This window comes from Oncorhynchus gorbuscha, linkage group LG22, assembly GCF_021184085.1.
Source record: "Oncorhynchus gorbuscha isolate QuinsamMale2020 ecotype Even-year linkage group LG22, OgorEven_v1.0, whole genome shotgun sequence".
Taxonomy (NCBI): Eukaryota; Metazoa; Chordata; class Actinopteri; order Salmoniformes; family Salmonidae; genus Oncorhynchus; species Oncorhynchus gorbuscha.
Window position 1 is genome coordinate 6,705,438 of NC_060194.1, and position 71,598 is coordinate 6,777,035.

The window sequence follows — 71,598 nt, forward strand, 5'->3', positions numbered from 1 at the left end:
GAAACCCGAGCGGCCAGGTTCTCCACGGCATGGCGAGCAGCAGACAATTCCTGCTCGTGTCTGCCGAGCATGGCTCCTTGGATCTCGACGGCAGTGTTACGAGCGTCTGAAGTCGCTGGGTCCATTCTTTGGTCGGTTCCTTCTGTCATGCAGGTGAAAGAGGACCCAAAAGCGACTTGGCGAGAACAGAGTCTTTAATCCAGTAACGAAAAACACAATAAAAAAACACAACTTTCACTCGAAATGACGAGGACCGACTGGAGACTCGATCTTGAACAGCAGGTGAACAGCAGGTTGCCTCGGGAAGGCACTTGAACCAAACAGACTCAGACACCTGCTCACCACGCAGCATCTGAGGGAAACACGACACGACAGGGCGATACACAAACACAGCACGGTGAATTCTAGACAAGGAACCGACAGGGCAGAAACGGAAAACAAGAAGAGAAATAGGGACTCTAATCAGGGAAAAGGATCGGGAACAGGTGTGGGAAGACTAAATGATTGATTAGGGGAATAGGAACAGCTGGGAGCAGGAACGGAACGATAGAGAGAAGAGAGAGCGGGAGAGTGAGAGAGGGAGGGGGAGAGAGAGGGACAGAAAGAGGGAACGAACCCAACAAGACCAGCAGGGGGAAACGAACAGAAGGGAAAGCACAAGGACAAGACAATATATGACAAAACATGACAGGACTTCCTGCGTGTAATAATAGTGTTCAACATTATTTTTTGAATGACTACTTCATCGCCAAGAAACAGAAAAGAGCTAAGCACAGGCAAAATCCTAGAGGAAAACATAGTTCAGTCTGCTTTCCCAACAGACACTGGGAAACAAATGCACCTTTCAGCAGGACAATAACCTAAGACATTGAATGTCCCTGAATGGCGTAGTTAGAGTTTTGAATTAAATTGGCTTGAAAATGGCTGTTTAGCCATGATCAACAATCAACTTGACAGAGCTTGAAGAATTTTTAAAGAATAATGGAAAACATATTGTACAATCCAGGTGTACAAAGCTCTAAGAGACTTACCCAGAAAGACTCACAGTTGCCATAGTGAAGATATCAACATGAGGAAATAACACATATGGAATCATGTAGTAACCAAAAAAGTGTTAAACAAATCTAAATATATTTTGAGATTCTTCAAAGTAGCCACCCTTGGCCTTGATGATGGCTTTGCACACTCTTGGCATTTTCTCAACCAGCTTCACGAGGTAGTCACCTGGAATGCATTTCAACTAACAGGTATGCCCTTGTTAAAAGTTAATTTGTGGAATTTCTTTCCTTCTTAATGCATTTGAGCCATTCAGTTTTGTTGTGACAAGGTAGGGGTGGTATACAGAAGATGGCCCTATTTGGTAAAAGACCAAGTCCATAAGCAAAGAGAAAAAAATAAGCAAAGAGAAACGACAGTCCATCATTACTTTAAGACATGAAGGTCAGTCAATCTGGAAAATTTCAAGAACTTTGAAAGTTTCTTCAAGTGCAATCGCAAAAACCGCTATGATGAAACTGGCTCTCATGACGACCGCCACAGGAAAGGAAGACCCAGAGTTACCTCTGCTGCGGAAGATAAGTTCATTAGAGTTATCAGCCTCAGACTGCCGTCCAAATAAATGCTTCACAGAGTTGAAGTAACAAACACATCTCAACATCAACTGTTCAGAGGAGACTGCGTGAATAAATAGTTCATGGTCGAATTGCTGTAAGAAAAACACGACTAAAGGACACCAATAAGAAGAAGAGACTTGCTTGGGTCAAGAAACACGAGCAAGAGCAATGGACATTTTAGATTTTTGGTTCCAACCGCGGTCTCTTTGTGAGACGCAGAGTAGATGAACGAATGATCTCCGCATGTGTGGTTCCCACCGTGAAGCATGGAGGAGGAGGTGTCATGGTGCTTTGCTGGTGACACTGTGATTTATTTAGAATTCATTGACGGGTACTGAATATGGCTGACTTGCTTAAATGGTTTCTACTGACTCCTTGTGGATTTGTGTACAGTAACTCGATAAGAACCGTATTCTCCTTCAATAATTATGAATGCCAACATGAGTTTTGACACATAGCCCTAAATATATGCAAGTGCAAGCAAACAAGCTGCTCTGAGGTAGGCCTTCCTTCAGCACTTTCAAAATGGATACCGACAGAAATTCAGTTAGATGTTAGGTCAGATAAATTCAGCAAGATGTTGACGCCTTAACTTTACTCTTCTTTAAGTCACCACACACACAGAGAGAGAGAGAGAGAGATGTGGTTAGCTTCTTGAAGTATTTTATTAGGCCTATTGTAGTCTAAAAAGGAAGGAAAACACAATCACGAGGATCCACTTTTATAGACAATATATAGACCTATATAACAATTGAGATGTACAAACTACGTCATAAGGGAACGATGAGCGGATAAGAGGCAAGCCACAATTTCGATTAAGACATTCAATGATGAGCAAGCCAAGACGGTTGTAGTTGATATGCCTATTTGTTCAACACTTTTGAAATGGTCAGTGACAGCATTCAGAACATCAGCCATTCTTACAGTATTTTCCCTGTATAGCCAAGTCAGAACTGTAGGATAAATAACAGGGGCATATAAGGAGACAATGAAAGCTCTTATAATATTCGATGATGACATTTCTCTAAAACAGGCTAATCAGTCCACCAAGTCAGAACACGAGGCTAAATTCTGAGAGGGAAAGGGTGTGACACACATGGGCTACTAACAGCCTACTACACAACATCAGGTGGCATGGCAGTCCTTCTTGTGGGCAAACTTTGTCATCAAACTTCGTCATCAAAGTCTGGCATTCTCTGGATTTATGGTGCTTTCAAGACAACTGGGAACCCTGAAAATAAAACGAGGTTGAATCATGACGTCAGTGACCTTCGGGTCAAAAAGTCGGAGCTCTAGAAAGAGGCCCGAGTTCTCGAGTTGGAATTCAGAGTCGAATACAAACCTCTGTAACATCTCTTTAATTTGTTTTTACTGAAACAGAATTAAAAATATCGTAGAAAATTCAGTAAGTAGTATAATAGTTCAAATTGGCATACTGTATAAGTTGCAGCACATAAAAATGTTAACCTGTTCTGCATTGAATCATAATCCATCAAACCTTCTGGACAGTTTTCACAGTCAGTTGAAATTCCAGATTAGGTTGCTGCGCACCAATGATGTCATAGAGCTAGAAGAGAGAATATTTCATCTTAAACTCATCTGATCCATATCTTATTCCAACACAAATAATATTATTATAATAGATAAATAATATTCAGTGGAACTATATATAAACTATATACATACAGTACATTGCAACCAGGGAAATACACAAAACAAAAATATAAACGCAACAGGTAGTGTTGGTAGTGTTGCTTCATGAGCTGAATTAAAAGATTCCAGAAATTTCTCACATTTAGTGCACAAATATTTGAACATTTCTCCTTTGCCAAGATAATTCATCCACCTGACTGGTGTGGCATATTACAAAGCTGATTAAACAGCACGCTCATTACACAGGTGCACCTTGTGCAGGGGACAATAAAAGGCCACTCTAAAATGTGCAGTTTTGTCACACAACACCACAGATGTCTCAAGTTTTGAGGGAGTGTGCAATTGGCATGCTTATTGCAAGAATGTCCACCAGAGATGTTGCCAGAGAATTGAATGTTAATTTCTCTACCATAAGCTGCCTCCAATGTCAGCACAACCGCAGACCACGTGTATGGCGTCCTGTGGGCGAGCGGTTTGCTGATATCAACATAGTGAACAGAGTGCCCCAGAGAGGCAGTGGGGTTATGGTGAGGGCAGGCATAAGCTACAGACAAAGAACATAATTTCATTTTATCGATGGCAATTTGAATGCACAAAAATACCATGATGAGATTCTGTGGCTTATTGTGAGGTCCATTTTTTTTAAAGGTATCTGTGACCAACAGATGCATATCTCTACTCCCAGTCATGTGAAATCCATAGATTAGGGCCTAATGAATGTATTTCAATTGACAGATTTCCTCATATGAACTGTAACTCAGTCAAATCAATGAAATTGTCGCATGTTGCGTTTATATTTATGTTCAGCAGATGCATCACTGTTAGGGTTGAGGTTTTTTTTCTTTTATCAAGCAGACCACCATAATTGCAGAAGGAAACATTACCTGACTCAAGACTGGATCAACTGTAGTCTTATTTAGCTCCTGATAAGAAGTGACAGCTGTTCGAAGAATTGCAAATCCTATTAGGGTAAGAGTATTAGATTAATTCAGTACATAAAGAGAATTATTAAAGTATCATAATTAAATGCATGTACTTCATGCTTATATACCCACCACTAGTAGCTGTGCCAGTACCAAAAGGTGGGTCCGCATATGGAGTAGTGGGAGCTGGAGGTGTTGTTTCCTGTGTTGTGCTGTTCACTTGTCCCATTGAAGGTGTTGGAGCTGATGGGGAAAATATTGACGTGAAATTGTATTTCATTAGCCTGAATTCCAGACCTGTTTTATGCTAACGTTATGCTAACGTTTCACTCCTTGTACTCAGTGTCATTATGGAAAACATTACAAAAATGACAAGGAGTGGAATGTTAGCCCGAACAGACTGGTACCCAGTCTAGTATCTCATATCTACTGTATGACCACAACCAGCAATAAAAAAATATGTTTTCCACAGTAGTCATCACACTTCTCTACTTTCTTCTATCATTTTAAATTCCACACACAAAATGATCCAGTTTCAATGATCTGATTCTACCTTTATTTAACTAGGAAAGTCAGTTAAGAACAAATTCTTATTTTCAATGACGGCCTAGGAACAGCAGGTTAACTGCCTTGCTCAGGGGCAGAACGACAGATTTGTACCTCGTCAGCTCAGGGATTCGAACTTGCAACCTTTCGGTTACTAGTCCAACGCTCTAACCACTAGGCAACCTGCCATCCTATTGCATTGTTCTATTATTTTCCAACCATAATAAACAAGTTAGACTTACTCATGACTGGAAGACACACTGACTATTCCATGTCTTCACTGATGTCTGGGTTTGGTCATACTTTAGCAATCATTGTCCTCTGGACTAAAGGTCTCACACGCCTTTATTTTGATCATAAACACAAAATAAAATATTAAATGGATAACTTACCAAAGGTTTGCCCTGCAGACAACGCAAAACATCCGCCACAAAATAATAGGAACAGCATTACGTTGTTTCAGATGACAGAACACACTGTGCTCTGGTGTGGTAAGATTCAGTTCAGCGAGTCCGTCTGACAATCTTTGTGAGGCACGAGGAAGTGGTCGCCTCTTTTCTTTGTGGAAGGGAGTTGCCTTTTGAACAATGCCCAGGTTTTCAAAGAAATCATTTGTGGCACAAGTGATTTGAGCCAAAAAGTCAGGCAGCCTCTATTTGAAGAGCTATGAGGAAGTTGTTCCATATATCAGACACACCGTTTTATCTATTTTTTCATTTTAATGCCTTTTTCGTTCTCATCGCTGCAACTCCCCAAAAGGGCTCGGGAGGCGACGGTTTCGTCCTCTGAAACAACACCCGCCAAACCGCGCTTCTTTAACATCCGCCCGCTCAAACCGGAAGCCAGCCGCACCAATGTTTCAGAGGAAACACCGTCATCATGCTGAAACATGAGGGGATGGCGGTGGATGAATGGCACGACAATGGACCTCAGGATCTGTGCATTCAAATTGCCATCAATAAAATGCAATTGTGTTTGTTGTCCGTAACCTATTGTTATAGCACATTACATTAGTGGTTATGTAGCCTGTGTTACAGAGGCAGTTGACATAAGGGCACATTAAAATAAGTTGCCTGTCATCGATAGCAATCGTTATCACTGCCTACGACAGACATAACGTCTTATGTAACTGTTATAAAGGTTTTATTATGAATGCATACATAAGGGGGACGACAGTAAAGTGTGACCCAATATTTCAATGTTTTGCAATTCATGGTTTGTTTTCTGTCATAGAATAATAGTAACACGCTTGTTATCATGCTGGGAAACCAGTTCTTTGTTCATGGACAGGATCCGTGACTCGGCCTCTTCAGTCCTATCGTTCAGAAACGCCCCCTTGAAGCAGGCTGTGGAGTGTATTGTTTGTTGCCCTAGCGATAGAATCCTCAAACAAACAAACACGTAAATACACACCCGCACGCACAAACATACAGACGACACACACACAGATTTGATTGTGCTGTCAGGTGGTTAAGAGTGAGTTGTCAGAGGAGTCTATTTTCGACCTCTATTGTTCTTGGGACGCGAGGGAATGTTATTAACACAAGCAGCCAATGTAAGCCAGGTGATGAACCGAAAAGGAGAGAGATAATGATAGGGCTTAGGACAAATCTAGAACACTGCACATGAGAAAGGCAGAGAAAGAGGGAAAGAAAGAGAACGGTAAAGTAACACAAAATGGAAATTAAGTACACAAAAGGCGATTACAAACTGGGTGATTCGAGCCCTGAATGCTGATTGGCTGAAAGCCGTGGTATTTCAGACTAAGGGCTGTATCCAGGCACTCCGCATTGCGTCGTGCAAAGAGCACAGCCCTTAGCCATGGTATATTGTCCATATACCATACCACCTCGGGCCTTTTGCTTAATTACACTCCAGGTTCATAAAAGAGTGAGAAGATGATGGCCCAGTGGAAAACCCATGCTCACGTAATGGCTAGGGCCAGGAGTTTTTCCCTGGTCAGGTCCATGTCGTCTCCTGATACTCCTCACCTTCAAAACACAACAGGCATAGAGGCCTGGGCTTCGTAGGAATCAGGTTGTCTCACTAGGAACGTTTCCTCATACTGTACGTACTGGATACAGTCACTTGGTTGAAGGATTTGCGATAGGTTGTGTCGCGCCTGTTGACGACGTGGAGCGTGTTCTCCAGCGCTCGGATCACCTTCTCCTCTTTCTCTCGGTCAGCCTTACAAGAAGCACATCACCCATGGTAGAAACATATATTCAGTTGATTTGGAAACAAAGTTCCATTCGCTTAAAACAATTAACACAAATGTCAAAACTAAACTCAGCAAAAAAAGAAACGTCTCTTTCTCAGGACCCTGTCTTTCAAAGATAATTCGTAATAATCCAAATAACTTCACAGATCTTCATTGTAAAGGGTTTAAACACTGTTTCCCAAGCTTGTTCAATGAACCATAAACAATTAATGAACATGCACCTGTGGAACGGTCGATAAGATAACAGCTTACAGACGGTGGGCAATTAAGGTAACAGTTATGAAAACATAGGACAATAAAGAGGCCTTTCTACTGACTCTGAAAACACAAAAAGATGCCCAGGGTCCCTGCTCATCTGCATGAACGTGCCTTAGGCATGCTGCAAGGGGGCATGAGGACTGCAGATGTGGTCAGGGCAATAAATTGCCATGTCCGTACTGTGAGACGCCTACGACAGCGCTACAGGGAGACAGGACGGACAGATGATCGTCCTCGCAGTGGCAGACCACGTGTAACAACCCCTGCACAGGATCAGTACATCTAAATATCACACCTGCGGGACAGGTACAGGATTGGCAACAACTGCCCGAGTTACACCAGGAACGCACAATCCCTCCATCAGTGCTCAGACTGTCCGCAATAGGCTGCGATAGGCTGGACTGAGGGCTTGTAGGCCTGTTGTAAGGCAGGTCCTCACCAGACATCATCGGCAACAACATCACCTACGGGCACAAACCCACCGTCGCTGGACCAGATAGGACTGGCAAAAAGTGCTCTTCACTGACGAGTCGCGGTTTTGTCTCATCAGGGGGGATGGTCGGATTTGCATTTATCGTCGAAGGAATGAGCGTTACACTGAGGCCTGGATCGGGATTGATTTGGAGGTGGAGGGTCTGTCATGGTTTGGGGCGGTGTGTCACAGCATCATTGGACTGAGCGTGTTGTCATTGCAGGCAATCTCAACACTGTGCGTTACAGGGAAGACATCCTCCTCCCTCATGTGGTACCCTTCCTGCAAGCTCATCCTGACATGACTCTCCAGCATGACAATGCCTTCAGCCATACTGCTCGTTCTGTGCGTGATTTCCAGCAGGACAGGAATGTCAGTGTTCTGCCATGGCCAGTGAAGAGCCCAAATCTCAATCCCATTGAGCACGTCTGGCTCCTGTTGGATCGGAGGGTGAGGGCTAGGGCCATCCCCCCCATAAATGTCAGGGAACTTGCAGGTGCCTTGGTGGAAGAGTGGGGTAACCTCTCACAGCAAGAACTGGCAAATCTGGTGCAGTCCATGAGGAGGTGGCCACACCAGATACTGGCTGTTACTTTTTATTTTGACCCCCCTTTGATCAAGGACACATTATTCAAGTTCTGTTAGTCACATGTCTGTGGCACATGTTCAGTTTATGTCTCAATTGTTGAATCTTATGTTCATGTAAATACTTACACGTGTTCAGTTTGCTGAAAATAAACACTGTTGACAGTGAGGACATTCTTTTTTTGCTGAGTTTACATAGCATTGTCAAAAGTCAAAATTGGCTTTATTGTAAAAATTTATGAAAACAAATGTTTTTCTTGGTCTTAATTTAAGGTTAGGGTTAGTAATGAGGTTGTTTAAAATCAGATGTTAATAAGACAAATTGTAGAAATATATTAAATATACACGTCTACCAGCCTTGCGACTGTGATATATAGACCTTAAGGCCGAGACAATAAGACACGGTGGCAGAATAAATTTAACCACACCGGTGTTGTTTCACAAAAACCGGACAGCAACCTCTTTCCAATGAAGCCCACAAAGCATATTGAATGTACAGTAACAGACAGTTACATGACCTACAGCATGATCAAGCAAGTTAATGTTTCCGAAATTTTACAACCACTAAACAACTATTGATTAAGAACCACAGGGAGTTACCGCAAGTCGCAAAGAAAACAGGGGCTGCCTCCACTATTCCAGCATCATCAAATCACCTCTACTTAGTCTAATACAGTGACAACTAAAATATATTTTTTAAACAATTTAGTCCAATCAACGTAAGCTAAATATGATCTGGCTGTCCATGGTTCTGTACGCTCCTGCAAGTAGAAAAACATGTTGACTCACTTTACTTGTAGAGAAACGCCAATACCATCCTAATATAATAATAATAATAATATAATAATATAATATATAATATAATAATTCATGTTGATGAAACGGTCTGTCACTCAGTACAAGGTTTTAATTTTTGTTGTCCTAGGCTCTGGCTAAAATGCTTGCTCACTAACCTAACTTCCATTCATGGCCGTCGTTAGCTAGTTAACAGTAGCCTTCTACATCTAGCTACATATTGAACCTCCATCCTCTCAGGCCAGGAGCACAACAATGTATGAATTAATGGTTGGATCAGAATTGCATTATAATTATTGTCCAGTAGAGAATTAAGTAAAACCACAAGTCCAAATCCCTCTCTCCATCCATGGCTAATTTAGGAAAGTGACCATTTTAGCTAGCTGGCTAGCTAGCCACCAGAGGACAACATCACAACGAGATAAAACCAATTGTTACATGTCTATGTACTCTAAATAGGATTTGATAGGAGTGATGCCAAATCCAAGCTAGTTACCCATTACACTTTTTTTTTGGTGAGCCAGGACCATTCAAGATTGAGCTCGCTCAGTTTAGCTCAAGGCTGATTGGGCAAGGCTGATTTGTAAGGGGAGGCCAGATGCTCGCTGGCTTCCCTTTCCTTCAATGCTACGGGAGGCAACAATTTCGTACTCAGTTGGACAGCATCAGATAGATGGCCTTACACGTAGAGAGAGGGGTGCGGTTTCGCTCGCTCGGATGCTTTCTCCTGTGAGATACATTCAGCCTCTTACAAACACAGAGACGAAAGACACATTTTCGAGGGGGGGGCCTGGCTTCCCTTGGGATCCATGAATACACGCCATTGCTCGTTGATGAGAGGTCGAAGGAGAATGGCAAGAATCAAGCAAGCTAACAGGTGGGCCACAAACAGGTAAATAATTGCACAGTACAACAGTGGTGTGCAGAACAGTATCTCAGAACGCACTTGTCGGTCATTGTCACGGATGGGCTATTGCCTGGACTACCGCATCTGGTTCTACTCCTATCGGCTAAGAACAAAAGCGGCTCCAATGGGCACGCGATCACCAACACTTGAGTGGAACAACATCACCTAGTCCGACTAATCCCTGACACTGTTGCGTCATGCTGATGGCAGAACCAGGATTTGGCGTAAAGAGCAGAGTCCATGGCCGCATCCTACCTGGTGTCAACGGAATATAATCACTCATTTGTAGAATGCAAATGGACAGGAAGAAGCCCAAACAGATGTCATATTTGACTAAAACCATTTAAAACCTTTTAGTATACGATCACATCCCTTTCTATGAGTGGGAATATGTTGGAACAGAAAAATAAAAATATGTATAACCCCCCCCTCCAAATTGGAACAATAGTACATCCTTTCAGCATATGCCAGACAAGTTCATATGAAATGCAACTTTCTGGTATAAACTTTTGCATAGAAAAATGACAGACAAGTGTGCATCATCAACACACAAAGAGCCTTGGACACATTAAAAAGATACCAAATTGAAACATTTTATTACCTTATACATGTGTATTGAAAAGCATTATGCTTAAAACCAAAGAAAATATTACAATCAATGCTTTTGTACTGGTCAGTCACACAAATGTCTCATAAAACAAAATTCATAGCAGGAATGCACACAAAGTATTAAAATTCTATTTCATATTTAAAGAATGACATTCCCTCACGGACCCTTGTATTTAGAATACGATACAATTGTATGTGTCTTTTCAGGGTGTTGGTTTGCTTCACGCGAACCTTGACCGCGTATACTAAACACTGGGACAGGAACTGTAAGGTCCAGGATGGCGACTCCTCTCCAGGAGGCTAGAGTCGACGCAAAAAAGCCCCATACTAAAGATAAAAGCCCAAACCACCACAAGACGACCGACGAGGAGACATGCCTTTTATATAGTCTTTGTGTAAAACATCTCAGTCCTGAGGGCTGGAAAAGGCAACAGATCTCAGCTCAGTGCAGTCCCCTGTGCTCCGTTTCACCGCCTTGGTTGTGTTTTTTTGTATAAACAAACGTATGGACGTTCCGAGTTTGGGAACCTAGACTGCTGTGCTTTTGGTACCGATGTGCGGCCGCGCAAACTCCACAAAATCGTCAATGAGGACTGGCCACGCTCCTTGGAGGGAAGAGACAAAAATGACAGAAAAACAATGAAATGTCTCTATTAGACCCATGAGGTAGAACATTGACTAGACAATATTCTCACTAATGTTTCATGCTTAAAATGAAACTTGCTTTATCTTAAAAATGGAAGCACAAAAGATGCTGGGTTAAGAAAGAAAACAACCTTTAATATCTAGTGATTATTGGAAGAGGCAACAAGTGGGCTGGCTCCATATTGTTCCATTAACAACCAATTCCATTGTCATGCACCAGACCTGAGGCAATGGATAGCTATAGTTTAGTTTAAAAAAAAAAAAACACAAACCTTCCTCGTCATAATTGGACATGTCATCAGTTATCATTGTGCTGAAGTCTAACAAGAGGTTCCAGGTGTCCTTAGGGATTGATCGTTTATGATGCTCCTGCAGGGGAAGTAGAGGAAAACATCCACATGAGCATCAAGAGAAACAACTAACCTCCATTTATCATCCAACATGTTTATTGAAGCCTTCAACTGAAGCAAATCCACCATTCCATTTCCCTTCGGGGGACCAATAAAATTTATTAAATTAAGTTAAAATAAATAACTTACCACTAAAAATGTATTCCACAGGTCCAGGAATTTGAATCTTCCAGCCAGTACTAAATTCCAATACGCAATTGCCATTTCTAAGTCTAGAAAATGCACAACAATGAGCACATGTCTGAGAGAAATCCAAGTCCAAGGAGCAGAGTAGACTATGAAAATAGATCAGGAGAGTCAAAATTGATTGCTTACCCAAACCTTTCTGGCCAGGATTCTTTGCAAAGTTAAATGTAAATTGGTAAAAGTCCTTAAATTTCCCTTGGTCCTTTAACTCTTGCTCCATTTTTGGTAGTTGGGCTTTTAATTTCTCTATACTGTCACACCTGAGGAGAACAAAATAAGCTTTAGCACCAATTACTGGTTTAAGTGTTAGCCTACCCGATGTGGAGAAAGAGCTTAACCTACATTCGGTTACACAACTAAATGGCTGATAGAAGAAATTGTCATCACTATAGTTACATGATGAAACCAGGTAACACAAAAACATGTCACTTAGAGTCAGTCAAATTGGACACAGAAATAAAGTGAAACCTATCTCTTGCAAAGCCAGTCCTCACCCTTGTTCTGCCATCCCGTCCATGAACTCCTGTCTGGAGAACTCGCACTGTGTTGCTGCCCGGAACTTCCAGGCAATGAGGAGCACACTAATACTGGCCGGGTCCAGGCCCAAGTCGTCACAGAACTGCTGGATGCCATCTATACCGATCTTGTTGTCATCTTGTGGGTCTAAGTAAAGGATAAAGGGGGTGGGTTCAATTAATACTTTCATCACTGTGAGCAACAGCATGCATGGCATACAGCAGTTTTTATTTTTACAGCCAGTAATACTGCTGTTGTTTTAACCGTCTTAAAACCTTCACAACCTTGAGTTATGACACTTACCTCTGTATCTGTTGTAGAGCTGTTCTAACTTTTTCTTGTCTAATGCTCCTTTTAGATTCGAATGGTAGAGGTCTGGATTTTGGAAAAAGTTGTCTGTGGCGACATCTAGTTTCCAGTCATTCTGTGACAGACAGGTCAATGCAGTCTTCTCATTCGATTGTGTGAAGATCATGAACTGTCGAACTTTATCCTTCTGTGAGGACTTCAGCTTGTTCTGTGTAAAGAGACATTTCCAGGACAAACAATATGGAGTACGCAGGTTAAAAGACAACCTGTAGCTTTCATTCTGACAATGCTTTGACAAAACTAAAAACCATTCATTGTAACTCCTGCGCATTTTCCAAATGACACCCTGGAGTATAGCTCTACTCAGGCTCAGAATTGTGAGAACTTTCAAAACTGTATAGCCTTAGGTAGAAATGCCATTCCTGGCAGCATTCTGCAAACCTAACAATACATGCATCCAATGCACACTTCTTCTGATGGTATATTGTCAATAAGCACAACCTTGAATGCATGTAGTCATTTAGTTGTGGAATGACTTTCCTCTAGGTATCTACTCAACATAACGTAACACTGCTTAGTCGACTATGCATGCGAGAGGTTTGGGTGCAGAACATTGTTACCATGACATACAGAGTACAACAATTGTACCATTCACACATTCTAATCCAGTATGCACTACTTAGCCAAGGCGTTTATAGGCAAAACAAACAGGCCTACTCAAAGCTATGATCCGCGACGGCGCATACATGTTCATTTTAAAGACAAGCTAGCGGAGATTGGCCGGCTTCTTTAGCAAAGTTAGATTGCTAAATTGACTCTCTAGTATATGTTGTTGGCTATAGCGGTCTGACAACCTAGCTATGCTGCATTATTGACACGCTAGCTAGCCTGGTTGTTCAATGACAATGAACCGAAATCCAGCCGAGTTGCTAAAAAACTAGCTAGCTAACAGTAACAGCTAGCGTTAGCAGTGTTTAGGATGAAAAACAAAGGTAACAGATAACCGTTTACGCAAGTTTGTTTAAATTCAGTGTTCATGGTGTTAATGTGATAAACTAAGGAGGGGATAACTACAAATAGACACCAAAACGAAATAAACAGAACATATTCCTCACCATGTTTGTAATTGCCCGACTCTCGTTTTCCCACCGCTGTGAAGCAGGCAAGAATAACTAGCTAAACTCTTCCGGGTCACGGATTTTTGCAACCTTTCAGAATAATGGTGTGTTCGTAAATTCACTTTGGAATGGCTGAGTGAGATCTGGGCGTTCATATATTCAGAGCTTTTCGCTCTCGGAGCGCACACTGGACCCTCTGGCCGAGGAGTAGGACTGATCCGATCGTTCTGACCTTACAACCGCAGTCCAGTACCCAAGCTAAAGTTGGCTAGCGAGCTAGAAACTTACAGACACAAGTGAGAGAACTCACTCTGACAATTTTACTCGCCTTTAGCATACTTAACTCGCATGTAACTGTGCCGCTGGCAACAGTTTAATGGCGTTTTGTTACACCGGTCATATTGAGCGTTCGTAACTTCATCAGTTTTTCTGCGATCTGGTACACTCAGACGAGAGCGCTCTGAAATAGGAGTAGATAGCCAGAGCGAATTTACGAACGCACCCTAAGAAATGTATAAACATTTTAGAAAGTCCCGTCCTGATAACTTTGTAAATTAATTATTATGGGAAATGGGCACCATTGTCGATATATTTTACAATAGTTATCATACAAATAAGGATTACAAATATTCCTATAAAATGTGTTTTTTTTTCAAGACTATATTATCAACACATGTTTTGTGTGTGTAATCTTGTAATTTATTGGACTGTACACAATTGTCTGTACTTTGTGTCGCAGTGAAATGGTGGCCCATTCTACTCAGGAGTATTTCTACACTCCAAATCATTATGCACAGTGGAAACCCGTCATTCAAATCAGCTTTTGCAGTTCCGATTTTTTCGCGGCACAAATCATTCTTCATTGACAGTATGGCCAATGTTGAATGTTTATCATTTTAAACTAAGAAAAGAGAACATTATTCTTAGACTTGGGACCACACAGCCACTCCGCTGAATAGCAGGATAAGGATTGGAGAGCCCCACCTGTATTGAGCTCCACATTTTTAGTAAACCATTTTTGGGGGGGCTTGCCTGTTTTTCATGTTATTTTGGCATTAATATCACATATCAGATACACATAAATTATATATAAACTGTATCGGTGCTCATCGGCCATTGAACATAAACATTACACAACAAGTTGGAAATTCAACAATGAGTGGTTTGGAAGGAATCAGTGTCTAACTGCAAGCATTGCAAAACAATCATTAGCCTGCTATTCAGTGGAGTGGCTGTGTGGTCCCAAGTCTAAGATCAAGGGTCTCTTTTCCTAGTTTACAATGATAAACAGTCAACATTGGCCATGCTGTCAATGAAGAATGATTGTGCCCCATGTAGGTTATAGGCTACATGTGGTGCACATGTAGCCTATGACCTGTTTTTAAGAAACGTAATCATTGAATATTGTAAGAGCTTTCATTGTCAGCTCATATACCCACTTTATTTATCCTACGGTTCTGGCTTGGTGTATGGGGAGAACACTGTAAGAATGGCCCATGTTCTGAATTCTGTCGCTGTGCATTTCAAACGTGCTGTGAACAAATATTTATATTGACTACATCCGTCCTAACTCGTCCATTAATGTCTTAATCCAAATTACGGATTGCGTCTCATCTGCTTGTCGTCCCCTTATGCCATAGTTTATACATCTCAATTGTCAGTAGAAACCACATTTGTTTAAGCAAGTCAGCCATATCAGCTATGTTTTTTAAAGGCAGTAAATGAGGCTGAATTAACGGTTTCACTGCCAGACAAGGCTCCACATATGGCCAGGTGTAGCAGTGGTATAATGCGATTAATGTATTGTTTAGTGTTGTGTTGTGTAATGATTTTGCTGGCATGCATCCCACATATTATTATTTTTGCCCCAAAGATTTACTTGCTAAAATCGGCACTTGATTGTGTGGCCTTTAAGGCCAGGTACTATAGACTGAAAATACATTTTTGCATCTACCTATCAATTTTGCATTTTGGTGGTATTTTGGTCCATAAACATTAGTATTTTCAAAAGGTAAACTGAACAATTTCCAAAACTTTAGGAAAATGTATATGTCTTTAGTTTGTCATACTAATTTTAAATTGTATTACATTCAGATTTTTTTTTGTCACTGGCCTACACACAATACCCCATAATATCAAAGTAGAATTATATTTATAAATTAATTCAAAATGAAAAGCTGCAAAGTCTTGAGTCAATAAGTATTCAAACCCCTTGTTATGGCAAGCCTAAATCAGTTCAGGAATAACAATTTGCTTAACAATTCACACTCTGTGTGCAATAGTGTTTCTCGTGATTTTTGAATGACTACCTCATCTCTGTACCCCACACATACGATTATCTGAAAGGTCCCTGAGTCGAGCAGTACATTTCAAACACAGATTCAACCATAAAGACCAGGGAGTTTTTCCAATGCCTTGCAAAGAAGGGCACCTATTGGTAGATGGGTAAAAAAAAGCAGACATTAAATATCCCTGTGCGCATGGTGACGTTATTAAATACACTTTGGATGATGTATCAATACACCTAGTCATTACAAAGATACAGGTGTCCTTTCTAACTCAGATGCCGAAGAGGAAGGAAACTGCTCAGGGATTTCACCATGAGCCCAATGGTGACTTTAAAACAGATACAGAGTTTAATGGTTGTGATAGGAGAAAACTGAGGCTGGATCAACAAAATCGTAGTTACTCCACAATACTAACCTAATTGACAGAGTGAGAAGGAAGTCTGTACAGAATAAAAATATTTCAAAACATACATCATGTTTGCACCAAAGCAATAAAGTAATACTGGGAAACAAATGTGACAGAGCAATTCGTTTTTTGTCCTGAATACAAAGTGTTACATTTCAGGCATATCCAATACAACACATTACTGAGGACTACTTTCCATATTTTCAAGCATAGTGGTGGCTGCATCATGTTATGGGTGTGCTTGTAATCACTAAGGACTGGGGAGTGTTTTAGAATAAAAAGGAAACCGTATGAAGCTAAGAACAGGAAACATCTTAGAGGAAAACCTGGTGCAGTCTGCTTTTTCCACCAGACACTAGGAGATTAATTTGCCTTTCAGCAGGACACTAACCTATAACACAAGGCCACATCTACACTGGAGTTGCTTACCAAGAAGACAGTGAATGTTCCTGAGTGGCCGAGTTACAGTTAAATCTATAGTCGTGGCCAAGAGTTGAGAATGACACAAATATTAAGTTTCACAAAGTCTGCTGCCTCAGTTTGTAAGATGGCAATTTGCATATACTCCAGAATGTAATGAAAAGTGATCAGATGAATTGCAATTAATTGCAAAGTCTCTCTTTGCCATGCAAATGAACTGAATCCCCCAAAAACATTTCCACAGCATTTCAGCCCTGCCACAAAAGGACCAGCTGACATCATGTCAGTGATTCTCTCATTAACACAGGTGTGAGTGTTGAGGAGAACAAGCCTGGAGGTCACTCTGTCATGCTGATTGAGTTCGAATAACAGACTGGAAGCTTCAAAAGGAGGGTGGTGCTTGGAATCATTGTTCTTCCTCTGTCATCCATGGTTACCTGCAAGGAAACACGTGCCATCATCATTGCTTTGCACAAAAAGGGCTTCACAGGCAAGGATATTGCTGCCAGTAAGATTGCACCTAAATGAACCATTTATCGGATCATCAAGAACTTCAAGGAGAGCGGTTAAATTGTTGTGAAGAAGGCTTCAGGGCACCAAAGAAAGTCCAGCAAGGGAAAGGACCGTCTCCTAAAGTTGATTCAGCTGCGGGATCGGGGCACCACCAGTACAGAGCTTGCTCAGGAATGGTAGCAGGCATTTTCATACGCACAGGGAGATGACAACTTTTGGAGGATGGCCTGGTGTCAAGAAGGGCAGCAAAGAAGCCACTTCTCTCCAGGAAAAAACATCAGGGATAGACTGATATTCTGCAAAAGGTACATGGATTGGACTGCTGAGGACTGGGGTAAAGTAATTTTCTCTGATGAATCCCATTTCCAATTGTTTGAGGCATCTGGAAAAAAAGCTTGTCCGGAGAAGACAAGGTGAGCGCTACCATCAGTCCTGTGTCATGCTAACAGTAAATCATCCTGAGACCATTTATGTGTGGGGTTGCTTCTCAGCCAAGGGAGTGGGCTCACTCACAATTTTGCCTAAGACCACAGCCATGAATAAAGAATGGTACAACACATCCTCCGAGAGCAACTTCTCCCAACCATCCAGGAATAGTTTGGTGACGACCGTACCTGAAAATCTATGGCAATATCTTATAATGGTTGTCTAGCAACGATCAACAACCAATTTGACAGAGCTTGAAGAGTTTTGAAAGGAATAAATGGTCAAATGTTGCACAATCCAGGTGTGGAAAGCTCTTAGAGACTCTACCCAGAAAGACTCACAGCTGTAATCACTGCCAAAGGTGCTTCTATAAAGTATTGACTCAGGGGTGTGAACACATATGTAAATTTGATATTTCTGTATTTCATTTTACAATACATTTCTAACATTTAAAAAAATGGTGTATGTGTAGAATCAATTTAATCCATTTTAAAATCAGTCTGTAACACAAAATGTGGAATAGGTCAAGGGGGATGAATACTAGGCACTGCACATCAATCACTTCAAAGCTCACTACATTAAATGAAACATCATTTAGAAGGCCATTTCATAGCGTGTTACAAACTGCACTAGGCCTGTATTTAATAAATGACTTTGAAAAGATGGTGATTGGGTCTAAATAGGAGTTTGTTGTTTGGTAGTCTAAATTCAGTGTAACTGTCTTTAACATTAACTTCTTATGGCTAGGGTTTCCGCTAGTGGTACCCTTCGACAACATTCTGCTGAAAAGGCAGCGTGTGAAATTCAAAAATATATATTTTAAATATGTAACTTTCATACATTAACAAGTGCAATACACCAAATGAAAGAGAAACTTCTTGTTTAACTACCCACCGTGTCCGATTTCAAAAAGGCTTTACAGCGATCTACTGATAAATCTACTAATAATATGCATATATTAGCAACTGGGACAGAGTAGCAGGCAGTTTACTCTGGGCACGCTTTTCATCCAAACGTGAAAATGCTGCCCCCTATCCCAAACAGGTTAACTGCCATTTCCCCGAAAGTCAGACTCTTTCCCACACGCCAAATCATTTTTCTCAGCTCCAGAAGCACCTGCATTCACCAAATTGTGTGTGGTTATCCTTAGCGGGAATTGTTGATATGTTGTCCTTTTTTTCTAGATAACATTTTCTTTGGAAAAATCTTTAGTGTTTTACAGATAGAAAGATGAAAAAAGTATTTATCCACAATCTGCTCCGGACAAGTCTGGTCCTGGAGTGTCTTAACAGAATAAAACCCAAAATGTATTCGTGCAATATGTAAATATGCACATATTTAATGAAATATTGCCTCACGTGCATATTTTTATACAATATTTCAGAACTATTTTAATACAATAAAGTTTTATATTTGTGTCTACATTCAACCGGTAAAATATTAAGGGGGGGTGAGGGGTTATGAGGGTGTGTTGCCTGGCCTTAAATCAAATCAATCAAAATGTATTTGTCACATGCTCCGAATACAACAGGTGTAGACTTTACCGTCCTCTGTTCTCTCTCCTCCGTCCTTTCTCTTCCATGACACAGAAACCGATAAGTGGTAGAGGAGTGTGTCAATTCGCTAGTAGGCAAACAGAAGTGTCTCCCCCTCCTCGATAACCACCTTTCATGTTTATCCATTACTGCCTAGAGTTTTGAAATCTGCCACACCCCCTTTGAATCAGCTTTTATTTTGTCATAAGAAAAAAAACATATTTTTTTATTTATTAACCTACACACAACAGAAATATAAACTAAACATGTTAAATGTTAGTCCCATGTTTCATCAGCTGAGATCCCAGAAATGTTCCATATGCACAAAAACCATATTTATCTTACATTTTATATCCCTGTTAGTGAGCATTTGTCCTTTGCCAAGATAATCCATCCACCTGACAGGTGTATCAAGAAGCTGATTAAACAGCATGATCATTACACAGGTAAACTTTGTGCTGGCAACAATAAAAGGCCACTCTAAAATGGGCTCCCGAGTGGCGCAGCGGTCTAAGGCACTGCATCTCAGTGCAAGAGGTGTCACTACAGTCCTTGGTTTGAATCCAGGCTGTATCACATCTGGCCGTGATTGGGAGTCCCATAGGGCGGCGCACAATTGGCCCAGCGTCGCCCAGGTTTGGCCGGGGTAGGCCGTGATTGTAAATAAGAATTTGTTCTTAACTGACTTGCCTAGTTAAATGAAGGTTAAATAAAAAATAAGAATAATAACATTTTAAAAAGTGCAGTTTTGTCACGCTACACAATGTCACATTTGTCTCAAGTTTTGAGGGAGCGTGCAATTGTCATGCTGACTCCTCGAATGTCCGTCCACCAGAGCTGTTGCCAGAGAATTCAATGTTGTTGTTTTTTTACCATAAGCCGCCTTCAGAGATGTTTTAGAGGATTTGGCAGTATGTCCAGCCGGCCTCACAACCGCAGACCATGTGTATGGTGTTGTGTGGGCAAGCGGTTTGCTGATGTCAACATTGTGAACAGACTGCCCCATGGTGGCAGTGGGGATATGGTATGGGCAGACAACGAACATAATTTGAATGCACATGACGAGATCCTGAGGCCCATTGTCTTGCCATTCATCCGCCGTCATCACCTTATGTTTCAGCATGATAATGCACAGACCCATGTCGCAAGGATCTGTACACAATTCCTGGGAGCTGAAAATGTCCCAGTTCTTCCATGGCCAGCATACTCACCAGACACATCACCCATCGAGCAGCCATAGATTAGGTCCTAATTTATCTATTTAAATGAACTGATTTCCATATATAAACTATAACTCAGTAGAATCTTTGAAATTGTTGCATTTTGCGTTCATATTTTTTGTTCAGTGTATATTCTAAGAACATGGCAACCATGTTCCGTGTATGTTTGATGGAACGTTGATGGAATATTCTCCTAACCCTCAGAAAATGGTACACATGAATGCTCTTATTAAAACACCCCATAAAACCCATCTAGAACATTTGTTGTATATTCGGAGAACATTGCCACCATGTTCTGCTAGACATTAAGGGAATGTTCTCCTAAGACCAAAACATATATATATATATATATATATATTTTTTTTTTAAGTTCTCAGGTTTTTGCTAACATAGATAGAATGTTCCCCTAACTAATGGAAAAAATTGACACTCAAACAGGTGAACATTGTGAGCTGGGTTTGCACCTGCAGGTTTTACACAAGTGAAATACTGTATTTAGCTATCAAATGCAAGACTTTATAGTTGGGGTTTTAGTTGTGAGATTGATAATGACATACATTTCTGGGCGGGAATTCATTGAATTGAATGCTTTACTTTACACAACAACAAAAACATGTATACATTTTTTTCATGGGCCTGGGCTGGGAAGGTTATAAATCTAGTTAGAAAATAATCCAAAACATTCCAAATGTATGAGTGGTAAAAAAAGTGCGGTACTATACATGAGAAATGAGGAACAGAGACTGTGTGAGGTTAGAAATGATTTCATAAAGTTGATATGTTGTCTTGGCAAAGGTGTATGCACCATTTTGAGTAAATTCCCCATAAATTTTGACATGATGAGAACGCCGTAGTAACCCAAACACATGCAACTTGTGCTGCAATATCCTTCCGCTATAAAATATAGTCTACCTATTTTGTTGTTTTCGCGTTGTAGAACGCAGCGTCACAGTATTAACACATAAAACACAAATATTAGTGTACTAAAAATATTGTCTTTGTGTGGAGAATGTCTTGTCTGTTCCGAAAAATGACCAGATTGACTCTTTACATAGCAGTGAAAATAGTCCGGCCATTATAAAATCGCTTGTCCTCCTCACTGTAGATCTTTTCCAGTCGCATGGTGAAGTTTGATCTGATCATGTCTAGCGATTCTCCTGATTACAACAGGTAAAAGCCTAGTTTCCCGGTGTCACCTTAAAATGACATGCATTTTCCATTCATCTTGTAGCTATTCGTAGGAAACTAGCTAGCTAGGTGGTTTACAACGTCGGACCCCATTGGCATTAGCTTGCTAGCTAAATGTTAGATAACGTTAGCTAGCCACGTTAGTATTCTGTCAAGATGGTAGTTCACGTCCGCTTCATGGTTAGCTGATGCAAAGAACATGCAGGAAAATGTACAATTTGATTATCTAGACACAATTTTGACATGCCTACAGTCAGTGAATGTGATGCTTACCACTAAAACCAGCTAGACAACGTCATATAGTGTCATCAACGGCCTTGTTCCAACCTAGGTTGACTTAAGTTTCAGCCAGACTAGAGTAATCAATTTATGGCTTTGACTCCAGCTAGTTTGGCTAAATGATCTAGGTAGTTGGCTGACGTTAGCTAGTCAGCTTGCAAACATTGCAACCCACTGACTGAGTTGGCGGCAGGAGTAGAAGGGGAGAAACTGTTCTTATTGAAATTCATAGGCTTATCAGCCCCAACGAAGATTAGTTAGCTAATGTTATGTAACTTGTGCCCCATCGGGATGCTGACACGTGTTGCTTACTCCATAAGCAACACTAGCTAAATGTAGTGTGGGATGATGGCATACCGTCTTTCGGGACTGACCCTGGAATTTCAACTTCATCACACTTTCATGTTAAGCTTGGCTGGTGTGGATTTTGCTGTCATTTATTCACCAACCCTCTCCCAATAACCATATTCAGGTTAATATGAATGTTTTTGTTGCTCAGTTTGTCTGACTCTACCCCTTATTTTCACCTATAGCTCAAGAGATCGTGAGCATGACGCAGGGCCAGAGGGGATGGAGCCTGATGGTGTTATCGAGGTACGTTTTCAACTCACTCTTTGCTAAATCCAAATTAGTTTGGTTAAAATAAATGCTGGATCTCAGATTGTTGGCGTAATCTGTCCATGACTGCGTTGGTCTGAAAGTTTACCCGACTCCTTGCACACCACTTGTTAAAGAGGATTTCAGTTCCCTTCTGTAACAAGGGTTGAGTGAAATGATGGCATTTCATCTTTCGGGACAGACCTGATGATGGTGACTACTTTTTAGACTGATCACTCAACCTCCAGCACAGACCTGCAGTTGACTCCCTGTAATCAACTACTTTTGTCCTCTTTATAATTTGTACACTGTAAACTAAATACTAATGTCATTGTGCAGAGCAACTGGAATGAGATTACAGACAACTTTGATGACATGGCCCTGAAGGAGACACTCCTTAGGGGTATTTATGCGTATGGTTTTGAGAAGCCATCGGCCATTCAACAGAGGGCAATCATTCCTTGTATCAAAGGTATGTAAATCAATGGTTTGTTTATACCAATAAATGAAAGTTAAACATCCTCTTATTCATTGAAATGATGGCATACCATCGTTCAGGACTGCAGTGGAGAACTACTTTTAGTCTTACTGATCACTCAAGTGAATGAGGACTTAATTTGCATTCTGATCATGAAACCCCTTTGCTCCCTCCCCCACCCAGGCTATGATGTCATTGCCCAAGCCCAGTCAGGCACTGGCAAGACTGCCACGTTTGCCATCTCTATTTTGCAGCAGCTGGACATGGAGCAGAAAGAGACCCAGGCTTTGGTACTGGCCCCCACCAGGGAGCTGGCTCAGCAGGTATGCTGTACCTGAGGTCAGGATAAACTTAAGTGTGTATCAGACCAAGGCGGCATATTAAGTCTCAAACAAAGGTATTTATATTTTCCCCACTTCCTTCCTTCATGCAAAATCAACAAATTGGGCTAAAAGGAGGTGACAGATCTCTTAGGATCGGTGTAGTCTCTGTCCATGGCTGCATTGCTCTGAAAGTTGACCTGACTCCTTGCACACCACTTGTTATGGGGGGGTTCAGTTCCCTTCTGTAACGAGGGTTGAGTGAAATGATGGCATTTCATCTTTCGGGACAGACCTGATGATGGTGACTACTTTTTAGACTGATCACTTGAGAAACACTCAAGTCAATATAATGCATTGATGTCAAGCGTATATCACCATTAAACATTTTGACTCGTTTCAGATCCAGAAGGTGATTCTGGCTCTGGGAGACTACATGGGGGCTGCCTGCCACGCCTGCATTGGGGGCACCAACGTCCGCAACGAGATGCAGAAGCTGACGGCCGAGGCCCCCCACATAGTGGTTGGGACTCCAGGCCGGGTGTTTGACATGCTTAACAGGAGATACCTGTGTAAGTACTCATCAGTGTAAGTATCTGCCATCTGACCAACTCATTTCTCTCGTCCATTGGTAATCTTTAGAGGCCTTCCTAGCTTGTTGATGACAATGCATGTGCTAAATTGCATTCTTGTCTACTATATTATAGCTCCAAAATGCATCAAGATGTTTGTCCTGGACGAAGCTGATGAGATGCTGAGTCGTGGTTTTAAGGATCAGATCTATGAGATCTTTCAGAAACTGAGCACAAACATTCAAGTAGGTCTCTTTTCTTTATATACACACGGAACATGTATACATACACACATATATGTAAAGAGTTTGTTTCGTGAGCTGAAATGAAAATATCCCAGAAAATGACCATACTAAAAGCTTATGTTTCAAATGCGGTGCACAAATTTGTTTACAACCCTGTTAGTGAGCATTTCTCCTTTGCCAAGCTGATCAATCCACCCGACAGGTGCTGCATATCAAGAAGCTGATTAACAGGGATGCAAACCAGCGAAATGTATTGGTTTGAATCCAAAACAGGTAACATATCTGATCTGTGTAGATCAGATGAAAAAAGGCTCAGCCAATTGTTCACGTAACCGAATCCAGCACGTGACTGAAGAGACAACCAACTTGCTAGTTACAGCATCAGTGTGCGCTCTGGGAAGACAGTGGAGAGTGGAAAGGCAGTTTGCCAGTTAGATAAGCGCGTCCCCTGAATGATAACGAAGAGGTAGGTGAGAAGCCTGACCACAGGGGAGGGAAGGGAAGGTGATGAAGCGTACTTCATGAGCTGTAACCGAAAACACTGGCGTTAATTCTAACGTTTGAGGTGAGGGAGCGTGGTGGAACAAGAATTGTTAGCATTAAGTATCTTGCTAGCTGGATTGAATTCTCCATTAGCTAGCCAGAGAAATGTTGAGCAACTTAGCTGATCAAATAATTGCGTTTATGATGTGAAAATTAGCTGGCTAAAGTCAGACTGCTTGCTAACGTTAGTAACATAAACAATTCGCTATAGTATTAAGTGGTATACGACTCTTTGACATCCTCAAGTTAGTTGCTTACTGAACCCTGGCAATCTGTGTGAAATGTTAGTTTCTCTATGAACTAATGTTTTCCATCTACGGTATGTGGTTAATCTTCAGGATGAAGAATTGGGTCTAAAATGAGGCGGTAGTTGTCAGACAAGTGGATTCAGGGATCAAGTGTAGCTGGAGCTGGGCCTGGCTTAAGCTGGATGCCACTATAGAGGTGAAGGGAACACCACACACACCCCCCCCCCCCTCTTTCTCGCTCGTTCACTTTTTCAATACAGTGGATAAAAAGGGGCAGTGCCAACAAAGGGGCTCTTGCTGGCACATTGTAGAACCCATGTACACTTTGCCTGTGGAAAATGTAATAACGTGTAGTGTAGCCCAGAGATATTGTTTTTGTTGTGTTTAACTTGACAGTAACACGTGTGAGGGAAGGGGGATTATTACGTTTTTATTCAGTGAACGTTATTTTTGCACACATGTAGCCTTGTGCACTTGATTGACTTTTTTCTGTAGTTGTCGCTATAAAAGAGCAAAAATATAACGTCTATTTCATTCTCTTTCTGACCGTCTCGGATGATACCGCAGGTGAATGAATTTCTACTCTAACAGTCTCAGGGAAGCTCATCTGCATGGTCGTCCTCAGTAGGGTCTTGACCTGACTGCAGTTTGGCGTCGTAAATGGCTTCAAAGTTGTTTTCTGAAGTTAACGTTGTGATGCGCGGCCCATGGTGGAGGTAGGGTGATGGTATGGGCAGGAATAAGCTATGAACACAGCGTTTTTATCAATGCCGATTTGAATGCAGAGACTGTGACGAGATCCTGAGGCCCATTGTCGTGCCATTTAATCCGCTGCCATAACCTCACATTTCAGCATAATGCACGGCCCCATGCTTGAAGGATCTTTACACAATTCCTGGAAGCTGAACATTTCCCAGTTCCATGGCCTGCATACTAACCAGACATGTCACCCATCGATAATATTAGGGATGCTCTGGATCGACGTTATCCAGCAACTGCAAAACCTGGACCCGTACAAATCAGCTGGGCTTGACAATCTGGACCCTCTATTTCTGAAACTATCCGCCGCCGTTGTCGCAACCCCTATTACCAGCCTGTTCAACCTCTCTATCATATCGTCTGAGATCCACAAGGATTGGAAAGCTGCCGCAGTCATCCTCTTCAAAGGGGGAGACACCCTGGACCCAAACTTTTACAGACCTATATCCATCCTTCCCATCTGAGGTCTTCGAAAGCTAAGTCAACAAACAGATTACTGACCATCTCGAATCCCACCGTGCCTTCTCCGCTGTGCAATCTGGTTTCCGAGCCGGTCACTGGTGCACCTCAGCCACGCTCAAGGTACTAAACGATATCATAACCGCCATCGATAAAAGACAGTACTGTGCAGCCGTCATCGACCTGGCCAAGGCTTTCGACTCTGTCAATCACCATATTCATATCGGCAGACTCAGTAGCCTCGGTTTTTCCAATGACTGCCTTGCCTGGTTCACCAACTACTTTGCAGACAAAGTTCAGTGTGTCAAATCGGAGGGCGTGTTGTCCGGTCCTCTGGCAGTCTCTATGGGGATGCCACAGGGTTCAACTCTCGGGCCGACTCTTCTCTGTATATATCAATGATGCTGCGCGCGATTCCATGATCCACCTCTACGCAGACGACACCATTCTGTATACTTCTGGACCCTTCCTTGGACACTGTGCTATCTAACCTCCAAACGAGCTTCAATGCCATACAACACTCCTTCCGTGGCCTCCAACTGCTCTTAAACGCTAGTAAAACCAAATGCATGCTTTTCAACCGTTGGCTGCCTGCACCTGCACGTCAGACTAGCATCACCACCCTGGATGGTTCTGGCCTAGAATATGTGGACATCTAAGTACCTAGGTGTCTGGCTAGACTGTAAACTCTCCTTCCAGACTTGTATCAAACATCTCCAATCTAAAATGAAATCTAGAGTCGGCTTTCTATTCCGCAACAAAGCATCCTTCACTCACGCCGCCAAACTTACCCTAGTAAAGCTGACTATCCTACCGATCCTCGACTTCGGCGATGTCATCTACAAAATAGCTTCAAATTCTCTACTCAGCAAACTGGATGCAGTTTATCACAGTGCCATCCGTTTTGTTACTAAAGCACCTTATACCACCCACCACTGCGACCTGTATGCTCTAGTCGGCTGGCCCTCGCTACATATTCGTCGCCAGACCCACTGGCTCCAGGTCATCTACAAATCCATGCTAGGTAAAGCTCCGCCTTATCGCAGTTCACTGGTCACGACTGCAACACCCACCCATAGCACGCGCTCCAGCAGGTGTATCTCACTGATCATCCCTAAAGCCAACACCTCATTTGGCCGCCTTTCGTTCAAGGTCTCTGCTGCCTGTGACTGGCATTCCAGTGTTAATCTGCAAAATTGTAATTATTCGCCTACTTCTTGCCTTTTGCACACAATGTATATAGACACTTTTCTACAGTATTATTGTTAATTGTTTATTCCATGTGTAACTCTGTTGTCTGTTCACACTGCTATGCTTTATCTTGGCCAGGTCGCAGTTGTAAATGAGAACTTGTTCTCAACTAGCCTACCTGGTTAAATAAAGGTGAAATAAACTTCCCACGGCCATTTTTAAGAGGCATAGAAAACATTCCACAGGCGACACCAGCCTGATCAACTCTATGCGAAGATGTGTTGCGCTGGTCGAGGCAAATGGTGATTACACCAGGTACTGACTGGTTTTCTGATCCACCCCTAACTTTTATAATTGGTGGGTTTTAACAATTTTATTTTTGTACTTTTTTTTGTGTGTATTTTGCATGAAGCAAATTGTGGTCACCAGATACTGACGTAAAAAAAAAATATATATATACATCTCCTCGCCCTTAACTTGGTATCTGTGACCAACAGATGCGTATCTGTATTCCCAGTATTGTGAAGTCCATAGATGGAGGACTGATTTCAGTTGACTGATTTCCTTATGAACAAAACGCAACAATGTTAGTTCATAAGGAAGTTGATCCATTTCATTAGGCAGTAATCTATGAATTTCACGACTGGGCAGGGGCGCAGCCATAGGCCCACTCGCTTATTAGCCTTGCCCAGTCTCTTAGTGGTACAGGCCCAGTCAATCAGAATGAGTTTTTCCTCAAGGGCTCGTATTCATCAGTTGTCCGGGTGGCTGGTCTCGGACAATCCCGCAGGTGACTAAGCTGGATGTGGAGGATCTGGGCTGGTGCGGTTACACGTGACCTGTGTTTGAGGCCGTTTTGGCTGTACTACCAAATTCTCAAACTGTTCGAGGTGGCTTATGGTAGATTAACATTAAAATCTCAGACAACAGCTCTGGTGAACATTCCTGCAGTTTGCATGCCAATTACACACTCCCTCAACCTGAGACGTTTGTGGCATTGTCTCAACTGCACAAGTTATTGTCCCCAGCACAAGGTGCATCTGTAATGATCATGCTGTTTTAATCAGCTTCTTGAAGTGCTACATGTGTCTGTGCTACATGATTATCTTGACAAATAAGAAATGCTGACTAAAAGGGATGTAAACAATTTTATAGACTTTTTGGTTTGGACATTTTCTGGGGTCTTCAGCTCAAACATGGGACCAACACTTTAAATGTTGCATTTTTGTACAGTAACTCAGTAAAATGTTGTGCAAGTATACACAACTCTTTTGCATTCTTAGCCGAAGAGCATAGTAGCTGAACCTGTGACCTTATATTCGCACGGCAATCATATGGGATTGTTTTCCCTAGTCACTTTATGTGGGGTGACTGGTTAGCCTGGTTTCTGCCATAATGCCAGCAGAGTATTGCGTGGAGGGAGAGCACTACGCACTGTGCTGGAAATGCGTCGTGGTCTAACCTCGTTCTTAATATTTGCTAACGTCTGTCTCGAGGCCCAGTGCGACAATGAATCGGCCACTTTGGATGCCAAAGTGCATGTCTCCAGTTCACCTTGTTACAAGTGTTTTTCTCCGGTATCTCCACAGGTGGTCCTCCTCTCTGCTACCATGCCTGCGGATGTCCTGGAGGTGACCAAGAAGTTCATGCGAGAGCCCATTCGCATCCTGGTGAAGAAGGAGGAGCTTACCCTGGAGGGTATCAAGCAGTTCTACATCAATGTAGAGCGCGAGGTGGGTTGTGCTCACCAACGCCATGGATCCACATTTATTCAGTTGCAAATATTGAGTTCCTGTCGTTCAACCAAGTATATATCATTTCCCGTCTTTTAAAACACCCCGCTAAAATTGTTGGGGGTGAAGCCTCTGGGCTTGACCCTTGCGGGCATGTGAGCATGGGTACACCCAAAGGAAGAGATGTGAAGGCAGCGTTGCCAATGAGACTAGGGCGAGCCGTTTACTGTCCGGTGTCTTGTCTCAAGGTTCTGTGCTACAATCTAATGATCCTTTTAGAAATAATTTGTCATGAGGCTAGCCAGGCCCGCTCAGTAAAATGACCTGTACCCTTCCTGTTTCTTCCAGGAGTGGAAGTTGGACACGCTGTGTGACCTGTACGAGACTCTGACAATCACCCAGGCAGTCATCTTCCTCAACACCAGGAGGAAGGTTGACTGGCTGACGGAGAAGATGCACGCAAGGGACTTCACTGTCTCTGCTCTTGTAAGATCACCAGACGTATTGCTAGGAGAATCAGAGGTTGACTGAACCTGTTTTCAACGCCTGTTTCTTTTAGCACGGAGACATGGATCAGAAGGAAAGGGATGTGATCATGAGGGAGTTCCGGTCTGGATCCAGCAGAGTCCTCATCACTACTGACTTACTGGTGAGGCTAGAATATCACTCTGCTCTGTCATTAGGGATGATTTTTAACATTGGTACATGGTGTGTTATCCCAAAATGCAAACCCCACAAGGCTTTGTCCTCTGCGATGGCCCTGTTATGGCTTTGAGCTAATACCTTTTGGGAGATGAAAGGTCTGTTCTCCACCACGGGTTTCTCTCGCTGTAGGAATCTGTTACTTAATGTCAGACGACATTTTAAAATCAAATGTGCTTTTGATATTCATGTCGGTGCCTCAACTTTGCTTCTTTCTAACTAGTGTTTGTGTTTCTATTCCAGGCTCGAGGAATTGATGTGCAGCAGGTTTCCCTTGTCATAAACTATGACCTTCCTACAAACCGAGAGAATTATATTCACCGGTATGTAGTCTGAAGTTGATGCCTTGTGGTATGACTGAGTCTTTAATGTATTTGCAAAGTTTGCTCCTGGACCTGACTTTTTGTTCCCCATTCATTTCTACAGAATTGGTCGCGGTGGCCGTTTTGGCCGAAAAGGCGTGGCTATTAACTTTGTGACCGAAGAGGACAAGCGTATCCTTCGGGATATCGAGACGTTTTACAATACGACAGTTGATGAGATGCCTTTGAACGTGGCTGACCTGATTTGAACCAGTGATTTGAGAAATTTAATTTTTAGCGCGGTGCTAGCGGTCGTACACTTGCATTGTGCTTACGTTATTGTTCGAGGTAAACTTCTCTCAATGCTATGCCTGAATCAGACTTCGGCTATTTTGTAGGATAAGGCGACGTCGATGGTCTCTGGTGGACAGTTGTAGATTCAAACCTTTTTTAAAGAGTTTGTTGGTCAGAGCTACGAAAGCCTTGGCGACAGGTAATATTATGGTTGTCATCAGTTTATTTCGGTGTTCAACAAAGGTTTGTGTAGTAGATGTGCTTGACCGTTTAGTGATCTTCTTGTGGACAAAACGGTATAAGTGCTGTATTAATAAGTCTGCCAATTATGTTACGCTAACAAATGTTCTGTGTAATTGCAATTCTGCACTATTTGTTATAGATTTAACCCTCCTATTTTATGCAATGTGTCAATTTAAGTGTATTCTATTTTATCACTTTGTCCAAGTCCTTGGTTTTACCATATTCTGCTCACATGCAGTTTACCTCTTTAGTTGTTCCAGAACAACGTTTAGAGCGTGTAGCTATTTTCCCTTAAACTATGAATGTATTAATAAAACCCAACTTGCTGTACTAAATGATAGCGTGCATTGTAATTTATTACATGTTTAAATAGTTGGCGAATTACCTACTTTTCAAACCTCTCCCTGGGGACCTCAAGCAGTTTCCTGCATTTATCTATACCGGAGCTACTAGCACACCTGATTTTTATCTTGTCAACTGATATCCAGCCTATAATACCCTGACTACACCTGCAAAAATAAATGTAGAAATCTGTTATTGCACCCACACTTGCTCGCGGGTGTCAACAAGCGTCTGCGTTGTCAAGGGCTAAAATAGAAGTCCTTTCTATTTTTGGCGCAGATTGCGCTGCAAGTCCTTCCTCTCCCATCTCCTCAGTTTATAGAAGCAGATACCCACGTGCCAGCTCCTTTGGTTATACCCACGTGGGTGATTGAGAGACGAGCTGTGTTGCCGGTCGTGGTGATACTATGAAAAGTATAGAAACCACAACCATGGTTTAGTTCTCTCTAACTCTCCTCAAAACAGTGGAACTGGTGATTCATTGTTCCCCACTTAACAGGGACTAATTTAGACCTGGGACACCAGGTGGGTGCAATTAATTCAGGTAGAACAGAACAGCAGGCTCTGGACCTCATTGTAAGCGTTTTGAAGACACCTGGTGTAGTTGATACGTTATCTTGTCCAATGAGAACATGACTTCTTGGGGTGATTTCACACTTGGTCCCGTTCAGACAGTTTTTGTGAACTGTTCGCTTGCATTTTTTTTGCACAGTGTGAACACGCCAAATTATGTCCGACTCAAAAGAGCTCCTGAAGCAAACCACTGGGACCATGCGGTGGTCTGAGATCGGTTCTCTTAAAACCTGGGCCAATGTGAACACAAAGCTCCCCAGGTTTGCTTGTCATGATTCCCACACTAGACTAATGCAACACCGTTTCCCCTGACATAACCTCTCGCATTGGTGCCACAAAAGAGAAGATTATGACTGTTGTGCTGGGTTTTTAAAATATATTTATTAGCGATTGTCAAGGACAGGCGTTTAGTTCAGATTCTTTGTTTGCAATATATAAGCTAAGAGCTTCTGAAGCTGTTGAGTGTGGGAAGATGACATTTTTGACATCGCAACATAAAATCTATTCTCTTAAATGCGCAGTAGCTTAACTTGGGTGTACAATATAATTATGGTGTTATTTGATATGTAGTTTGTTGCTATTTATTCTGTTAGCAATAAAATGTACATGTAATCAGAAGATGCTATTAACAATTCATGTCTCATATTTAAATTTAATCGCAAACTATTAGCTTCCAAAGTGTATCTAGCTGTCCGATAACACATTCTGATTGAATGTCTACTCTTGCACTTTGTAAAAACCCAGAGTGCATTTTGGGAAAAGATCTTGATTCCTTTCTAAAGGATTCGGTCCACAAAATGGGTGAAGTGAACTGGCAAAAGAGTAGCCGACTCACTCAAAAGCAAGGGCAGTGTGAATACAAAGAGAACTGCGTTTGGTTCTTTTTGACCCCACTTTATAGAGGACTGAGATCAGTTATTTTAAAGAGGACTGAGATCAGTTATTTTAAAGAGGACTGAGATCAGTTATTTTAAAGAGGACTGAGATCAGTTATTTTAAAGAGGACTGAGATCAGTTATTTTAAAGAGGACTGAGATCAGTTACTTTAAAGAGGACTGAGATCAGTTACTTTAAAGAGGACTGAGATCAGTTACTTTAAAGAGGACTGAGATCAGTTACTTTAAAGAGGACTGAGATCAGTTATTTTAAAGAGGACTGAGATCAGTTACTTTAAAGAGGACTGAGATCAGAGGACTGAGATCAGTTATTTTAAAGAGGACTGAGATCAGTTATTTTAAAGAGGACTGAGATCAGTTATTTTAAAGATTTTAAAGAGACTGAGATCAGTTATTTTAAAGAGGACTTTAAAGAGGACTGAGATCAGTTACTTTTGAATCAGTTAGAGGACTGAGATCAGTTATTTTAAAGGACTGAGATCAGTTACTTTAAAGAGATCAGTTATTTTAAAGAGGACTGAGATCAGTTACTTTAAAGAGGACTGAGATCAGTTATTTTAAAGAGGACTGAGATCAGTTATTTTAAAGAGGACTGAGATCAGTTATTTTAAAGAGGACTGAGATCAGTTATTTTAAAGAGGACTGAGATCAGTTATTTTAAAGAGGACTGAGATCAGTTATTTTAAAGAGGACTGAGATCAGTTATTTTAAAGAGGACTGAGATCAGTTATTTTAAAGAGGACTGAGATCAGTTACTTTAAAGAGGACTGAATCAGTTAGAGGACTGAGATCAGTTATTTTAAAGAGGACTGAGATCAGTTATTTTAAAGAGGACTGAGATCAGTTATTTTAAAGAGGACTGAGATCAGTTATTTTAAAGAGGACTGAGATCAGTTATTTTAAAGAGGACTGAGATCAGTTATTTTAAAGAGGACTGAGATCAGTTATTTTAAAGAGGACTGAGATCAGTTATTTTAAAGAGGACTGAGATCAGTTATTTTAAAGAGGACTGAGATCAGTTATTTTAAAGAACTGAGGACTGAGATCAGTTATTTTAAAGAGGACTGAGATCAGTTATTTTAAAGAGGACTGAGATCAGTTATTTTAAAGAGGACTGAGATCAGTTATTTTAAAGAGGACTGAGATCAGTTATTTTAAAGAGGACTGAGATCAGTTATTTTAAAGAGGACTGAGATCAGTTATTTTAAAGAGGACTGAGATCAGTTATCAGTTTAAAGAGGACTGAGATCAGTTACTTTTAAAGAGGACTGAGATCAGTTATTTTAAAGAGGACTGAGATCAGTTATTTTAAAGAGGACTGAGATCAGTTATTTTAAAGAGGACTTTTATTTTAAAGAGGACTGAGATCAGTTATTTTAAAGAGGACTGAGATCAGTTATTTTTTAAAGAGGACTGAGATCAGTTATTTTAAAGAGGACTGAGATCAGTTATTTTAAAGAGGACTGAGATCATTTTAAAGTTATTTTAAAGAGGACTGAGATCAGTTATTTTAAAGAGGACTGAGATCAGTTATTTTAAAGAGGACTGAGATCAGTTATTTTAAAGAGGACTGAGATCAGTTATTTTAAAGAGGACTGAGATCAGTTATTTTAAAGAGGACTGAGATCAGTTATTTTAAAGAGGACTGAGATCAGTTACTTTAAAGAGGACTGAGATCAGTTATTTTAAAGAGGACTGAGATCAGTTATTTTAAAGAGGACTGAGATCAGTTATTTTAAAGAGGACTGAGATCAGTTATTTTAAAGAGGACTGAGATCAGTTATTTTAAAGAGGACTGAGATCAGTTATTTTAAAGAGGACTAATATGTAAAAACCCCCTTAGTTTCATGTTCATGTCAGTTCAGCATCTTCTGCTGTGCCATACAGAACTGAGGCCTTTCTCAGCTCAATATTGCCACCTAGTGGATCAAAGCCAGCATATATTGTGGAGAAGCTTTGGTGTTTCCTATTACACCAAGGACAACCAGTAATGTCTATGCTCACTGAGTATTAGGATATTGTTGCAGAAGGCTGCTAGTGGAGTTTCCAGCTAATGATTTCCAAAATTGTATCTTGGTGGACAAATGGTTTCTCTTATCCATTGACTAATCGCTTAGTCAAATCATAACTATTGAGTAGTTGTAGACTTACAGGTGCCATGCTTTAGTAAACATTACGTATGGGAGCATAGACACATCTGTATGTCACAACACAGAAATGGCCTACATGGACTGTTTACTCAGCGATTATGGATGTACTCAGACTGGTCTCAAATCTGGGACATACTTGAATTCAGAACAGTCGAGTTAGTACGTTTTGATATGGTGATATGAGACAGAAGGTTAATTAAGGCAAAGACGAGAGGGTGGTTGATCGGGCATATAACATGAACATCTAGCAATCCAAAAGTTGCATGTTCGAATGTCATCACTGACAATTTGAGCTGTTTAGCAACTTTGAAACTACTTGGCATGTAAGCTAACCTTAATCCTTTTAGCTGAAATTGAACCTAAATCCTAACCTTAACCCCTCTTGTCTAGCTGACGTTAGCCACAACTAATTGGAATTCGTAACATGCACGTCTTGCAAATTAGTAACATATTGTACGAATTGCAATTCATAACATATCATACGAAATAGATGATGGACATCGACAAACTAACACATATCATACAAATCAATTATCCATCTCTCTGTGCATGTGTATAGGTCTGAGGCAGGCAGGCAGGTTAGTTATAATTATAGTCTGCCTCGGGGGCACTGAGCAGCTCAGTGAATGCGTAATTGGCTATGATATGTGCATTTATTTTTAGCACATTAACTCTGTTCTTTGACTCCCACGCTCACAGAAGTCAATGCAATTATGCTGGCAGGCTCGCTTCGGGAGGGAGGAGAAAAATCTAACTCATATTGGATATTTAGATGACTTCAGAGTGTCTGATCCTGCTTGGCCCGGTTTTCCTTGCAGAGAAGCCAGTCTTCCAAAGGACTGGAAAGAAACATTGTAGCTTTACAATAATCAACATTGTATTTCAATCTTAAAGCGACAACCAACTAAAAGGATCATGTTTGGGTAGTTTTGTCATTCTGAACAGGATGTTACTATAGCAACCCAAGGGCAAGATGAATGTTAAAGCTAAATGTCCAGTATAGTGGCTATGAATTGTTGGAGTTAGGTTGTTGGAGCCTGTTTTGGGCTCCTCTTTGAACCATTTGAGTGAATTATTTCCTCTGGCGTTGCCTTGGAAACAGGCCCACTGTTTGGAGAGGGGCTAATCTCAAAGACATCCCTATGCACCTCTTTCAGCACGAGTGGGTGGCCATCAGGCATAGAAAACACACAAAAGGAAAAAGGCTCAAGAGAAAATGGATGCGAGGGATATCCACTATATATACAAAAGTATGTGGACACTCCTTCAAATTGGTGGATTTGGCTATTTCAGCCAATAGCCCGTACTGAAGAGCTCAGTGACTTTCAACGTGCCACCTTTCCAACAAGTCAGTTTCTCAAATGTCTGCCCTGCTAGAACGGCCCTGTCAACTTTAAGTGCTGTGATTGTGAATTGAAAACATCTTGGAGCAACAACGGCTCAGGCCCGAAGTGGTAGGTCACACAAGCTCACAGAACCGGACCGCCAAGTGCTGTGCCTGTCCTCAGTTGCAACACTCACTACAGAGTTCCAAACGGCCTCTGGAAGCAACGTCGGCACAAGTACAGTTTTGACGCACTCGGCGGTCCCGTTCTGTGAGGGGCATCTCTAGCTGGGCAGACAGGACCAACTGACTTGTTGGAAAGGCGGAATCCTATGACTGTGCCACTTTGGAAGTCACTGAGGTCTTCAGTAAGGCCAATGTCCTGCCAATGTTTGTTCCTGGAGACTGCATGGCTGTGTGATCGATTTTTCTACACAACGGCCGAAATGGCCGAATCCACTAATTTGAAGGGGTGTGCAAATACTTTTGGAAATATAGTGTACATAAGGGTTACATTTATTTTATTATTTTTGTACAATTCAACCACTTATCTTAGTCAAGCCACATATCAGAAATGCACTCACTCAAAACGATTGTAGATTGTTATTGTGGAGACTGAAAAGCCCAGTTTTAATGTCTTATATCAACAGAAATAGAGCTCCATTTTTTTAGGCTACTGTCACTGAAATTGTCCCGTCACGCAGCAGCTCCTCTTCAACCTCAGCAGGCTGAAGAAATTTGGCTTGGCCCCCTAAGACTCTCACAAACTTATACAGTCATCACTAGCAGGCCTATGCCCGGTACCCTGCCCTGAGCCTTAGAGACTGCTGCCCTATGTACATAAAGTCATTGAACATTGCTCACGTTAATAATGTTTACATACTGTTTTACCCACTTTATGTGTATATACTATATTCTAGTCATGGCTCATCCTATATAACTACTGATGTACACACCTTTTCTATACACACTCCATTCACATACAGTACATATACATTGAGTGTACAAAACATTAAGAACACCTGCTCTTTCCATGACATAGACTGACCAGGTGAGTCCAGGTGAAAGCTATGATCCCTTATTGATGTCAATCAGTGTAGATGAAGGGGAGGAGACAGGTTAACAGAGACAATTGAAACGTGTAATGTTTGCCATCGAGAGGCTGAATGGGCAAGAAAGACAAAATATTTAAGTGCCTTTGAACAGGGTATGGTAGTAAGTGCCAGGCGCATTGGTTTGTGTCAAGAACTGCAACGCTTCTGGGTTTTTCACGCTCATCAGTTTCCCATGTGTATCAAGAATTGGTCCACCACCCAAAGGACATCCAGCCAACTTGACACAGCTGTGGGAAGCATTGGAATCAACATGGGCCAGCATCCCTGTGGAATGCTTTCAACACTTTGTAGAGCCCAAGCCCTGACAAATTGAGGCTATTCTGAGGGCATATATATATTAGGAACTGTTCGCTGCTCTGGCCCCCCAATGGTGGAACAAACTCCCTCACGACGCCAGGACAGCGGAGTCAATCACCACCTTCCGGAGACACCTGAAACCCCACCTCTTTAAGGAATACCTAGGATAGGATAAGTATTCCCTCTCACCCCCCTTTAAGATTTAGATGCACTATTGTAAAGTGACTGTTCCACTGGATGTCATAAGGTGAATGCACCAATTTGTAAGTCGCTCTGGATAAGAGCGTCTGCTAAATGACTTAAATGTAATGTAAATGTAAGGTGGTCCTAATGCTTGGTATACACGGTGTATATTTATTTATATTCTGGACTCTGATATTGGTTGTTCTGATATGTCTTAATTTGTTTATTTTTTAAGTTTTGGATTGTGTATGTATTGTTATTGTATTGCTAGATATTGCTGCACTGTTGGAGCTAAAAACATAAGCATTTCGCTGCACCTGCGATAAGATCTGCCAAACTGTACGCGACCAATAGATTTGATTTGACATCCTGGAAAAACTCCCACTGTCTGAAACAAAAGTGAAATTATGTCAACAGCCATCAGACAGAATGTCCACCGGAACACAGCCCAGAGCTGTGTGATGAGGCTTGTGTGTCACTCTCATCTCACCCACTCCCCCGCACACTCTCCGCTGCTCAACGTGCGGTGCTATGGAGAAGTGAAAACCCCATGCAAGGGGATGGAGCTGTTCTGTTTTCTCCCAGGTGAATTAGTTACGAAATGAGTCTATACAGGGCTGGCTCTAGCCTAAGCAAGATATGGTTGTGGCCCCACCATGCGGGTCATTTTTTTTAGTGACCCCCCCCTCTTGACGGCAGAGATACATCTTGTGGTGGAGAAAAATTTTGGCTATTTTATTTCAAATGTCATGCAATTCTACTAACTTTGCTACAGGGCAGGGAGACATTTTTGCAGTTTTAAAGCCAATTTCCTGCACTTCTACTCATTTTGCCATGACTTATGTCATGTCAATGATATCTGAAGGAGAGTAACTAATGGTACAGACACACTGAAAAATCTGACTGCCGATAGGTACATATGAGGCCGTTACTTCTCTTGATAGAACAAAAGATGTCCCTGCAGGGTACCGACCTGGTACCGACGAACCTGCTGTTTCTACTGTAGAAAAACTATGCTTGTTAGTGGCTGAGAATTTGACTTTGAACCAATTAGAAAGCACGAACCTCCACGTGGGGAGCCGACAGATGGTTAGTGTCAACAATAGCTTACTACAAATTCTAGCTAGCTAGCAACAACATTAGCCACAGAAGGGACAAGCAAAACAAACTGCTCCTACCTTGTGGAGTATTTAAAACGAAGCAAATCAGAGGTAAAACTTGAGGAACAGTAAGTTAACTGCCGACACTCATGGCAGAAGTGCTAAGTACCCATCAGCATTCAGATTTCTCAGTGTGTCTGACCCTTAACAAAATCAATGGGGGCCACCTGGAGGTCATGGCCCCTGGGCACGTGCTCTGTGTGCATGGTCGGTATTCGGCCATAATTACTGCAGGTTTAGATAACTGGCAAGACTCATTAACCAATCAAATAATTGGTAGCTGACATGGCTAATTGAGTGACTGACAAAACAAGAGAACAACTGCTGATGAACAACCAAATTTCCACAGTAAGTTGAGACCCAGTCTGAGTCCCCCCCCCCCCCCAAAATAACTAAAAACAGTTCATCCTTGGAGCTGGCCCTGAGTCTATCACATTTCAGTCTACCTGGAAGCCCATTGTTTGTTTCCTGTTTACTTTGCGACAGGTTGAAAAGGCTGCCAATATGCTGTGGGCTGGCTTTCCAAATGAAATTACAAAGAAATAGCTTGAAAGCTGCTGTATATTTCACCTGCATCCTCATGTAATTTACAGAACAATTCGTTAATTGAGAATAAGCAATCAGCTGACATGCACAATACTTTGAATCTGCAGGTGGAATTTTGCACCTCATAACATAGACACTTTTGGCACTCACACATAATAGCCTATACAGCCTGTGTCAGTGTCACTATTCACCACTAATAACTCACACATAGGCTACACATTCATGCACTGCTACACCCCAGACAACTTACACCTTACGACTGCAGAGTTTGTAAGACTTTATTAACCTCAGTTTCAAATGACTGCTTGCAGTTTCATACTGCCGGCCAACCATATGGACTGTTAAGTTATAATAAAGTTATAAACAGTCTCTTCTTGTTCACCTTAGCTAACCTTACCGGGAAACGACAGACAATGAGCCAATTGTGTTCATGCGCAGTTAGTCTTAAACCGCATAATCAACAGAATTCAAGGCCAGGGAAACATTCTCTCAATCAGTTTAATGGAGATGGGGGAGTGGGAGAAGAAATTCACTGTGAATCCTATGTTTCAACATTATGTCTGGACAGTATCTCCTTGGGAAGCATCTGTTGTTCATCACATTCAGTCTCTGCCCTCCCAGAGAGGTGGGACTATTCAATACATCTTAAAGCTAGCAAGAACTGGACCACTGCCGGCCATATAGATAGACAGTTGCTGTAAAACCATATAGATAGACAGTTGCTGTAAAACCATATAGATAGACAGTTGCTGTAAAACCATATAGATAGACAGTTGCTGTAAAACCATATAGATAGACAGTTGCTGTAAAACCATATAGATAGACAGTGCTGTAAAACCATATAGATAGACAGTTGCTGTAAAACCATATAGATAGACAGTTGCTGTAAAACCATATAGATAGACAGTTGCTGTAAAACCATATAGATAGACAGTGCTGTAAAACCATATAGATAGACAGTTGCTGTAAAACCATATAGATAGACAGTTGCTGTAAAACCATATAGATAGACAGTTGCTGTAAAACCATATAGATAGACAGTTGCTGTAAAACCATATAGATAGACAGTTGCTGTAAAACCATATAGATAGACAGTTGCTGTAAAACCATATAGATAGACAGTTGCTGTAAAACCATATAGATAGACAGTTGCTGTAAAACCATATAGATAGACAGTGCTGTAAAACCATATAGATAGACAGTGCTGTAAAACCATATAGATAGACAGTTGCTGTAAAACCATATAGATAGATGGTTAATGTAAAACCCACATTTACAGCAATAGATATGACTCATGCGTTTCTCCCTCCATTAACACAAAACAAGTTTCTCCACCCCCCTTCCCTCCTCAGTCTTTTAAAATAATGGGAGTGATGGAAGCAAAATGATCCCGCACTCCGTTTTGGACCAAACACAGTAAGTTTACAGTACTACAATAAGGCTGCCTTGCAGGGGTAGGTGTTGAAGAAGTAGGGTCTGCACAGAAGGGTGAGTTTCACTGCCGTGCAGTACAACCTCCCAAAAAGTCCCGATGTGACCCTTTTGACCTCCGGGTTTGTGGCGGCTTCCCAGAGCTCATAAATGTCGGCCACGTGGCCGTGCGATGTCATCATCTTGTCGTAGATGCACAAGTGGTAGGGCGCCTTGCCTTCGCCTGAGAAGTACACGTGTTCCTGTGGCGACACGCCCATGGCATTGGCACAGATGCCCATGAAGACATCGTCAATGTACAGCGAGGCATTGAGCGTCAATGAGGCCTGGTAGATTTTGTCCGCCACGTCTCTCGAGACGACGTAACCGGCCCCTGCCGTGTAGTCCGGGTATGACGCCCAAGGGTACAGCTCTTGCGGGACGTAGTACTTGCTTTCCTTCTGGCGGATCGGTGGCGCGCCTCTGTGCACGTGACCGATCCAGAAGTCCGTCACGCCCTTCCTGTCCGTGTCTCGCAGGTAGCGCACCAGGTTGGGCATGTGCACGAAGATATCATTGTCAGCGGTCATGAGGAATCGGGCATGCGGGCAGTAGAAATGAGCCCAGCGGAACTGTAGCAGAAGCTTGAGGGTGAGGTTGTGGAACGTGTCCACAAAGTCCTGCTGGACCATGTCGCCATGCCTGCGGTCCTCATCGACAAGGCTGTGCTGGATGCCTCCGCTCCTCCCCCTCCACGTCTGGGCCGTCTCATGCTGCTTGGGAAGGCCCAGCACAAACATCACCTTCACCGTCACCCCCAGGTCTTGGCGAATGTAGGTCTCGTTGCCCCACGTCGACCGTATGGCTCGCCGTCTCTCGAAGTTCTCCGGGGAGGACTTGATGAGCAGAAGCAGTAAAATGTCCTTCTCTCCTGAACACTTGTACGGGTGGTTGAGTAGGTAGCGGTGGTTACTGAACATGTGGGCCTCCTGTCGTGGGATGGTGAAGCTCTTGTTGATGAAAGTGTAGCTGTTGACCAGGTAGCGGTAAGAGTAGGAGTTGATGTGGCTCACCATGCCACTGTCCAGCTGCTCCCAGCATACCATCACCACCGACAGCACCAGGCATGTGGTCATCAACTGCACGCACTGGCACTTGCGGATCCGCCGGAAATTCACAAACATCCTGGAAAATGTATTCTGGAACCTTCCGGTGTTCTTCCTCTGTCAGGTCAGAGTGGTGATGGCAACAGTGGTATGTGTCTCTTTGTGTGTGAAAGAGCAGCTGCTGAGGTAGTTGTTCCTGTGGCTCTTTGCAGAGCAGTGTGTGTGTGTTCCATCCTAGTTTTCCCACCTGGAGCAGAAGTCATGCGTGTTTCGGGGAGATTCACAGGAGGGCCTCCCGGAAAGCATCGCCTCTATCTGGCAAGTCACTCACACTCCTGTTGTTACTGATTCCCACGCAGCCGTCCTCATAGTGGCTCGGACTCGTCCAGCATCCCCAGGTTGCCGACCATCGCTCTGAAATGGAACAGAGAATGCACGTTTTACTCTGTGTTGACAATTAAGTGCAATAAAATGTTCCTTAGAGTAAGCCAGACAAACAGATCAATCAACGAGTCTGACACTGAATATTAGAGTTTTGACGGGGTCTGGTCGTTCTTAAACATTTGGAAACATTTCCCATTAGGCTGTTCTGCTGTGTATTTACTCTGTAATTCATCTATAAACTACAATGTTTTAACTTTTTAACTTCTCAATACAATGTTAGTTAATGCAATGTTATCACTAGAGTAATAACAACATTACTACACAGGTACAAGAGCAACTTAATGTAAAGACATTTTTCATGTAAAGTGTTAGCTACCAAACAGTTGCTATATTTACTCATAGTTAAGCTTAGCTTTTGCTTCTATAACTTAAGGTTACTTGCATAACCCCGGTTCTCTGATATTATGAGTGAGACATCTCAGTAGAGAGATTCCCCAGATTCTTATAAGAGTCTTGAAGAACGGAACATACACGTCTGTCGGAGACCGTCAGGTCGAATGGCAAATGACGGAGCCCCTCCCCCCACACTAAAGAGTCACTCGCCTGGTTTGTGAGACATTCTCGAGCATGCCGAACTTCCTCACACTCTTGCAAGTAGGGTAATGGTGGTGAGATGTCTCACTCATAATGTCAGAGAACCTGGATTCCAACAAGTAACCTTAAGTTCTCTTTCAATGATTTGATTTGACATCTCACAAGAGGGATATGGCCCACTCCCATATCGCACATGCTCTCCGAAGCCAGGTAGTTCCAACGTATCAACACTCAGAGGTCCCGACACTGAGGGACAGTATGTGCCGATGAAGGTGCAGTGGCATCTAGTCGGTAGAACCTCATAAAAGTATGAGGGAATGCCCAGCAAGCCGCTTGGCAAATGATGCCCTTGAACAGTGTCCAAGAGGTAGTTACACAAATCAAATGTATTTATAAAGCCCTTCTTACATCAGCTGATATATCAAAGTGCAGTACAGAAACCCAGCCTTAAACCCCAAACAGTAAGCAATGCAGGTGTAGAAGCACGTACCTCTGGTGGAGTGAGCCCTTAGGCCCTCCAGAGGCTGTGACCCCTTGCTATTATAGGCCAATATAATAGCTTCCACGATACAATGTGACAATCGTTGATGAGAAAGGGGCGTCCCCTTGCAGAAAGGGGCCCAGGACACAAAGTGTTGGTCGCTCTTGGGCAAAGCTCTTGTCCTATCCAAGTATATGCGCAACTCGCATACTGGACACAAACTGCATAGCCGCTCCTCTTCCATAGAAGGGAAAGGCGGGGAGTGGAAAGCCACAAGCTCCAAGACGAGACAATTGTAATTGGCACTAACTTTCGGCATAAAGGCAGGGTTGAGTAACAAGGTAACCTTCGAAAAGCCCCAGGCAAATTGTAAACACTAATGGTGAACTGACAGTGCATGTACTCATTCACTTTGTCGAGGTAAGGGCGACCAGTTACATGGTTTTAAAGGAGATATTTCATCGCCACGATTCCCAGTGACTCAGAAGGTAGCTGTGAAATAGCCTCAAAGCACAATAGAAAAATCCCTTGACGGGACTAAAGACTTGGGAACCGGACGTAACAGGATACAACATAACGAGGTGTCTTGTCGAAGCCTGTATGACAGGCCGAGATAGCGGCTGGAGAGAGACCTTACAACCCCTATAGGTCTAAGCCCTTACATCGCAATATCTCAAATGTATCATTTAGCCATTTTAGGACCCCTGTAGGTATAATATATATATATATATATATTGAATTTGGCCTTTACTGCTATAGCCCATAGAAATGCTTTGAATAACACATTTGTAAATAGCTAAACAGACAGTCTAAAAATAAAATATTAGGAACAAGGTGTTGAAGCGTTTAAAAACGAGGACGTCCGCGACAGAGTTCAGACAACTGCCGCAAAGCTTGTGGATGTCGTAGAGCCAAACAACCGACACGGTTGGGTTCATGAGTCACATTTTTTTTAAGGTGGTGACTTAGTTTTACATACATGAGGATTTCCTTGTCCAGTTCTTCTCGTGTAGAAAAAGGCAGCTTTCACAAGACCGGTCTTATGGAATAGGCACAAACTTTATATCTACGAATGCTTGACCGTATCTTTCCCAGATCTGCTTCACCACTTGGGGGAGAAGTCTCCATCCCCTAGATTGGGGCACCCTCTGGAAAATAAGTCTGCGCCTGTGTTCGGTACGACATGAGTCTCTCGTAGGGACGGTAAGTGTGCGCTGCTTCACAGGATAATCCTGACGGATAGTCTGTTTAAACACAGGGAGCGAGTGCCACTCTGGCGGGTTGATGTATGCCCACTACAGTCGTATTGCCCGTTCTGATCAAGACAATTCCAAAGGGAGAGTCGAAAGTGTTTCAGTGAAAAAAGCACTATCAACTTTTCAATGTCATTAATGTGAGAAATGCTGAGTTGTGGAGTCTAAATTCATTTTATTGCATTTCCCTGTGTCCCAGCCCTTGAGTGATGCATCCGTCTTCACCACTATCTACCCTAGGGGAGTGCCAGGAACAAAGATCAAGTTTTTTTCCAGTGACAGAGAGCCAAGTGACACATGGAAGTGACCTTTATCTGGCAATTGAGCTGAAGCCGTGTACACAGGTTTGGGACTAACACCCAGCGCCGGAAGTTTCTCATCCTCAGTAGACCAAGAGGTACTACGGAGATGGTGGATGCCATCAACCCCAGCACTTGGAGGCAAACCTTGAACACACGTTGTGGAACAGGAAGAGGCACTGTCAAAGGGACATGATGTGGTCTTCCAAGAGAGAGAATCCAGCATTAAGCCTAGGTATTCTATTCCCTGCGATAGCACCAAGCAGCTATTTTTCGGAATGATCTGGAACCCTAGAGCTCGGAGAGGTTGGTTTACCAGGGAAGTTGTGTCTTGTCCCCGTGTTGGGGAGCAAAGCAGGTAATTGTCTATGTAGGTGGAGACTCAGCCCCTTGTTTCTCAAGGGTGTGAGCGCTACCTCTGCACACTTTCTGAACGTTCGGGAAGTTAGCGCTAGCCCCAGAAACCTGTAGGTTCACCGAGGTAAACCAGTCGCCTGGACGAATAGAGACAGCACGTTGAACGCACACATGTAGAATCTTAATTTGATCACTCTTGAAAAAAAAATTACATTATTTTTTTTACCCCTTTTTCTCCCCAATTTTCGTGGTATCCAATTTGTAGTTACAGTCCTGTCCCGACCCACAATGCCCGCTTAATCTGGATGCCAGCCGTACCAATGTGTCAGAGGAAACACTGTACACCTGGCGACCGTGTTGCTGAGAAGTTTCCTGTACATCAGGAAATTCAAACTTTAGAAGCCTTTCAGTCTTTAAAAAGGCTCCTAAAGTTTGTAATTTCCACTAACTAAAAATGTATCAACTCCTACAAAATAATATTTTCTTGCTGAGCAAACTGGCTCGAATTAAGATCGTACCTCTGTAAGCAGACGGAATGTGAATTTCGTCAAATAGCTGTCGAGGACACATAGGTCCAGAATGGAGCAAAACCCTCCCCATTTCTTGGGAAGCAGGAAGTACCAGGAAGTAGAAGCCGAGGTGGCTCTCTGCTACTGCTAACGCCCTGATAGGCCCTTTGCTTAATAAAGAGAAGATTTGCTGCTTTATTATGTGTGCCGAGTCGCCAATCGCTACAGATTCCAAAATTCAGTTGAAAACTAGTGGTCTCAGAGATAATTGCAGTCTGCACCTCTTCGTAACTGTGGATCAGACTCAGACGCACGGCTGGACTTCACATGCACACCAGTTCCCTGCTGGAGCGCCCTCTGGTGGCGATGGAGCGAATCCTTTTCATTGTATTTTTGCTTTGTGTACATAGGATCTCGCCTGGAGACAGCAGAGTTGTTTTATTTAGAAGGGCAGTGTTGACACACTGGAACAAGGGGAAAGTGCTTGGTGGCAACTGACAATTAGTCTTCCTGCCCCAGCTGCTAGAACTAGAGCCGGGGGGAGCGCCATGGCACGGAGGGCACTCAGGCGTATAGTGAATTCCCTCCGTCTTTCTTGAGAGCTAATGCGTGAGAATGGGCCTCTTTAGGAGCAGAGACGTCTCTCCCTCATAGGGGAGGTGCCCCTTCGTAGCAGGGGAATCTAGCTTACTCTTCCGGCGCCGACAGAGATGGCCGCCTCGCTTCGCATTCCTAGGAAACTATGCAGTTTTTTGTTTTTTTTTACGTGTTATTTCTTACATTAGTACCCCGGGTCATCTTAGGTTTCATTACATACAGTCGAGAAGAACTACTGAATATAAGAGCAGCGTCAACTCGCTATCAGTACGACCAAGAATATGATTTTCGCGAAGCGGATCCTGTGTTCTGCCTTTCACCCAGGACAACGGAATGGATGCCAGCCAGGGGGCCCAAAAAAACGACTTTGTAAAAGAGGGAAACGTAGCGGTCTTCTGGTCAGACTCCGGAGACGGGCACATCGTGCACCACTCCCCAGTATACTTCTCGCCAATGTCCAGTCTCTTGACAACAAGGTTGATGAAATCCGAGCAAGGTTAGCATTCCAGAGGGACATCGGAGGCTGAAGAAATTCGGCTCGTCACCAAAAGCACTCACAAACTTCTACAGATGCACAATCCTGGTGGGCTGTATCACCGCCTGGTACGGCAACTGTTCAGCCCACAACCGTAAGGCTCTCCAGAGGGTAGTGAGGTCTGCACAACGCATCACTGGGGGCAAACTACCTGCCCTCCAGGACACCTACACCACCCGATGTTACAGGAAGTTCATAAAGATCATCAAGGACAACAATCACCCAAGCCACTGCCTGTTCACCCCGCTATCATCCAGAAGGCGAGGTCAGTACAGGTGCATCAAAGCTGGGACCGAGAGACTGAAAAACGGCTTCCATCTCAAGGCCATCAGACTGTTAAACAGCCATCACTAACATTGAGTGGCTGCTGCCAACACACTGACTCAACTCCAGCCACTTTAATAATGGGGATTGATGGGAAATGATGTAAAATATATCACTAGCCACTAAACAATGCTACCTAATATAATGTTTACATACCCTACATTATTCATCTCATATGCTACCTAATATAATGTTTACATACCCTACATTATTCATCTCATATGCTACCTAATATAATGTTTACATACCCTACATTATTCATCTCATATGTATACGTATATACTGTAATCTATATCATCTACTGCATCTTTATGTAATACATGTATCACTAGCCACTTTAACTATGCCACTTTGTTTACATACTCATCTCATATGTATATACTGTACTCGATACCATCTACTGTATCTTGGCTATATCTTGGCTGTACCATCACTCATTCATATATCTTTATGTACATATTCTTTATCCCCTTACACTTGTGTGTATAAGACAGTAGTTTTGGAATTGTTAGTTAGATTACTTGTTGGTTATTACTGCATTGTCAGAACTAGAAGCATAAGCATTCCGCTACACTCGCATTAACATCTGCTATACATGTGTATGTGACAAATACATTTTGATTTGATTTGATTTGAAATTGGAGGGACCTCGATGCGGCTGCAGCGAAATGCCGTTTTTCATACAGTCGGCCCCTATTTGGAGATCCCACTGTGTCGCGGTGGGCTTCCCGCGGAACGCCCTGGTTTCAGCGAATTTGCCCTCTCCCTGAAGTGAAGCCTTCGCTTGTGGCTACCCGGCATACCCATTCACGATTCTATAGGGAAGGGAGAAGTTTAAGGCTTCTGCCGCATGGCAGCGACAGCCGGACCTTGCGGCAGAAGCGCCAAGGAAATCTGCTTTCTCATTGTCCAACAGGCTGGACAGATTGAGCCACAAGGCTTTTTCCCATGACACGCTGCCTGTTTACAGACATCAATGAGAGAATACAGTTTATATGTCATCTGCCATCGATGCCCCTCTAAGGGCGGAAGAGGGCCTAGCAGCTTTTGCCTCCTCGTCCTCTTCCGCTGCCTGGAAGAGGATGGTCATACATGGCCGGAGGTCGTGGAACGCTGCTTCCACGTGAGATGTCAAAACGAATAATTGAAAGAGACCCTTTGGCGGATCGCAATGCTTTTTCAGCTAATCAGGGTAATTGAGTGTCATAATGATGAATTGTGGGGCCTTTTAGTCATACAGACACACAGAGGCATGTTTCTCTGGCCAACGTCTAAGCCACTGTGTATGTTGAGGTAATAAATATTACCTGCCAGGGCTTTGAAGGATTATTCATCACTGGAGAGGTTAATATGCAGAGTGATAGTTCACCCAAATTACAGAATTACACACTGGTCTCCTTACCCTGTAAGCAGTCTTTGTGCAAGGTTTGACAGAAACCCAAGCTTTGGTTTAGTTTCCCTGGCAGTGGCTGTCACTGTTACCAAATGCTAAAAGTCATGGGACTGATATTAGCATTTTCTGAGCATGATGTTCAAATCATCTATAAGTGACTTTTGTGAGCTTCACAATCAATTTGAGATACTTTCAGAAGATTTGGACATGATGTGCTTAAAAATACTAATATCGGTCCCATGTAATATATACCGTATACTATATTATATACAGTATACTATATATCACAGGAGGTTGGTGGCATCTTATTTGGAGAGGACGGGCTCATGGTAAATGGCTGGAGCGGAATCAGAGGAATGGCATCACATTTATCAAACACATGGGCTGCTTCCAAACACTGAAAAGACACACGCTCGTCCACTTACCCTCGCCTTATGCCCTTGGGGGAATCCCCGTCGCCACCTTGGAGGGTGGTCCAAATGATTAGCCAACCAAGGGAAGTTTGCAACATAAACGCCTCAGCCCTCATTTTTCGGCTTTGCGAGTATACAGTAATGTTCACTCTGGGGCCTGAAACTCCCTTTAATTAATTTCGTGACGATTGTACATCCACTAAGAAAAGTCAGCGAAAACTTAAAATCAACATACAAGTGTAAGTAAAAACGAATGCAAATGAATTACAAATTGTGCTACTAATGCACATGACGGCACAAACACGTCTGGTAAAAAGTAGATGTTTTTGTTTGGTTAGCTTTTGGAAATTGTAGAAATAAAGCATTTTCCTTCTTCAGAAGTTCCAGCTAGGCAGGCTAACATTAGCTAGCTAATTAATTTGCTAGCTATCATACAGTAGGTGTATATTAATAAATGTATATATATATTAATTGATAAATAAATAAATAAATACAAATATAAAAAATATACATATACATATATATATATACATAAGTAGACATGGAATCATAATTGACTGTAGCGCATATACAGCAACCACAAGCTACCGGTGGCTGAAAACACAATCATCACGGGATGAACGAGTGACAAATTTCAGCCCGAGGATGGTCCATTTAAAAATCATTCCTTCCTCCCTCGCCCTGCAAGTGTAAACTCATCAGACGTCATGATATGTCATCAGAAGTGTCCACTTAATTTGAGGGCTGAGGGGATAGGGTGCGTATTTTAAAGTGTTTGGACCGTAATCATGGTTTGATATGTTAGCTTTATTCTGGCCACTACTATGAATCCTCCCCCCCCTCAGCAGCCTCCTATGCTATTTTTGTACCCGTTTGAAATCTATAGGGTTGCCATTCAAACTAAAGCAGTTTCATACCATAAAAAGAAGTACTTCTGTTTTGTTCCTCTTCTCTGACTTCCTGCTGTGTGTTTGTGTGACATTAGCTGAGAAGTCAAACGTGTGGCCGGTGAATGATAAAAGCCAGCACAGCCAAATGTGGCGCTGGGGGTTCTCCCATAATGGAGGGGTTTAAGATGTGGACCCACCAAAACCGCTGAGAGCCGTGGAAAGTGTACGGCACACAATGGAGGGCATCAGAATAGCTCTGGGAGCACAATGAGAGCGTGGATGAGAATAGGCTGTTCCGCCCATTTGGCCTGGGTAAAAACCATGGGGGGGGGGGGGTCATGGATGGGCTTGGGAATCCAGGCAAACCACCGGGCTGTCGCGCCCCGAGAGCTTTTTAAACATCATTAGCCTGCCTCTTCCTAATGGGGTCACTCACTCAGAATCTCTCTCGTTCTATCCTTCTCTCTTCATAGTTCTCTCTCTCTCTCTCTCTCTGCCTGAGAAATGTGTCAGCCTTCTAATAAATGTGAGATGAGGCAATGCGGATTTGTCGAACCTCCAAAAAACTTTCAGAAACCCTCATGTATTAATGAGAATGTTGACTGTTTGTGTGTTACAGTAAAGCCCATGCCTGGATGAGTCAGTGTTTCGATGTAATGAACTGTTTAGACAGTGTTCAGAGTGTTCAGACAATGGCTCAATAATTATTGTATTTTTTTGTGTTCTTTCACTACCACCTGTGAGCTTTAATATGTTTAACCAGCTTTTTGAACGAGAAAAGTGTCTGCAAATGTTCTAGTTGAGCTAAATCTGGAGTTTATCGGGAATGGAAAGTTCAAGCACACCACTCCACTCTCACAACAGCTTACCGTATATGAAATGAGGTGTCATTATTCATTGCTAAATGAAAGTAATAAGTCAATATTTTAATATGCGACTCTGAATAGCAGTCAACGTTGTGTTACTACGCTGTATTGCGCGCCATGTAATTGTGTGTGTACTGGTGTCTTTGACATAAGACATATTGAGTATACTGCCCAGGCACTTAGGTACTCTGTTAAAAAGATACGTTTTTTTTTATTGGCTTTCCCGGAGATGGTGCCATGTCCTAACAATCTAACAAAGACCAAGGTGTGCCTCACCTCGAGTCTCATCATTGACCTCTGCCAGTAAAACTTGTTCAACAGGTTTTGTTTGGCAGCTGTTGGAAGTCAAACATGATTTCCCTCATATCTGTGTGTGTGCGGTTTGTAATATGTGGTATGTCCTTACCTTTACTACTTCCTTTCTTAAAACCTTTCATGTAAATGCAACCCTGTGATTTGCTGTTCACTCAAACATGCTGTTCAGGAAATATCAGTATTGCCTTGGGTTTGATGTTAAAGGTCCAATGCGGGTGTTTTTTTTTTATCTCAATATCAAATCATTTCTCAATAACAACGAAGTGCCTTACTGTGATTGTTTTCAATTAAAATGGTAAGGAAGAAACAGCTTCTTAGCAAAGACCAATTTCTCAGTCAAGAATTTAGCTAGGACCGTCTGGGAGTGGTCTGATAATAAAAACTAGCTGTTATTGGCAGAGAGGTCTTTCTTATTGGTCTATTAACTCATTTACAGGCAGGCCAAAGGTCCATCCCACCAAAAGGACATCCAGCCAACTTGACACAACTGTGGGAAGCATTGGAGTCAACATGGGCCAGCAAGGTACCGGTAAAGATCAACAAAGCAAACTGTGTTACTAAATTGCCTCGGCATGAGACCTGTCTTAAAGAGACATCACTATGCCGGGCTGACAGGTGCTCCACATCCACTGCCAACTGTGTTAATTCCAATTTAATTGGTCACCTTGTCTTCAACACTGGATAAAATATTCCTGCAATGTGATACACTCTTAGACAGCACTAAAAGGCAAAAAATAAAAATACGAAAAACACTGAAGCTAATTGTTCAGTTGCTCACATGACAACAAACTTCAAATCAACTTATTTACCATTAATATTTCTTACTCCATCTTGGGTGACATAAAATGAAACGGACATAGTTTGGCCTCGGTACCATCCTCAGTATACATCCTGAAACAGTTTAAACAGATTCTGCTAATCATTTTTGATAATATTAATGGTTTTGATGATATTATTGTTTCAAATTAAAATGGTAAGAAAGAAACAGCTTCTCAACAATTGAAATTCTTCACGGAAGTTCAAACCCGGTGGGTTCCTTACTCACACAATTAACTCAGTCTAAAACCAGCTACTGTGAAAGTGAGCCTTCTCTGTCAGCGTAGCTCCAAAAAGTCACAGGTCGTATAAATAGATCTCACACTTGAAAGAATCCTTGCTGAGCACACCATGCCACTTACCGCTGAGAGAAAGTATCAATGCTGCTGCTATGTATCCAAGTGACTAGTTGTAAGAAGAAGTAGTCCCAGTAGCCTAATAACAACCACCTCCTGTTGAGTTCAGTGAATTGAGTTCTCTCGCTCTCTCCCGTCCTGTACAGATTCTCTCCTTGTAATAGCTCTGGAAGAATTTCAATGTACCTCTCCCTGGAGCGATTAGGGTGTAGTCACACACACACACACTCTACTTTTCAGGAGCAGTGGCAGCAGCTGCCAGTTAAGCTGTGTGTTAGTGTATGAGCCTCACTCTGTCCAGAGCGTGTGAATGCTCTGCTTGTGAGTATCGGTTGCTACTACCTCCTGCTCATTTCCCCTCACACACACTGTGAGGGTGCGGCAGAGGAGGTGAGGGAGGAAGAAGCACAGATGAGGGAGCAAAAGACTGCCTTCACCTCCACAGCCTGCCCACACATTTACAAGCAGAGGTTTTCCCTTGACAACATTACATCTATAAACAAAAAGAACAGCAACTTCCGTTCCAGATCATGAATACATTTCCACACATACCGTAATACTCATCTCATAAAGATAAAGTGAAGACAAAGGAAATGATCTGTGTCATGTATCTATTACCATATGAGGCTGGGTTGAGATTGTCACGTCTCTCCAACAAAACACTACATACATCTACATATAACATTATACACATCTACATATAACATTATTCTCATCTACATATAACATTATAAACATCTACATATATTTTTCCTCTTTTGTTGCCTTACAACTTGGAATTAAAATGGACATTTGGGGGGTTTGTAATCATTTGATTTACACACCATGCCTACCACTCTGAAGATGCAAAATATTTGCTATTGTGTAACAATAAAAAGAAGACCAAAAAAACAGAAAACTTGAGCGTGCTTAACTATTCACCCCCCGAAAGTCAATACTTTGTGGAGCCACCTTTTGCAGCAATTACAGCTGCAAGTCTCTCGGGGTATGTCTCTATAAGCTTGGCACATCTAGCCACTGGGATTTTTGACCATACTTAAAAGGCAAAACTGCTCCTTCAAGTTGGATGGATTCAGCTGGTGTACAGCATTCTTTAAGTCATACCACAGATCCTCAATTAGATTGAGGTCTGGGCTTTGACTAGGCCATTCGAAGACACTTAAACCACTCGAGTGTTGCTTTAGCAGTATGCTTAGGGTCATTGTCCTGCTGGAAGGTGAACCTCTGTCCCAATCTCAAATCTCTGGAAGACTGAAACAGGTTTCCCTCAAGAATTTCCCTGTATTTAGCGCCACCCAGCATTCCTTCAATTCTGACCAGTTTCCCAGTACCTGCCGATGAAAAACATCCCCACAGCATGATGCTGCCACCACCATACTTCACTGTGAGAGTGGTGTTCTCGGGGCGATGAGAGGTGTTGGGTTTGCGCCAGACATAGCATTTTCCTTGTTGACCAAAAAGCTCAATTTTAGTCTCATCTGACCAGAGTACCTTCTTCCATATGTTTGGGGAGCCTCCCATGTGCCTTTTGGCGAACACCAAACATGTTTGCTTATTTTTTTCTTTAAGCAAGGGCTTTTTTCTGGCCACTCTTCCGTAAAGCCGAGCTCTGTGGAGCGTATGGTTTAAAGTGGTCCTATGAACAGATACTTTTGCAGATAGTTTTGGAGCTCCTTCAGGGTTATCGTTGGTCTCTTTGTTTCCTCTCTGATTAATGCCCTCCTTACCTGGTCCGTGAGTTTTGGTGGGCGGCCATCTCTTGGCAGGTTTGCTGTGGTGGATTGGATTTTTCTCAGGCTTTCGCCTGCAACATCAGTTCTGTTATACTCACAGACAATATCTTTACAGTTTTGCAAACGTTAGAGTGTTTTCTATCCAAAGCTGTCAATGATATGCATATTCTAGTATCTTTTCCTGACAAAATATCCCAAAAATGTAAATACTGCCCCCAGAGGTTATTAAGTAAGCAAATCAAATGTGCATATAAAAGCAACACAAGTAAAGTAATGTGCATGTAAGAACAATCAACCATATGTAAATGAACAAAATATGTTGGTTGGGTGACTAAACTACAAAGCGTGTTATCGTGTGCAATGGGCAAATAGAGTCTGCATACACGATGCATATAGCAGCAGAACAACGTGTAGTGTTTTTACAAGAGTAGGTAACACTGAAAGCTTTAGTTTACATTATTGACAAGCTATTATACAGACAAACCATGACATTTTCCCCCATTCTGAAGTCCCCACATCATACATTGAGCTAAAAGTTAACTTACCTTGCATTCTCTATAAAGTAATGGGAGGTGGTCACAAAATTGACTCAAGAGATTTTAAATGTTAACCCCTTTCGCAGAGATTTTCTTTTGCATGTTCTGCAGACAGGGTGACCATCTTCGATTAAGTTTCCCTCAGCACGCTTGTAAAACCCAAAATACGTCCACACTTCAGATTTGGTTCTCTTAAAAGGCTGAAAAATCTCCCGAGCGCTGTCACTGCCTTCCTCCATGTTTTCACACAAAACAAAACCCACGTTGCATGCTGAGCCTGCATCAGACTTTTGCTAACTTTGGTTGATGCTGGACAGTATTTACCATGAGTTTTTCAAACCACGGTAATCACACACGGTTTTAATGATAACTACAATTTGAAACGGTAATACTAACCGTCGGAAGGTTTATCATGATACCGGTAACTGTTTCATCCATAATGCCCAGACGGTGTTGGGCTTTACAAATAAGACAGCGAAGTTGGAAGGGGATCTTTGTCCTTTATTACGAGGAAGGGAAGCAGAAATCGAAAGGAAAGTGAAGGATTTCTTCCTCCGTGATGATGTAAGTCGTATAACAATCGGCCGCAAACAAACCATCACAGGAGTAAAAAACCAAATGCAGAAAAGGCTTCTGACTGACACAATGAAGAAACTGCACAGGAAATTCCTGTCTGAGGAACTAGGTCAGTTGTCCTATACCTCCTTCTGCCATTTCAGGTTGTTACACCCAATGACACTGATTGTGAAATTTGTCAGTGCAAATCCCATGAGAATTTACAGTTCATGGCAAATTCGCTTCACAGCCTTGGGCTTTTGTCCACCAAAAACCTTGGTCGACTCAAGTATGTGTGACCTGAAATCGAAGCTATGTGAATGTAAGGATTGCTTCGTCACCAATCATCCAACTCTGAAACCTCCTGGAAATGTAGAAGTTCCTCTGACATAATGGACCTTTTAGAAGATCCAAAAAGATGAAGAGAAGTGCTCCATGATAATCGTGAAGAGGGTCAAAATACCAGAAACTGGTCAGTCAGTTTCAAGATAGGCTCGCCAAGTTTAGGCAACACATCTTTAATATCAAGTGGTAATACCGGGCCTATAGAGAGCTTAGGGAGATTCTGGAGAACAATGAATGCTTGCTGCACATTGACTTCAGCGAAAACTACTCATGCAAATACAGGCAAGAGATCCAGTCCATGCATTTTGGAGGATCTCATCAGCAAGCCACTCTCCACACTGGAGTGTTTTACACTGGAGTCTCTCCACACTGGAGTCTCTCCACACTGGAGTGTTTTACACTCCTGCAGACCAACCACCAATTGCTTTTTGCTCCATTTCACCATCACGGAGACATGTTCCACTCGCCATTTGGGTCCACCTTGATCCGGTTCTTGGTATGTTGAAGCAGAAGTACCCTGAAGTCAGCCCGCTTCATTTCTTTACTGATGGGCCGGCTACACAATAAAAGCAAAAAGGGAACTTCTACCTACTTGCCACAGAACCACACAAACAAAGCTTTCAAGAGGTCAACTGGAATTTCTTTGAGGCCAGCCACGGCAAGGGGGCACCAGATGGTGTGGGAGGGGCCCTCAAGAGAGCTAGAGATAGAACAATGCACAATGGAAAGGATATCCCAGATGAACAGGCCCTGTACAATGTCATAAAGGGTCTTAACTCCTCTGTGGAGATGTTCGTCATTACTGAGAGTGATGTGGAGGCAAGAGCAGAGGCAACCCTCCTTCCTCCCCATGGACACATACATTTTTCTTCTGCAGTAGCTGGTTGAGTATCGAAATGGATACGGTGTTTGTTACTCTTTATATCTTATCCTATGCAATCTCTTCTCACCTCAGAAGCCTGCCTTAGATGCCATTAAAGGAACAATGACGTTTTATCAGGTTATCAGTGTCTCACCAGGCCAGATGAAATACAGGGACATTACTTGTCTGTGCAAGAAGGATAGTGGCATGTTGGACAGTCCTTGTTTTCAGCTCAAAGAGGCGACTCTGGGTGACCTTGCAGCATCTAACCAGCTCCCTGCATCTCATGACCAGGCTGACACCAGATGGTGACCTGGCACCATTGAACTTAATTATGTAGGGGATTGGTGTATTGTCAATTGTGACCATGAAGGATACCCTGGCATCATTATGGATGTAGAGGAACATAACATTAAGGTGAAGTGCACGCACCAGAATGGCATCAACATATGATTCTGGCCAAGTCCAAAGGAAGATATTTGTTGGTACTCTGATGGACAGATCATTTGTCTGATGCCAGAGCCACAGGTTGTTAATAAACGATCTATACAGATGGAAAAATCCACCTGGAAGTATGTGGAAGAGCATTTGGGGTGAAAGGGGGAGAGATGGAAAGAGGGGGAGTGAGAGAGGGGGAGAGGAAAAGAGGGACAGGAATGTGTTTTAATTCATGCTAATTCCAATGATTTTGTACCGGCAATATATTTTTATGTTGTTGCTTTTAGCAATGAATATGTAATTAATATGTACAGTTCTAATGTTGTTACTACATGTATTACTATGTAGATGTCTATTCAGTGTTCACTATTCAATGTTCAGGGTTTAATTTATGTTCTGTCCCGTTATAGCTGTCCAACCTGTTATACCTTGGTCCACAATGTTATCTTGGCATCTTTTTTTCAAATAAATTCAGTTGCATTGTCAAATATCAAGAATTTGTGTAATGTTTTTTAAAGAGTAAGACACGGCCAACACCATACAATTATAAACTTGGATCAAATATAATTAATACCTGTCTCAATTTAGAAAGATAAGGTGCAAATCAGATGAAGTTCTATATAAAACCACACATTGTATACAAAATCTGTTAATTCTTTATAATTTGACCAGAACAAATGGACAGGCTTGACAAGGGGACATAATAGCTTTATGAAAATGGAAATATTATTAAAATAGTCCAATGAAAGTAATTAAAGACAGGTACGTGCATGTCTGTAACAGGGTGGGCATATCATATGGCCGATTCACTGAAAATGTGTTTAGAATTATCTAACTCTTACTCGTCTGCTTGATGAAATCTTACATCTGCTCTGTGACAATGCTGCGGCCTGGTCCCTCTGGGTTAAATGCGGAATACACATTTCATTTGAATACATTCAATTGGACAACTGACTAGGTATCCCCCTTTCCCTTTCCGCCTGTCATTTCTTCAGTGTGCTGAAGTGCAGTAGCCTTCCAGAAGTCCATATCAAACAACTCAAGCTTCCTAGTAAAGGTCTCAAGTTTTTCCTCCGTGTCCACAAATGTTTACCCACTTCCTTGTAACTGGAGATTTAACCCGTTTATGTGACAGAATATCTCAGCCAAAAAAAGCTACGTGTGTAGCTTGCAGTTAACGCTTCAATGTTTCTGCATCGAGCCCATGTTTGGGGCGGGAAGGCCACTTTGAACACTTTGAAAGTTCCACAATGACGTCTGAGATTGAATTGTTTGAAAACAGCAACATTTTCATTGCAAATTAGACACTGCCTTGGAAAAGATGGTAAGATGAACGCATCTCTCTCTCTGTACATTATTCCCTGACACTTTGATTTTCATTATCCACCTTAGTTTTTAAGAGCATCATTTTATCATTTTATCAAGCTAATTGTTCTGAACGAATGTTTACACAAATAAAAGTAGTGTAGCCTACAGTAGGCTAAATAAACCTGTTTTCTCCCCACCAATCAGCGCATACCCAGATGCAGACCGTGTCGAAGTAACAACAGCAACAGGGAAAAGTACAGGATGGCATGCAGGCTCAGAGTCAGGTCAAGCAGAGGTTGGAAATCCAGAGATGGGGCAAAGGTACAGGACGACAGACGGGCAGGCTCAGGGTCAGAGGCAGGCAGAGTGGTCAGGCGAGTGGGTACAGGGTCAGGACAGGCAAGGGTCCAAAACCAGGAGGACGAGAAAAGAGAGACTGGGGGAAATGAGGAGCTGACAGAAAAAAGCTGGTTGGCTTGACAAACAAGGCGAACTGGCAACAGACAAACAGATACACAGGGGATAATGGGGAAGATGGGCGACACCTGGGCGCATACCTGGGCGCATACCTGGTTGACCGGGGTGCCGGCGGTGGAAGTCGGCAGTGAGGGCTGGGTCCAGGATGTCTATAGAGGGACCCAGCACCTCTCCTCTGGGCCATAACCCTCCTAGTCAACCAGGTACTGGGAACCCCTGCCCCGTGGTCAAACCCTCAGGAGGCGTCTCACCGTGTCCGTCGGATGGTCATCGACGACACTGGGAGGAAGGGTGGGCCTGGAAATAGAAGACAAAGGGCTGTGAGACACAGGCTTAATTCTAGCCACATAGAATGTAGAATGAATACGAAGGGGACGGGGCAACAGAAGGAGGACAGCAGAGGGGCTAATGATCTTGGAGATGGGGACATGGACAATAAATCGGGGGGACGGTTTGCGAGACTCCACCCGGAGGGGCAGATCCCGGGTGGACAGCCATACCTTCTGCCCGAGGCGATACCGGGGAGCAGGGGGCAGATGGTGATCCGCTTGTCATCAATACCCGGAGCAAGAAGCTTGCGATTCCTTTCCGTGGCGTTGAGGCGATGGGAGAAGAAGGCGCAGGGACGTAGCTTGAGGTCAAGGGAAGAACGCTGGGACAGGACAGCCCCCACTCCAACATCCGAAGCATTGGCTTCCACCACAAACTAACGAGATTGGTCAGGATGAACCAGGAGCTGTGGTGAAGCGATGTTTGAGGTCCCGGAACACCCGGTCAGCAGCTGCAGACCACGTGAACAGAACTTTGGGCTAGGTGAGTTCTGACAGGGGGTAAGCCAGTGTGCTGTAACCCCGGATAAAGCGTAGATAGAAGTTGGCAAACCCCAGGAAACATTGCAGCTGCAACCTGGACATAGGCGGAGGCCAATCCATCACTGCTCTCACCTTCCCGGGATCCATCTGGACACTCCCAGCAGAGATCATGTAACGCAGAAAGGGGATGGTTTGAGTGATGGAATTCGCACTACTCCGCCTTCACAAACAGCTGATTCTCCAGAAGGCATTGAAGGACCTGCCGGACGTTGAGCATGTGTTCTTGAGGGGAGCGGGAGAAGATGAAGATGTCATCAATGTAGATTAAGACGAACCGATTTAATATGTCATGGAGGACATCATTCACCAGAGCCTGGAACACAGCAGGTGCGTTGGTGAGGCCAAAGGGCATGATCAGATACTCGTAGTGGCCACTGGCTGTGTTGAAGGCGGTCTTCCACTCATCCTCCTCTCGTATCCGCACCAGGTGGTAGGCATTCCGTAAATCCAGCTTGGAAAACACAGTGGCCCCCTGGAGTGGCTCGAAGGCCGAGGAGATGAGTGGTTGTGGGTAACGGTTCTTAACCATAATGTCATTGAGTCCCCGGTAGTCAATGCACAGGTGGGAGAGGAAGAGGGACGAATAAATCCAGCAGCTAGAGAGTCCCCATTGCCATGGTCTCCGGCCCCAACAGAGACGTCCCGGGGTGGCGTGGTGCTAGGGAGAAGGTCAATCCCGCAGACATAGGGTCGGTGCGGCGGAAGCGACGTGGCTCGGGCCTTACTGAACACCTCCCGGAGGTCCTGGTACTCCGCGGGAATGGTGGAGAGGTCAGGGACACCTTCTGAGCCCCTAGGAAGACGTCCCAGGGAAGGTTGTGCTGACTTCAAGCAATGGGAATGGCAGAACGTGCTCCAGCCCATGATGGAACCAGTAGACCAGTTAATGAGAGGATGGTGTAATAACACGGGAACCACAGGGGACCTGATGACCACGAACTGGACAGCCTTGCTGTGGTTCCCCGACACCCGTAGGTTGATTGGGAGTGGTGTTGTGTGTGACTCAGCCTATAGAGCGCCCGTCCAGCACTCTAACCTCCATGGGAATGGAAAGGGTGGGGATGTTCAGCTCGGATGCCAGGGTAGCATCCAAAAAGCTCTCGTCGGCCCCAGAGTCAATGAGAACCTGGAGAGATTTGGACTGGTCTCCCCACAGCAGAATGGCATGAAAAGGGGTGCGAGCCGGGGAAGTAGGAACGTTGTCCATATGGCCCACCAGAGTACTTGCTCCTACCGGTGAGCCTGGTTTCTTTAAAGGACAAGAGGACTCGAAATGATCAAGTCCCACAATACAGACATCTCTTTGTGTCAATCCTGTATTGCCGTTCTGCTGACGACAGCCCAGCTCTGCGTAGTGGCATAGGCTCAGGAAGCTGTGACCCTTCCGTCTTCGGCAGCTCTCGGGACAGATCAGGAAGCCTCACATTCTCTCGGCAGCGAGACCATTGGAACCTTCCAGGACAACTCGGAGGCAAGGTGGGATCCCTGGGCATGTGAGCGAAATCCAAATTCCAAAGTACTGCCCACTCAGGGTTCTCATAGATACGGCGGGCCTTTGTCAGCAGTGCCGACTGTGCTGTTGGCACTGAAACATGGATTTGGATTAGGGCTCGGATCCCACTAGCGGGATCAAAATCGACAACATCCGGTGAAGCTGGAATGTGCCAAATTGAAATGACAAAATTGTAATATTAAACATTCATGAACATACAAGTGTCTTACATCATTTAAAAGCCTATCTTCTTGTTAACCTCTCTAGGGTAGGTGAGACGGTAGCATCACACCTCTTCAACAGCCAGTGAAACTGCAGGGCACAAAATTCAAAACAACAGAAATCCCATAATTAAAATTTTACACCATTTTAAATATTCGCTTGTTGTAAATCCAGCCACAGTGTCCGATTTCAAAAAGGCTTTTACGACGGGCATGCTTTTCATCCGGACGTGAAAATACCGCCCCCTACCCCAAAGAAGTTAATCCAACCGCTTTGACAGATTTCAAAAAAGGCTTTACGGCGAAAGCATACCATGTGATTATCTGAGGACAGCGCCCCCACATCAAAATACTTTTTCAACCAGGACCGGCTTCACAAAAATCACAAATAGCGATAAAATAAATCACTTACCTTTGAAGATCTTCCTCTGTTTGCAATCCCAAGGGTCCCAGCTACACAATGAATGTTTGTTTTGTTTGATAAAGTCCTTCTTTATATCCAAAAAAGTAAGATTAGTTGGTGAAATTGATTTCAGTAATCCACTCCTTCAATATGCAAACAAAAGAATCCAAAAAGATACTGCTAAACTTTGTCCAAACAAGTCAAACAATGTTTCTAATCAATCCTTAGGCACCTTAATATGTAAATAAACTATAATATTTCAGACGAAAGAAAAAGTGTTCAATAGAAAAGGAAAATAACTAACAGTGCGCCCTTATTCACGTGTGCCAAAAGCCTACCTTTCCTGATGAGAACACCTTGGATAAACTACAACTACTTGTTCGTTTTTTGAGAAACAAGCCTGAAACCCTGTCTAAAGACTGTTGAGATCTAGCGGAAGCCATAGGAACTGCAATCTGGGAGCTATTGTTTTGTATATCCCATAGGCTAGCATTGAAATGGCCTGTGACCTCCAAAAAAAAATCAGGATGGATTTTCCTCAGGTTTTTTCCTGCCATATCAGTTCTGTTTTACTCACAGACATTATTTTAACAGTTTTAGAAACTTCAGAGTGTTTTCTATCCACTACCAATTACATGCATATCCTAGCTTCTGAGCCTGAGTAACAGGCAGTTTACTTTGGGCATGTCATTCAGGATACTTCCCCCTAGCCTTAAGCAGCAATGTGTAAAAAATTCCTTCTCCATCCTGAAGAACGTATTCAGTGAACATCAACAAAAAGCCCAGTTTGTCCAGCTGGCATTTGAGAGGGACCTGACAAGTACATTTCGTGTACTTGGTTCATTGTGCTCTTGTGGCGGGCCGGGCGCCTGCAGACTGACTTTGGTCATCAGTTGAACAGTGTTTCCTCTGGCATTGGTTAAGCAAGCGGGTGTTAAAAAGTGAGGTTTGGCAGGATGCATGACTCAAACTTCGACTCTCCTGAGCTCATTGGGGAATTGCAGTGATGAGACAAGAGCACAATTGGATTTCACAACATTTTAGCTGACGTGATATTTCCGACATAGCTCATTTGAATCTGCCATGAATAAATAAGGTAATATAGTAGTTGATGCCCATTCCGAGAGCAACACACACAGAGAGAAAGTTACTTTATCTACAGTGCATGGTGAAAGTCTCCACACCCCTTCGAAGTCTTCACATGATTAGTAATTGAATTGTTATAATCTGGTATCTAGTACCATTGTTGCAAAAGTTTAATTGCATTTCAGTTGTTTTTTTTACCATATGTGTTGAATGACTAAAGTAACAGGAAGTTGAAAAAATTCACAATTTCGTCATTTGACACTTAGTGAAATGCAGAAGTAACAGGAATTTAAACATTTTTAAAGTTCAAATCAAATCAAATGTATTTATATAGCCCTTCGTACATCAGCTGATATCTCAAAGTGCTGTACAGAAACCCAGCCTCAAACCCCAAACAGCAAGCAATGCAGGTGTAGAAGCACGGTGTAGGTAATTGCAGATATTTGTCATTTGTCTGTTTTTACACATTAAAACTTGGAGATGGAACTCTGTGTTGTGTATTGTTTTGGTATAACTGTCATCATTGCTTAAATGGCAAATCTGAGAAAGTACAGACGCGCAACAGTAAAAAAAAATATGGCAACCATGTTCTGGGTATGTTTCTCTCAGAAGCAACACTACCACCTGGGCCATTTTTTTGGCAATAAATGAGGAACGTTCCAGATAGAAATGCAATGACTAGAACTGATGTGATTCCTTATCAGAGACGCATTTGCTCTACATGGTCTATGTGGTGTGGATTTCAAAAAGTAGATAGAGAGAGTTCTCTTTGAGATGCTCAGCTATGTAGAATTCTACCGATTCCCACCTTTCAATGAGAAACACATTTTAATTAGATCATATACTGTACCTGTATTGTAACTGCTGCCAAATAATTACATGAACATATATTGAAAAGAATGTGAAAGTAGGGTGAGTCTTCTAGCGGGTCTCGAACTAAGACCAAACCAGAGCCAATGATGAACACCTGTGGATTTGCCTCTATCGGGGAGCCCCTTTCGGAGACGGTTTACCACGTTTCTTCGAAACGCTCCAGCCGGGTTTCGCTCCAGCCGTGCGAAACCCAGCCGACACGTCTGACCCAGTGGCCCTATATTGGTGTTCCGGTGCGGGGAGTGACACACCCAGGCAACGATGCATGTGGTGATGGTCAGCCCACTACGCACCGGCACCAGAGACACATGTATTTCTCAAACCCTGTCTTTAATAAGTTGATGCCGTTCCTACAAAACCCTCCAGCTAGACGAGACCTCTCGAGCGATGCTTTGGCACCAGTGGCTTCGGCCATGGGAAGTTCAGGGCCTCCCGCTGGGCGCGCAGTGGATTCCTCCCCTGACGGGATAGAACCGGTCCCTGTTTTTCGGGCACCTGGTATTCTTTTTGGGTAACCAGGCCCATATTTTAGAAATGCTATTTTATCTATATAGGGGGGATCCAGGCCTCCAGGCCAGCTGTGGGAGCTCCCCACTACGGGCCCAAGTCAATGGGGTCCGCCCCTTGTCATTTTAGGAGGATCTTCAAAAATCTGGCTATGTCCAAACTCAGAAATCGCACTGTTCAACTTTCGCTCCAGAGACTATGTCCAGCCGTGCACCTGGTGATAGAACGGGTTACCAGGTTTTGATGGTAAAATGGTTTCAGGGGCCAGCCCTCACCCAGTAGGCCAAAAAAGGGGACAGAGCAGCCAACCTCCACAGAGGCTGACTGCTCTGCCCCCCTTAAGGACAGTGGAACTACGGACCTCACTTCGGGCCTAAGAGTAGAGCTTACTCCCTGGAACTATGGACCACCAGGCATCTTAGCCTCCGTCCCTGCCTGGGTCAACACCCCTCACTCTGGGCATGACTTCCAGCCGGGGACACCACCCCCTCCGGAACCTCGCACACCAGGCAACCAGGGTGTAACGGATGTGAAACGGCTAGCTTAGTTAGCGGTGTGCGCTAAATAGCGTTTCAATCGGTTACGTCACTTGCTCTGAGACCTTGAAGTAGTGTTTCCCCTTGCTCTGCAAGGGCCGCGGCTTTTGTGGAGCGATGGGTAACGACGCTTCGTGGGTGACTGTTGTTACAAGGGCACCCACACTTAAGAACCCTTCCTTGGAGACTAAAGCATATAGTCCCGCTGTTACGAACCGCGTGCACCTAGTCACCTGAAACAGCCTTCGTGCACCTGGTCACCTGAAACGGCCTTCGTGCACCTGGTCACCCAAAACGGCCTTCGTGCACCTGGTCACCCAAAACGGCCTTCGTGCACCTGGTCACCCAAAACAGCCTTCGTGCACCTGGTCACCCAAAACGGCCTTCGTGCACCTGGTCACCCAAAATGGCCGCCTTCGTGCACCTGGTCACCTGAAACAGCCTTCATACACCTGGTCACCCAAAACGGCCTTCATGCACCTGGTCACCTGAAACAGCCTTTGTGCACCTGGTCACCCAAAATGGCCTTCATGCACCTGGTCACCTGAAACAGCCTTTGTGCACCTGGTCACCCAAAATGGCCTTCATGCACCTGGTCACCTGAAACAGCCTTCGTGCACCTGGTCACCTGAAACAGCCTTTGTGCACCTGGTCACCCAAAACGGCCTTCGTGCACCTGGTCACCCAAAACGGCCTTCGTGCACCTGGTCACCCAAAATGGCCTTCGTGCACCTGGTCACCCAAAATGGCCGCCTTCATGCACCTGGTCACCTGAAACAGCCTTCATACACCTGGTCACCCAAAACGGCCTTCGTGCACCTGGTCACCTGAAACAGCCTTTGTGCACCTGGTCACCAGAAACGGCCTTCGTGCACCTGGTCACCCAAAATGGCCTTCATGCACCTGGTCACCTGAAACAGCCTTTGTGCACCTGGTCACCCGAAATGGCCTTCGTGCACCTGGTCACCTGAAACAGCCTTTGTGCACCTGGTCACCCAAAACGGCCTTCATGCACCTGGTCACCTGAAACAGCCTTCGTGCACCTGGTCACCCAAAACGGCCTTCGTGCACCTGGTCACCCAAAACGGCCTTCGTGCACCTGGTCACCCAAAACGGCCTTCATGCACCTGGTCACGCCAAAATGGCCTTCGTGCACCTGGTCATCCAGCTGCTTTCCGCTCAGAGACTTGGATTACCAGGTGCTGGTGGAACTTTCAACCAGGGTCTCCACCTTCACTAGTCTGCTTGTGTTTCACATTATTACTTGCCTGCCAGAGTTGTGATTTGTTGTGATATTCGCCTATTGATTTCTCCCTTCGGGCAGGCAAAATGGGAAAGCTGTTTTTACTTCGTGGCTGTGTTATCTAGTGGAAACCGGGGCAAGCGGCCAATGTAGAAAATTGTTGCCATTTCATGGTTGCTAAAATTCTACACTGTTCACTCAATTTCAGTTTCTGTAAGAAAACAAGTACCGAATCGTGTAGGGTATCATTTTACAATATAAATCGCTTTTAAAAATATTTCAATAACAAAAAAGTCGTTTTTACAGCTGTTTGAACTGGTGGACCAACATCGAAATTAAAAAGCTCAAGTGCGCGTCTCCGCCATGTTATTGAAATGGTATGCACGGTATACAAACTGTTGGAACTGGTTTTCCCGAAACTATTTTAGCTTCATATTGTTTTTACAACTATCGTGTACTCTTGGTGCGTTCAAAGCAACTTGTAATCTCAGAATCGCTGAGTTAAAATCTGTGTCATTTTTTTGCGTAGAGTTTCCTACTGGTTGATTGTGATACTTTCCAAGTGGGAAACTCAGAGCTCATCTTTCTACAACGAGTTTGTTAGTTGGAAAATTACGAGGGGTCTTCGACGCGGCATTTATTGTGATACTGTTTCCCCTTATGACAATGACTGGGCTGCTCCCCACAGGTCTAAATTATTAACCCGGTCTACTTTTTATCCTTCACTGTGTATGAGTTTATTCTGACCTCTAGATGGCATGATTTCTCATTTTATATTTGTGTTCTCATAGCAACCTAACTTTGAGACAAAGCCATGTTTTAGTTGTACAATATTGTACTCGTTTTTAGGTTGTTTTATACTGTAGTGACAGTAATTGGAATACAGCTGCATTACTGTGTTCCATTTCACTTTCTGTTTATTCATGAAAAAAAGAACATGAAATGACCCAGGTGGTGCTAGTGGGTTGAGATTTAGAAGACTAAACAAACCACAATCAAAACAGGTTCTTAATTCTGTGGATGGCGGTGAACAACAGGACTCCTGGAAATTATTCTGCATTCTATACTCTCACCGGGTTTTAAAGCACTATTATAGTAAAACGATGGCTTCACAGACAGATTGTAAATCGACATTTTTTACATTTACATAAACAATAACAGCTGTTATATCCGTTTTCTGAAGTGTTATTATGGTTATTATAGTAGCTATTTAAGCTATTATTTGACCATGCTGGTCATTTATGAACATTTGAACATCTTGGCCATGTTCTGTTATAATCTCCACCCGGCACAGCCAGAAGAGGACTGGCCACCCCTCATAGCCTGGTTCCTCTCTAGGTTTCTTCCTAGGTTTTGGCCTTTCTAGGGAGTTTTTCCTAGCCACCGTGCTTCTACACCTGCGTTGCTTGCTGTTTGGGGTTTTAGGCTGGGTTTCTGTACAGCACTTTGAGATATCAGCTGATGTAAGAAGGGCTTTATAAATACATTTCATTTGATTTAGAAGTAGACCAACAAAGAGGGCAAAGTGCATCTTTTGCATAATTGTTTTTACAAAACCTTCTTTTCCCCCTACACCTGACTCACAGCTCTTTGCTATTCATTGTTGCAGCGATACTGAGAGTTGGTGGCAGTTGTGGCAGCATTGGAAGAATATGCAATAAAGAGAACAATCACAGAACCTGTTCTTCACAACCTTTCAACGAACCGTTAATGTGCTTGCACAAGGTAAGATAGTCAAATTTGTTTAGAGAATATAATTATTTTGTCGAAATTCCCCTTGAAGTGGGTTGTTATTATTATGTTTTGCTGCCAATGCATGCACTGCGTATCTCAGTGGAACAACGTGCATTCCTTCTCAGCACAGGGTTTAGTGCTACCGCCAAGATTTGATATGCTTTAGATGCTTAGTGAAAGATTAGTGGAATCTGTGTGGGTAGCTGGACAGGTAGGATGACTGACAGTGAAGGTGAACAGGTGGTCACGTGTCAGGTGACAGAGGAATGTATGAGACTGAGGCAGGAATTCCTTTAACCATAAAGTGGTATATTTACTGGGTAGTCTGTGCTGCAACACAAAGGAAACAAATAACATGTATACAATCAAATTCATTACATTTACATTTAAGGCTTCCGTATTCATAATCAAAGATCAAATCATATCAGTCATTATTAACATAAGTTAATGAATTCAACAGTCCAGTTCATTAAGAAGTCAATAGTAATCATCCGAGAGTCATTTAGGCTCATAACTATTTATCATAAATCATGAAAGAATACAAACAGTGAATGGTTATACAATCTATAATCCCCATGATCAAAGTCAATCAGTTAGCAAACAATGACGTTTCTCATTTCACGCTTTCAATTGTCTTCATGTGTACATATAATTAATTTCAATACACATGAACCATATCGATTGCATAATTGGCCTATGAGGATCCGTAGGGCCGTGATCATTGACAATTCACATTACACAATATGTTTGAAGCGTGCGCTCCAAGCCGCGCTCCGCGGTGATAACTATAAACAATAACTGAATGGCCCACTCTCCCGATCACCACAGATCATTCAGATGAAAGGTAAGAGTCGGTGGACTTACGTGGATTCATGGACGCACAAAACTTCTGGATCAGATGGAGTTAAGGAAGAGAAAGCAGCGAGATCAGGCGATGGCAATTTCCTCCTTTTATGGAGTTGAGATCTGTAGGACATTTCCACCTGACCTAATTAAAGCGCCCCTGGCCCAGCTGAGTAAATGGCAATGAATTAAAGGATTATTCCACCAACTCCATGGGCCTTTTCTACAGCCACCCCGGAAATTTGTTAATTTCCACATTCCTCAAAAAAGGCTCATTGCTCCCCGTCCTCTGTCATCTCAGGGAGAGGAATCAGTCGGGCAACTGGCCGGATATATGTCCGGTTCTTCACCTGGATTTCCACTGATCTAACACGACCATCGGTCCCAGGCATGGTCTTAGTTATACGGCCCACCAGCCAGGAGGCTCGAAGCAGCTGAGGGTCCACCATCATTACTACTTGGCCAGTTTCCAGGCTGGCCATTTCTCTCCGCCATTTCCCTCTGTGCTGTAGACTTGGTAGGTAATCCCAAATGAAGAATCGGGCCCAAAAATGGTCAGCTAAGATTTGGATGTGTCGCCACCGGCATCTGCCCAAGAGGTTGGTATCAGCATACATGGCTTGAGGAAGTGACGCATCTCGGCGTCCCATCAAGAGCATAGCTGGTGTAACCGGATCGGGGTCAGCGATGCCTGCAGATAGATATCCCAAGGGTTCGGAGTTCAGAATCCCTTCCAACTCTATCAGGACGGTCCTCAAGACAGTTTTAGCGACAGTTTGGTCCCCCAGGACGACTCGTAAGGCCGTTTTTACAGATTTGATCTCTCGTTCCCATGTTCCTCCAAAATGAGGAGCGCCTGGAGGGTTAAATTTGAATGAGATTTGTTGGTCCATCAGCTGATCCTGGAGGCTGGGTTCCATGGCTTGGAAGGCTTCCTCCAACCTGGCTTCTCCTGCCTTGAAGTTCGTACCTCTGTCAGCCAGGATCTCGTAGGGTTTCCCCCGTCGGGAGATAAACCGCCGTAGGGCCATGAGGAAGGCTTCCGTATCCAAACTCTCCAGTAGGTCCAGGTGGACACATCTGGTTGTCAAACACTTGAATAGAATGCCCCAGAGCTTTTCCACACGACGACCTAACTTGATCATGAAGCGGCCAAAGCAATCTACTCCTGTTGACCAGAAGGGTGGTTTAAGGAGGTGCAAGCGAGAAGGGGGTAAATCTGCCATTTTGGGCACCGTAGCACCGGCCCGCCATCTCTGACATTCTACGCAGGCGTATTGGTGCTTACAAATGGCTCCTCGTCCTCCAATTATCCAGTACTTCCGCCTCATCTCCCCATAGACCCTCTCTGGACCTGGGTGGAGAAGCCGCTCATCATAACTCTTGATGAGGAGCCTGGTAAGAGGGTGTCTGGAGTCAAGGATAATTGGGTGGATAGCATCTGGGTCCAAAACCTCTGCTTGGCGCAGCCTCCCTCCGACTCTGATCACTCCAAGGATTGGATCATATTCTGGGGCAAGAGAGAGAAGACGGCTGTCCTTAGCCACTTCCCTACCGGCTTTCAGAGCTTTTAACTCCTCAGGGAAGCTAACTGCTTGTGCTTGCTTGAGGAGTAGTGTCTCTGCCGCGAGGGAGGTAGGTATAGAAGCCACCCCATCTGAGGTCTGGTTTGTGGCGGTGATCAGATCCGGCAGTGTTTGGGATTGTGTTAGGTCAGGGAGAGCCGTTGTTGGTTCCGTAGAAATGCTGTAGCATTGGGCGGACTTCCTTAACTCATGAGCTTCAGTTGGTTGCGGATGGGCTGCACGCCTGAGGGCTGTCGGCCACTCTTTCTCTGGTTGGGACAAGAATGGTGGTCCCAAGCTCCAGCGATGGGGTTTAGCCAATTCCTTAAGGGTTTTACCTCTAGTAATGTCATCAGCAGGATTGTTTATGCTATCAACATTCCTCCAGTCCTGGACTTCTGTTAGGTCTTGGATTTCAGCGATGCGAGTTCCGACGAACACCTTATGCCTGCAGGACTCCGACTTGAGCCAGGTCAATACAGTGGTCGAATCACTCCAGTAGATGACCCGTTGGATTGACAAGGTGAACTCGGCTCGCAAGGTAGAGGCCAACTGGGCTCCGGAAAGGGCAGCACTGAGTTCCAGCCTAGGCATTGACAACTGCTTCTTGGGTGAGACCCTGGACCTGGCCATGACAAAGGAGACATGGGTGTGGCCTGCCTCCATAAGGTTATGAATCTCTCGGTTATGAACTTCTGCAAGCTCAGGATTCTTCACCAGGCGTCGCTCTGTTCCACGCAGTAGTGGGAGTACAGCCAGTGTCGTGGTTGCCAGAGGAGGATGGTTGGGCACCCGTAGCAGTGGGGTTGCATACCTGCGAATGCCATCCATTTCAGTGGTGGTGGTCCTCTTCTCCAGGAGGTCTAATGCATAGGAGTCATGTTTCGAGCGAGTGACCTCCTGTAGCTTCTGGTTGGAGAAGGTGTCCATCTTCCATAGCATCTCAACATTCCGAAGGAGGTCAGTGGCTGCATCTGGATTGCTTCTGGTGAAGAGGACTTGCTGTGACTGTACAGCTTGGGTGGAGAGAAGTAGATGGGATGGACCTTGCACAGCCCAACCCAAGGATGCATGGACAGCAATGGGTCCTCCTTCTGGTCCAGCTCGTATAGGCTCAGTCGGGATGACGAGATGTGGGTGGTCTGACCCAATCAGGATAAGTGGCGCTACTCTGGCCAGGTTAGGAAGAGGCAATCCTCGTAGATGAGGATATTGTTTCCGTAGAACACTTACCGGGCAGGAGTGCTCTGTGAGATTCAAGCCATCTGCCGTGAAGGCATTGGTGATGTTATAGGCCACGCCCCTGTTTCCTGAAGGTGAAATGCTGAAGGTTACAGCAGATCCTTTCATTTGGATAACATCGTGTCGCACCGTTCTGAGATTAAGGGTCTCGGGGGTCCCTTCCAGGTTAAGCTGACGGGTGGCCGCTGTGAGAATGATTGTTCTTTCTGACCCATCATCTAGAACGGCGAATGTATCAATGCTTCTCCCTTCACTTTGCAGAGTGACCTTGACCGCCTTCAACATGACCCTTGGAGATCGGCTCTGCTGGTCGAGATACAGCTCCTTTGCAGCTCCTACCATGAGCATACTCTGCTCCTTCTTGGCTTGGGGAAATAGATCATGCAACACGGTGAGATGGATTTCTTTACAGCGGTTGCAGGGTTTCCTCAATGTGCAGGTCTCCACCTTATGGCTACGGGCACACTTGTAGCATCACTCGCCTGAAGTGATCCAGGCCTTCAATTGAGTTTGAGT

At 43.4% G+C, this 71,598-nt stretch overlaps 3 protein-coding genes and 5 non-coding genes across 9 annotated transcripts; 6 read left to right on the forward strand and 2 right to left on the reverse strand.

The window, feature by feature from the left end:
* Positions 1-10,545: 10,545 nt before the first annotated feature.
* dcun1d1 (DCN1, defective in cullin neddylation 1, domain containing 1 (S. cerevisiae)) lies at positions 10,546-14,146 on the reverse strand. Its single transcript, XM_046321682.1, has 7 exons — positions 13,764-14,146; positions 12,643-12,856; positions 12,318-12,486; positions 11,953-12,083; positions 11,767-11,849; positions 11,500-11,596; positions 10,546-11,187 (listed from the first exon to the last, which is right to left on the reverse strand). The coding sequence occupies exons 1-7, from the start codon at positions 13,764-13,766 to the stop codon at positions 11,111-11,113; spliced, it is 774 nt and encodes a 257-aa protein (XP_046177638.1). The 5' UTR covers positions 13,767-14,146; the 3' UTR covers positions 10,546-11,110.
* A 7,466-nt stretch (positions 14,147-21,612) lies between these two features.
* On the forward strand, positions 21,613-31,065 carry eif4a2 (eukaryotic translation initiation factor 4A). The gene is made up of 11 exons (XM_046322070.1): positions 21,613-21,744; positions 22,575-22,635; positions 22,978-23,110; positions 23,300-23,439; positions 23,840-24,008; positions 24,144-24,253; positions 29,043-29,186; positions 29,535-29,672; positions 29,746-29,835; positions 30,132-30,211; positions 30,315-31,065. The coding sequence occupies exons 1-11, from the start codon at positions 21,695-21,697 to the stop codon at positions 30,457-30,459; spliced, it is 1,260 nt and encodes a 419-aa protein (XP_046178026.1). The 5' UTR covers positions 21,613-21,694; the 3' UTR covers positions 30,460-31,065.
* Positions 22,380-22,439, forward strand: LOC124010273. Its single transcript, XR_006834409.1, has one exon. It is a non-coding gene; the product is annotated as a small nucleolar RNA SNORD2 (small nucleolar RNA).
* LOC124010271 lies at positions 22,807-22,877 on the forward strand. Its single transcript, XR_006834407.1, has one exon. It is a non-coding gene; the product is annotated as a small nucleolar RNA SNORD2 (small nucleolar RNA).
* Positions 23,168-23,236, forward strand: LOC124010274. The gene has a single exon (XR_006834410.1). It is a non-coding gene; the product is annotated as a small nucleolar RNA SNORD2 (small nucleolar RNA).
* On the forward strand, positions 23,696-23,766 carry LOC124010272. The gene has a single exon (XR_006834408.1). It is a non-coding gene; the product is annotated as a small nucleolar RNA SNORD2 (small nucleolar RNA).
* Positions 29,274-29,450, forward strand: LOC124010270. Its single transcript, XR_006834406.1, has one exon. It is a non-coding gene; the product is annotated as a small nucleolar RNA SNORA81 (small nucleolar RNA).
* An 8,728-nt stretch (positions 31,066-39,793) lies between the features above and the next one.
* Positions 39,794-54,639, reverse strand: LOC124010129 (lactosylceramide 1,3-N-acetyl-beta-D-glucosaminyltransferase A-like). Of its 2 annotated transcripts, none has more exons than XM_046322494.1 (2): positions 54,490-54,639; positions 39,794-42,243 (listed from the first exon to the last, which is right to left on the reverse strand). In XM_046322494.1, the coding sequence occupies exon 2, from the start codon at positions 41,905-41,907 to the stop codon at positions 40,744-40,746; it is 1,164 nt and encodes a 387-aa protein (XP_046178450.1). In that variant the 5' UTR covers positions 41,908-42,243; positions 54,490-54,639; the 3' UTR covers positions 39,794-40,743. The 2 variants fall into 2 exon arrangements, with proteins under 2 accessions (XP_046178450.1, XP_046178449.1); XM_046322493.1 differs by lacking the exon at positions 54,490-54,639 and adding an exon at positions 52,218-52,595.
* Between the last annotated feature and the right edge of the window lie 16,959 nt (positions 54,640-71,598).

Bases quoted from the DNA above. Each gene is read 5' to 3' on its own strand.
- dcun1d1 (XM_046321682.1), bottom strand. The intron at 12,487-12,642 runs GTAAGTGTCATA...TCCTTTACTTAG, and splicing joins GCTCTACAACAGATACAGAG to ACCCACAAGATGACAACAAG. The intron at 11,597-11,766 runs GTAAGTTATTTA...CTTCCCCTGCAG, and splicing joins TGTGGAATACATTTTTAGTG to GAGCATCATAAACGATCAAT.
- eif4a2 (XM_046322070.1), top strand. From the start codon at position 21,695: ATGGTGAAGTTTGATCTGATCATGTCTAGCGATTCTCCTGATTACAAC. The intron at 23,111-23,299 runs GTATGTAAATCA...TCCCCCACCCAG, and splicing joins AATCATTCCTTGTATCAAAG to GCTATGATGTCATTGCCCAA. The intron at 29,187-29,534 runs GTGGGTTGTGCT...TGTTTCTTCCAG, and splicing joins ACATCAATGTAGAGCGCGAG to GAGTGGAAGTTGGACACGCT.
- LOC124010129 (XM_046322494.1), bottom strand. From the start codon at position 41,907: ATGTTTGTGAATTTCCGGCGGATCCGCAAGTGCCAGTGCGTGCAGTTG.